The 60,948-nt window shown below is 44.5% G+C and overlaps 1 protein-coding gene across 1 annotated transcript; it reads right to left on the reverse strand.

Moving 5' to 3' along the window:
* Positions 1-6,532: 6,532 nt before the first annotated feature.
* DERA (deoxyribose-phosphate aldolase) lies at positions 6,533-60,337 on the reverse strand. The gene is made up of 9 exons (XM_063134418.1): positions 60,251-60,337; positions 52,260-52,357; positions 47,968-48,115; positions 46,386-46,481; positions 43,373-43,507; positions 33,681-33,809; positions 14,759-14,871; positions 9,099-9,248; positions 6,533-7,083 (listed from the first exon to the last, which is right to left on the reverse strand). Exons 1-9 carry the CDS (start codon positions 60,279-60,281, stop codon positions 7,027-7,029), a joined length of 957 nt encoding a protein of 318 aa, XP_062990488.1. The 5' UTR covers positions 60,282-60,337; the 3' UTR covers positions 6,533-7,026.
* Between the last annotated feature and the right edge of the window lie 611 nt (positions 60,338-60,948).

The following is a 60,948-nucleotide window of genomic DNA, read 5'->3' on the forward strand; positions in this document are numbered from 1 at the left end:
GGACAGAGCTCCTGTATCTTTAACAGTTGCATAGAAAAGGGAATTTCAGCAGGTGTCATTTGTATATATGGAGAACTAGGGGTGTGCACGGACCCCCCAATCCACTTCGTGGCCCAATCCGGAAAATCCGGATCGGGCCTGATCCTCTTCGCGCTGCTCCGCCCGTCTCCCGCTCCACTCTGCGGAGCGAGATCCGGCTTCGCCGACGTCACTATATCGATGGCGGCACCACAGAAACCACCCACCCACCCCGCCCCCTTACCTTCTTCCGTCGCGGGATTCAATTGAGGCCCCGGTTGAAGCCGGAAGAGGCCTCGGCCTTCACTTCCAGCTTCAACCGGGGCCTCAATTGAATCCCGCGATGGAGGAAGATAAGCATCCCTCCTCCCTTACCTGGTGCTGCCGCCGCTGCCGCCACATGGATGGCGGCGCCGGCAGCGCCAGATTAGTCCCCCTCCCCCCCACTTACCTTCAGGCGAAGCTCCGGATTGAGGTGACCCTCTTCACCTCGATCCGCCGGCCCCCCAATCCTCTTCGCCTCCGCCTTAAGGGTAGGCGAAGCCCCCCCGCTCCACTCCTGCTTCTCCGGTTCGAGGAGAAGCGGAGCACATCCCTATTGAGAACCTGGTGAAATTCCCTCTTCATCACAGCTGTTAAAGCTGCAGGTGCCCTGCCCTCTTTTAAATCTGGTCACTCTAGTATAGCTCCTGCAGCTTTAACTGCTGTGATGAAGAAGGAACTTCACCAGGTTCTCCATATATACAAATGACACCTGCTGAAATTCCCTTTTCTATGCAACTGTTAAAGATACAGGAGCCCGGTCCTCCTTTTCATATGGTCACCCTAGCTGAGGCATCATGGAGAGGGAGAGAAGGAGACTGGGGAAGCCTGGGGATTCAGCGTAAGCCACCTCCTTCCCTCCTCTTCAAGAACACTTGCCACCTCGGAGAGGCAGCTGGCCCAGCTCTCTCCAGGCTGGTCATGAGGGAGAGGGGCAGAGGACCTCGGATTCCCGCGTCCAAGGTCGGAGCACTGCCTCTACCTCAGATCCAGGAATCTGAACTATCCTATGAACTTCCAGTCTCTGCCTAGAAGCAATAGGATTGCTCTCTCCGTGTTTCTTCTTCTTTTTAAACCCCAAACCTCCAAACTCTTTAGCTTTTCATTATAAAGACGTTCCATTTCACTTTTCCCTTTGAGCCCCTTCCCCTTTGAGCCTGACCATGTTGCTTTCCCCCTTTGAGCTCTCAAGTATCCTTTTTGAGGTGAGGCAACCATAGTATTATTCCAAAAGTGGCTGCACCATCCCTCTTTTAACAGAGGCGTTCTAATGCTGACAGTTTTATTTTCAATTCCTTTCTTAATAATCCCCTAGCACAGAGTTTGTTCCCCCTCCCCCTAACTCACACAGCTGCTGCGTACTAAATAGTAAAACCTACCCCCAAATCCAATATAGGATGCAGGCAGAAAGGTTATTTCCCCACCCCCACCCCATGCCATGTTAGTTTAAAATAGCTGGGATATTAACTCAAATGGCCATTAGGCATTTTAAAGGCTGTGCCTTTGTACTGTTAGAACACTTTAGTTCTCGTCTGCCCTATTAAAAGAATTGACCAGATGGAGATACTATTTTCTCCCATCTTCTCTTCTAGCGCAGGTTGTATTTAATTAAAAAATGATTCTTCCTTTTAATCCTACCCCTGACATTTTATCTATCATCCAGATGTTAGCTCAGCATAGGATCAGCAGCATAAAACTTATTTCTATTCTCTGAAGGAAACAAGAACCCAAAGTTACAACTGAGCATATTAAAATATGGAAGTAGCTGCTACTTCGTGTGTGTGTGTGTGTGTGTGTGTGTGTGTGTGTGTGTGTGTGTGTTCGTTCTCCTCAGAGTTATGGAATCACAGGCTTTATAGGTCATCTCATCCAACGTGCTGATGCAGAGCAGTGAAAGGGGAGAAGGAAAATTATTACCCAAAACCAAGGCACACGATAAACCCAATGTGCAAAATTAAAAACCGTCTGCCAAGCTTCGCCTTCGCCAGCCCTAAGAAATCCGTGGTGAGCGTGAGCTGCCTTGAGTGACATTTTTGGTAGAAAGCTATGGTATAAAGTCCAATAAATAAATAAGCTTCTTAGGACCAGAGTCAATCTACATATTATACATAATGGGGTGAGGAATTGAGCTGGCAACAGTCTGGAACGGATGGTAGAGCATCTGCTTTGCATGCAGAAGGCCTCAGGTTCGATCCCCGGCTTCTCCAGGTAGGGATGGAAATATTCCTGCCTGAAATCATGGAGAGCCGCTGCTAGTCAGTGTTGACAATACTGGGCTAGATGGACCCATGGTTTGACTCAGTATAAGGTAGCTTTCTATGTTTTGTGGATAACATGGGCCACGAAGAAGACAAATAAGTGGATTCTAGAACAAATTAAGCCAGAGAAAATGCTGAAACTGAGTCTATTATACTTTGGGCATATAATGAGAAAAAATGATTCATTAGAAAAGACAATAATGATAGGAAAAGCAGGAGGTAGAAGGAAAAGAGGAAGACCAAGCAAGAGAAGGATTAACTTCATAAAGGAAGTTACAGGGATCTGAATAGGGTGGTTTACAACAGATGTATCTGGAGGTCGTTGATTCATAGGGTCGCCATAAGTCGAAGATGACTTGAAGATACGTAACTACTACTACTACTACCTATGTTCTTTGGAATGCCGTGCAGATAAAAACCCCAAACCAACCCATAACTTCCCTGCTGGTGGAAATCTAGAAAGGGCTGGGAAAACTTTTTCTCTGTTGAGGGTCTCGTTGTCTTGAGGGTTGTCTGTTGGGAGCTGCAGGCCAGAGTTTGGCACAGTCATCCCTTTTATCTCTCTCTTGACCATCCCCTTTGTCTCTCTTTGCCACCTCCTCTTCTCCCTCTCTCTTGTCTCTCTTTCTGGTACTCCCTGGCTCTCCCCTCTCATGCCGTGGCAGGGGCTGCTGGCTCACGGTTCCCCACTCCCTGCTCTCACAGGGCAGTGTCTCCTCTTCCCTCCTTTGGCCAGCTGGGAGAGTCTGCTGAACTAATGAGAGAGGTCTTGTGATATTTAGGCCGAGTCTCCCAGCCAGGAGCCTCGGGGCTGGGGCAGAAGGTGAGTGTCATGTCTAGCCCTGCTCCCCCTGGGTTGGAAGAAGGTGTTTCAGGTGATCCATCAGAATCAGACTCTGAAGTAGAGGAGTCGGCGCCAGAAACAGGCCAGCCTGTACCAGTGGGGGAGAAAGCTCTCACGGACTCTTCACCAGCTGCGAGTGAACCCTCTCCAGAGCTTATCTCGTCAAGGGCAAATGATACACAGTCAGTGGGAAGCGATCATTCTTCCGGAGGAGAGAGCACAGACAGGTTAGCTGATCCTAGAGTACGACGCCGACTAAAACGGGCAGAGCGAAAGGAAGACGAGAGGAAGTCAGCCCAGCTTGCATCTCGTCAGAAACTAGTCTCTCTGAAGTTAACACATCTTGGGAAAAGGCTTTCCATTCTTCTTAAAAGGACAATTGTCTCGCTTAGTTTGCATAGTTTTGCCTAGGGGAAAAGTTCCTAGAGATAAGACTCTCTTCAGGTGGGAAGAGATGTTTATTGCTTGAATAAAGCTTTGCGGATTACATAGGAGGCGGCGTTATTGTCTCCCAAGAAGGCAGGAGGTTTTTGAGAAACACAACAATGAGAGCCACTGCCCGGGGAGGGAGCAGCAGCCTTTGCCACTGCCGGCTGGCCAGGCAAGCAGGCAGTGAGGGAGGCAGGTGGCAGCAGCAGCAGTGAGAAGGAGAGTGGCCAGCCAAGGAGCGGCAAGCCCTTTGGGTGGGGAGGGCGGAACAATTCCCTGCTGTTCCCAGCCTGCTCCGCCTGCTGCTTCATTGTAGGGCCGGCCCTGCCCACAGATTGAAGAGTTACAGGCCAGAATTCTACCACCACCTTCTGGGCAACGTGTAGATTGGTTCTAAGGAACACAAGAAGCTGCCACACCTAAATCAAACTACTGGCCTCTCTCTAGTCCATCCTTGTTTGTTTTGACTGGGCCTATGCTGTACCACTGAACAACAGCCATCCCCTATGCAAAACAGAATTCACTTAAAACGTCAAACTGTATCTCCAGTTTCCATTCTAAACTGTAGATTTTAAAGCTCGGGGGGTTAATGTCAGTCCCAGGACTCAGCATTGGAACTCACCCAGAGCACATTTTTTACAAGGAAACCAAAGTGCTTCTGAGAATACACAAAGAGCTTTCCCTGTCACCAGGGTGTGATTTGAGCCCAACCTCACACACCTGGTGTTAGGGGGGCAGTGGAACATAGAAAGCTGTCTTATATACTGAGTCACATCCTTGGTCCATCTAAGCCCAGTATTGTTGACACTGACTGGCAGCAATGGTAGGGTGACCATATGAAAAGGAGGACAGGCCTCCTGTGTCTTTAACAGTTGCATAGAAAAGGGAATTTCAGCAGGGGTCATTTGTATATATGGAGAACCTGCTGAAATTCCCTTTTCTGTGCCACTGTTAAAGATACAGGAGCCCGGTCCTCCTTTTCATAGGGTCACCCTAAGCAATGGCTCTTCAGAGTTTCAGGCCGGAGTATTTCCAGCCCTACCAGGAGATGCTGGGGGTCAAACCTGGACCTTCTGCATGCATAGCAGGTGCTCCATCACACTGACCCATGGACCCTCGCAATGTGGTTCTGAACAGCCCTGAGAGCCCACATCCCTCTTTTGTAAAAGTTACCTAATACAGCATAGAATCATAGAATAGCAGAGCTGGAAGGGGCCTACAAGGCCATTGAGTCCAACCCCCTGCTCAATGCAGGAATCCACCCCAAAGCATCCCTGACAGATGGTTGTCCAGCTGCCTCTTGAAGGCCTCTAGTGTGGGAGAGCCCACAACCTCCCTAGGTCACTGATTCCATTGTCGTACTGCTCTAACAGTCAGGAAGTTTTTCCTGATGTCCAGCTAGAATCTGGCTTCCTTTAACTTGAGCCCGTTATTCCGTGTCCTGCACTCTGGGAGGATCGAGAAGAGATCCTGGCCCTCCTCTGTGTGACAACTTTTCAATTATTTGAAGAGTGCTATCATGTCACCCCTCAACCTTCTCTTCTCCAGACTAAACATGCCCAGTTCTTTCAGTCTCTCTTCATATGACTTTCTTTCCAGGCCCCTGATCATCCTCGTTGCATAACACAAAATACTCCTTTTTGTCTGGAGAGCGAACAGTTTCATGCCACAGTGGTGGTGGAAATGGGAGGGCTAAGAAGGAAAAGTAAAGAAAAAGTCTGCTCAGCTTTCTCAGCAGACGTCAGGAATGAAATAAAGCGTAAACTTCATGGCGGCCTGATCTTTAGAAAGGTAACGATTCTAGTATTATTTTTAGTTGCGCCGCGTGTGCGCAGTAATTAATCTCCAGTGAAACGAGAGGACTCACCCTGCACGGTTTATTCTTTTATTTAAACATATGTTCTTAAGCCGTTAAGCAATTTATTTCCGCAGAGTCAAAAGTTGAAACAAGATTGCACAAAGGAGAAACACTTTTTTTCATTTCATTTCACTTAAAAAAAGAAGAGGACTAGATAAAAGACACTTGCAACCATTCTTTACAATATTTGTATACACATTTTCCCCTTTCAGTATCCTGCAAAGTACTGAAAGGACTTTAAAATAGGGTGACCATATGGAAAAGGAAGACAGGGCCCCTGTATGTTTAACAGTTGTATAGAAAAGGGAATTTCAGCAGGTGTTATTTGCATGCATTCAGTAACCGGTGAAATTCCTTCATCATCACAACAGTTAAAGCTGCAGGAGCCCTGCCCTCTTTTGTATCTGGTCAAGAGTGCAAGGGTCCTGCGGCTTTAACTGTGGTGATGAAGAGGGAACTTCACCAGTTACTGCATGCATACAAAGGACACCTGCTGAAATTCTCTTTTCTATAGAACTGTTAAAGATACAGGAGCCCTGTCCTCCTTTCCATATGGTCACCCACTTTAAAAGTAAAATGGGATCCTTGTGGGCTACATTCGAGTTGTGTTACATGCAATGGAGCTCCACAGAAGCAGGGCAGCTCCCACAGTTGAAAGTATTTTAGATGCCACTTGCAATTCAGCATGGGTGTGGAAGGAAGAAAAACTCTTTTCCAGATCTACCGTTTGCATTCCCTTGTAAATGTGGCCAACTTCAAAAAGGGCCAGGCCAGGCCAGGCGAGATCCCATTCAGCAATTAGAAACTGTGTGAATGGCTTTGAAAAAAATGAATTGCAGTTATGGGGGTTTAAACCCTTTCCTCTTTATTGCAGCCCAGATCCAGATTGGGTCCCTGCACCTGCTAGTTCCACTGAAGAAAAAGCTCTCATTTCTCCTCCTCCCCTGCCAGGCAAATAGCAGGCACAGCTCTACCCCAACCCCCCAGAATTGGATCAGGTCTATGCCAGAGGGTAAAGGGTTAAAGCCCCCTATCCCCCACCCTAAGGACCTGATCAGCCACCGCCCCGCCCTTCCGCCCACCCCACATACTCACAAAAACTTTCTTAAAAGCCATTCACAAGCCTGGCCCTCAAAAAATGCCTGAAACCATTTCTGTTCTGACATCGGAGGCTATCATTATGTGACCTTATAATTCACTTCTCTGCTGCCTTTCGGCCAAAAGGCCCACTCCCCCCAAGGTGGCTCGCAAATGGCAGAATTGGAGCAAAAACAATCATTCGTTCATCGCTTCCTGGTATTAACGTGGGAATTAATGCACTCGCCGAAAAGAGGCACGGCGAAATTAACGTTGGAAAACTTCAAAAATCCAAAGCTTTCCCTATTTACCCGTAGAATTTGGGGCACAATGCAAAGCACAATGAAACCATGAAATGGAAGCACCGGCCCTTTAATCTCTTCCGTAAGCACTTCTTGGACTTGGTTGGAGGAAAAGATTCAAGGACATTGTTTACTTAAGCTTCTTCCCGTGTATCCTTTCTCTCTCCCTCTCTTTCAAATCATGAATTAGTCACTGGTCTAAGCCATTGGCAGGTCATAGTACGCTGCATATCTGCCAGTCACATGGTGGTAAATCTGCAGAGTGGGAGAAAAGAGGTGGGGGGGGGAGGTTTACCAGAGCAATTATGGAAAAGCAGAAATTAAACAGGTGTAACAAAGCCGGCAAATTAAGGGCAGGTTAACAAGAAGGCGGATGCAGTTTATAGACATTTAATTACTCACATTGATTAAAACAGTGCTTTATCCAAGTTTCCTGAAGCCGTTCCCTTTCATCAAGAAATACAAGTTGATGTCCTTTCACCTTACATGCCTCACATGCCTCACATTTTATTTATTCACCGTGCTCGTAGGTGGGTCTCCTCCCCAAGGAAAGCGGCCTACATGGCCCTCATTTAAACTACAATGACCCTGCAAGGTAGGCGAGACCGAGAAAGTGCAACTCAGTCAAGGCCACCAAGTGAGCTTTATGGCTGAGAGCGGGTTTGAAGCTGGGCTGGGTTTCCACTATGCTGCACCAGAGAGCTGCTGGCTGTGGAGCAAATAATACTGGGCTAGATGGATAAACAGTCTGAGCAGGTATAAGGCAGTTTCCTGTATTCCATTACCTACTACCAGGCTATCTGAAGGAAGGCCACCTCCCATATGTACCTGCCTGGACCTTAAGGTCATCCTCAGGGGTCCTTCTCTGCGAGCCCCTGCCAAATGAAGTGAGGCAGGTGGCTACCAGGAGGAAGGCCTTCTCTGCTGTGGCACCCCGGCTGTGGAATGAGCTCCCTAAAGAGGTTCACCTGGCACCTACACTATACCTCCTTTCGACGCCAGGTGAAGACCTTTTTATTTTCTCAGCATTTTAACAGCCTAGTAACTTAACTTTAACGTTGGCGTTTTGAATTTGTATTTTGAATCTGTATTATTGTCTGCATTGCTGCTTGATTTTATCCCGGTTGTGTTTTTATTGTATTTTATATTATGCTTTTATACTGGTTAGTTTATATTTTGAATGTTTTTTGTGGTTTTAAATTTTGTAAACCGCCCAGAGAGCTTTGGCTATTGGGTGGTATAAAAATGCAATAAATAAATAAATAAATACTACCTGGTCCTTGCAACTGGAGGTAGGGCAGGCTCTCCCATGAAGCAGGGTGAAGCCCCTGCACACGGTGAAGAGGAGGAGGGGACTGCACCACTCCCCCTCTGGTCTCACTGCCTCCAGTGGGTGCGCCGAAGAGCCCCGCCAGGCACTCTCCCATCGTGGCATTTATTGTAGCAGAGCTCTCCAGAGCAGCGGCCTGCTCGGTGACACTAGCAGGTGCTCCGGAGAGCACCACCGGTCCCAGTCTCCTGATATAGCAAATGCCACAGCGAGAGAGCGGCTGGCGGGACTCTCTGGAGCAGCCGCCCACCTGCCCTCCCTGTGTTTCCCGCATCTTCTGGCCACACGGCTCCCCAGAGAGCGGCAGTGATGGCGGTAAAGAGAAGGCAGGGAGGCGTGTGTGATGAAGTCAGAGGAAGGGGGTGCACATGATGAGGAAGGGGGTGGAGGCACCACATGGTAAGGGGGCGATGTGGTAGAGGCAGCGCATGCGCAATTAACCCCTAAGGCGGCAGGAGAGCTTACGCCAGGCCTGGCTGAAGATGCCTGGGATTGAACCTGGGACCTTCCGCATGCAAAGCATATACTGATCTATGCTCCCCTACCATTTCAAGAACGGGGTAGAGGAAAGAGAGAAAAAGAAATGATCTAGAGACGCTAAGTCCCACACTGCTGTCTGAGACTGCTTAAAAAGCAGCTGGCGGAGGCTAAAACTGCGGCATCGTAGATGCACGGCATGAATTCTACTACAGTGTAAAACGGTTAATTTGTCACAAAATGAGCATTTTTTTGCTATGCAGGATCCCCCTTCCTCAGAATGAGGAAGATCAAGAAAACTAATTGGTTAATATTAGCAATTAAAATCAAGGTGCAGATATTTCAACAACAATGTAAGAAAACAAGGGTTCTCAAAAGGCAATTTTTAAAAGTCTGAATCACAGAAGGCAACACTTTTTTTGGGGGGGGGGGTGTTAAAGAAAAGCTGAGGTAGAAACCAAACCTGTCTCTCAATATCTCCCAACAAAGTACTGGCACCGAGGCGAAAGAGTTCTGGCTTTAGCCATTCATCTCCCAGTTCTTCCTTCATCAATGAAAGCCAGATCAGGGCATCTTTGGCAGTGCGAATGCCTCCCGCAGGTTTAAACCCAACCTTGATTTAAGAAAGAAAGGGGGTGGGGGAGGGAAAAGAAAACAGGTAATTAAGAGGTCATTGGAGGAATACAGGAAGCTAGTATAGAAGAAAACAGGAATTTGAGTATAAATGCATCACATCTATCTATAAAGATATACAATAAACACTTATTTATATAAGGATTTCTATCCTTTTTTTTTTTTTTACCATGAAATACAGGTGTGCAAAGTGGCTTACGGGGTCAAACATAAAGCCAAAAATAAACATGCCACTCAAACAAAGATATAGTAAAGCAACTGGCAAAAACAGGGATAAATACTGTATATATATTCTTTAATTTCTATCAAATGTTTTGCCTTCCACCTTTGTCGTTTCTTATAGTAACTGTCAGAGACGAAGGCGGGAGCAGAAACATTTGACAGAAACTAAAGAATATTATATTTACATTTTGCCAATTGCTTTGCTAAAAATACTGATTCCTATTGCAGTCGGTTGCATCCCTCTGGGGTTTGCCTGAGTTGTTTAGTTGCATTTCCTGTGTATACGTACACACATATACACACACGTTAGAAATACATTTATAATTGCTTCGTTCGGCTGTGGAAGTACTCCTAACAGTGCCACACACTGTATGCCTTGTGCCGACTAAAAGGCAGGGCATTAGTATCAAGCTTATGGAACCTTCTACTGGCCACCTCGTTCATTTTGTGTCGCTTGCACAAAACATTTCTTTTCATGCCAGCCTTCTCTGATCTGTGACCCAGCCAGTATGCTTACCATTGTTTTGTGTGTTTTTAAAAAAGCTTGCTTTTAGTGTTGCCTTATCAGTATCGTATTCTATTGGATTTGTTTTCTTCACCGCTTGGGTATTTCTTAATAATAATAATAATAATAATAATAATAATAATAATAATAATAATTTCTTACCCGCCTCTCCCTTTGGATCGAGGCGGGCAACAACATTAGAACAGGAATCAATACATCTTAAAAGTTCTTAATTTTACATTGATCTGGATAGGCCTGCTGGAAAAGGCTAGTCTTTAAAGCTGCCTTAAAATCACACGGAGAGTTAATTTTACGAATCTCCTCCGGCAGGCCATTCCACAATCTGGGGGCGACAGAAGAAAAGGTCCTCTGGGAAACTGATGTCAGCCTAGTTTTAGCTGACTGAAGTAAGTTCACCCCAGAGGACCTGAGTGTGCGGGGCGGACTATATGGGAGAAGGCGATCCCGCAGGTAACCTGGACCCAAACCATTTAGGGCTTTAAAGGTAGTGACCAACACATTGTACTTTGCCCGGAAACTAATTGGCAGCCAGTGGAGTGATTTTAATGTTGGGGTAATATGCTCACGCCTAGATGTACCAGTGACCAACCTGGCTGCCATTTTTTTGAACTAGTTGAAGTTTCCGAACTAGGTACAATGGTAGCCCTATGTAGAGCGCATTGCAGAAGTCAAGCCTTGAGGTTACCAGCGTGTGCACTACTGTCTTTAGGTCTTCTGACTCTAAGAAGGGGCACAGCTGAATAAATAAATACATCTAACTGATGTATGCAAAAAGAGAAAGGGAAAGGACTAAACAAAACAACTCTATACAAACAGATAACTCAAGAAAAGAAAAGAAATCTTCAGGCAGAGATTGAACATTGGTAGGAGGAGACAAAACGGGGTGGAAGATTCCATGGACTGGAAAGACTCTGGCACACAAACTTGCAAGCTATATCTCAGAAGACATGTAAACAGGCCTCCTTGGAAAATCTCAGAGAGCAAGCAGAATCATTTGTTGATTTATTATTATTACATTTATTTCCCACCTTTTCCCCCCCTCTTGCGAAGAACGCAAGGCACCTTAGATCCTCCTTCTCTGCATTTTATACTCACAACAACCCTGTGAGGTAGGCTAGGCTGTTAGTCAATGACTGGCACAAAGTCATTTATTTATTTATTTATTTATTTATTTATAATATTTATATACCGTTCCCCATTCGAAATTTCGGAGGGATGTACAAGATAAAATGAAAATAAAAACAGAATAAAAATGCATTAAAACAGAGTTTTAAAAGAAGCAAAATGCAAAGTGAACCGTGGCTGGTCACCAAGGGAGGCGCCTGCCTGACCTCCAGAGGCATGGAATTCCATAGGAAGGGGGCCACCACGCTGAAGGCTCTTCCCCTGGTGGACTCCAATCAGACGATAGGTCTATGTGGAACCACCAGGAGCAACCCTTGGATGACCTCAGTGACCGGGCAGGTTGGTAGGGGAGAAGGCGCTCTCTCAGGTATCAAGGTCCCAAGTTGTTTAGGGCTTTGTACACAAGTACAAGAACCTTAAATCTAGCCTGGAAGCGAATACACAGCCAATCATCTAGTGTGCTTCATGACCGAGTGGGGACTAGAACCCAAATCTCCCGAATCCCAGTCCCATGTTCTAGCCGCTACACCACACTGTCTCTCACGTTGGCTTTAACCTCTCCTCTCCTGGGATTCCCAGCATTTGGGGTAGGATCCTTAGAGAGGGGTGGCATAACAAGATGTCACATGCACACCGAGGCAGGTTAAAAGGTGGCCTATATTCACTCCATGACAGGTGTAATATATGTGCATTCTTGGACAGGAGTATACATCTTATGTAAGTCAAATGATAATAATTATGCAGATACTAAACAAAAATGTACATGTAGCACAACCTTTCCCAACCTTTCTCACAGCGTAGACCAATGTTTTTGCTTCAGAGACCCACAGGGATCTGGGACTGGGCCCAGAGTAGCAAAATACATCTAGGTTTCCTGCTAGTGGTCAAGCAGATGCTGACAGGAAGCGCGCAAGCTGGACAGGACTGCAACAGCACTTGTATACACCAGTTGCTGGGGAACATGGGTGGGAGGGTGCTGTTGCACCATGTCCTGCTTATGGGTCCCTGGCCGATAGCTGTGTGAACAGGCCACTGTGTGAACAGAGTGTTGGACTAGATGGACCCTTGGTCTGATCCAGCTTGGCTCTTCTTATGTTCTCCCTCTCATGCTCCCAGCAACAGGAATATAGAGACATACTGCTTCTGGATAGTGTCTGACGGTGTCCCAGCGCTAGTGCTGATGACACTGCACTAGTGTAAACCAATGCACGACATAACCACAGCAATGGGAGGAAGCAGTGACTTGCTGTCAAAATTCGGTGCAGCCAACAAATTTCGGCAGCAAATCGTCGCTTCCTCCCATTGCGCTAGTTATGATGGTTTACGTTCGCGCAACATCATCAGCACTACCGCTAGGACACCGTCGGTATACGACCCTCTGATCCTAGAGGTATTCTATAGCCGTCATGACTACGGTAGCATTGATTTCATTCGCTCTGTTTCCATTTGCACTAAGGAATCTTACGTCAAGGAAAGGCAGCCTCCGTGTCAAAGGAAAGGTGAAAAGAAGAAGAAAAAGGTCCCCCCTATATTTTTATTTTCCTGACTACAGCTCCTTTTCGTGCATATCAGGGTCCCTTCTGGCATTTCCACAATTTGCAGGAGGGCGTGGGGTGGGTGGGGAGGGGGTGCTTTCAGAAGTGGGACTATCAATACGCAAATGTCTGCTCCGTCTGCAACTTTCTGAATCCTGACCACCATCTTATTCCCCCCTCCAAGTTCCCCCCCAATAATTCCATTTATTTTCACCCACAGCTACTCATTGCTATCCTGCCTCCCTTTCTGTTTGCTGACTTTCTACAGACGCCATCACACACACACACGCACACACACTAACATACACATATATATGTTTCATTCAAGAACTATAAAAAATCTGGCTACTTCTCCCCCTGCTGTTTTCACAGGATTTCATTATTTTGTTTAATAAGTTCATCTCCTTGAGAATTTTTTCTTGTCACCTTATATTATTAAAAGTAATAAGTTTCTCTGGACTGGGGATTCCCCAACAGAAAAACCAATTTGTGTGTGTCCTTCAATAATGACAGGAAAAGATTATTTCCCATTATGCTGCATACTTTTCATATCACCACCACCGCTTATCATTCAATAAATGTTAGCCTGCAACCAGCTTCTGTCCTCGGAAGAAGTTTAATTTCTACATTAACCTGTTTTTACTAGCCAACGCCTTTGCATGAAAAGCATCTGTACAGCAACCAAATTGGTTTGTTAAGGAAACCATTTAGAAACCTCTTGTCAGTGATAAAATTGTCTTCGTTTAATAAAAGGATATAAACTCAGTTTACATCTATTTTTTATTATTATTATTATTATTATTATTATTATTATTATTATTTCCCCAGCAGCTGTGTGCACCACACATTTTTGGTTAACAGAACTTTAAACATGCCCAACTCCACACTTGATAAATTCTGTTTAAGAGTGATAAATTAAACAGTTATCTTAATGACATGTGAAAACTTGGCTGAGGCAGTGTGAAAGACCAAACCACATCAACATCAACACAGAAGCCCTATTCAGACATCACATTTAAGAGGAAGTCCAGCGCACAAGCAGGGCGGGGCTGTGTTTATTTTATTTATTTGTTACATTTATATACCGCTCCATAGCCGAACTCCCTGGGCAGTTTACAAAAGTTAAAAACAGTAAACATTAAAAAAAGTATACAAAATTTAAAAACATAAAAACAACAGTATAAAAACAGCAGTATCCATTTAAAAACAACGGTTCTGGGCTCCGTTAAAAAACAAACTTAGCGTTGTTAAATGCTGTTAAATGCCTGGAGGAAGAGAAAAGTCTTGACCTGGAGCCTAAAAGATAACAATGTTGGCGCCAGGCGAGCCTCAACGGGGAGATCATTCCACAGTCGAGGGGCCACCACCAAAAAGGCCCTCTCCCTTGTTGCCATCCTCTGAGCTTCCCTTGGAGTAGGCACTCGGAGGAGGATCTTAGATGTTGAGCACAGTGTACGGGTAGGTTCATGTCGGGAGAGACATTCCATCAGGTATTGTGGTCCCAAGCCACGTAGAGCTTTATACAGTAGGTTAAAACCAGCACCTTGAATTGGACTCGGAAATGTATAGGCAGCCAATGCAAGCGGGCCAGAATCAGTGTCATGTAGCTCCTCCCCCGACACTGCCTGGACCAAGTACCTCTGACCCCACCCCCCGACCCCTCAGGATCCACACCTACGGCACAAACATCTGCAAGGTCAGCAATGGAGGCTGGTGGCTCTGATGTCAATGGGGCGGTGAATCCGCTCCAGGTTTCAGGCAGAACTCCAAAGGTGTGAAGCGCCTTTGATGGTTCCTTTAGAGTTCTGACTGAAACCCGGAGCGGATTCACTGCCCCACTGACATAGGAGCCACCGGCTTCCACCGAAGGAGGGGGCCTTCATGTATACAGCTGTCTATGTGAAGTGTTCCACACAAGCTGGAACCCCAGCAGCGCAAGGTTCTACGTCACTCTGAGGCCCAGTGGTACATCTAAAGGAGCTCTCCTTGCAGACGTCTGCACCAAATGCACAGACGTCAAGGGGAGCAGCTATTTGATGGAGCTGTTTTCAAGAATACCAGTCGGAGGTGGTATTGGGTTACCTTGTAGCCGGTTTTCCAGTGGAAGTCTCTAATGGCTCTCACCATGACCAGCCCTACTGGAAAGGTAGCATTGACCGCTTCTTTTCCTGTGGAAGTCTTAATAAAATCAGAACCTTTGTGGGGAATTTAAAAAGAAAAAAAGAAAAGAGAGAGAGAGAGAGAGAGAGAGAGAGAGAGAGAGAGAGAGAGAGAAGGAAGCATTTCATTAACAAAATTGCCGTGATAACTCCTAGTTTATGCGTTGTTTTCATCCGATGAAGTGTTTCTCCCCTTTACCAAACTAAGGAAAGACTTGGGGCCTGCAACAAACTGTTGTAGTATAGACTGATCCTGTTCAGGATTCCAGCCAGCCATGCCTTTTTCTGGGATATTCCATTCCATTCCCCCTTTCCTGTTATCATCATAACAACCCTGTGTGGTAGGGTAGGCTGAGAGACAGCATCTGGTCCATCTGCTTAGCCACTGTGGGATGCAGGATAGAGTTCAGCATTCTTTGGTCTAATCCAGCAGAACATATCAAGCTGACAAAGGGACCACCTGGGCAGAGGGGCCAGGAAGCATCATTATGGTTTGTTCTGCAACGTCTCCAGGGTGTGACCTGGCAACCCAGAGCTGCCAGGAGAACAACAACAACATATGAAGCTGCCTTATTAGCAAGATAAGCTAGGATATTTGTCCATCCAGTACTGACCCAGTTTGCATGACATGTCAGGCTCACCATGGGTTATTTAACGCATGATGACTCTCGTGTGCTGGGCACCATTTTGAATATGCAGCCACCGATGGGGTTGTGGTGTGTCATCTGAAAGCGTCTACCAGGGTTTTGAGAGGATTTGTTGTAGGGTTATGCAAGGGATTGCATATGGTGGGACATGGGAGAGGGCTTTCTCTGTTGTGGCACCCCGGTTGTGGAATGTCCTCCCCTTGGAGGCCCGACTGGCGCCGACACTGGCTTCATTTCAGCGCCAAGTTAAAACATGGCTCTTTATCAAAGCCTTTGAGGGCTAAATCCTCCCTAGTCACACATAGTTTTAATTGTTTATATATTTTTTAAAAAAATCCTACTGGTTTTAATTTGTTAACAATTTAATACTTCTTTAGCTGTGTATATTTATGTTTACATTGTTCTGATTTTATCTGTACGCTGCCCTGAGATTCCAATGATATAGGGTGGGATACAAATGTTTTAATAAATAAATAAATAATCCCCCCAACCCCATATTCAAAACGGCACCCAGCATGGTCTGCAGCTCATCGTAGGTTGAATAACCCACAGTGACCAACCCACGGTGAACCTGGCGTGTCATGCAAACTGGGCCATTGTCTACTTTGACCAGCAATGGCTCTTGGGCAGCGGCTGTTCACATCTCCTGTGACCTGGGTCCTTTTTTAAAAACTGGAGATGCCTGGGATTAAATTTCAGATCTTCTGCATGCAAAGCATGTCTTCTACCTATAAGCTGCAGTCCTTTGCTGAGCTCTCTCTTTAAAGTTGATGACCAAAGTCTCCTCTTTAGAAAAGCAAATCAAACTTCCTAGCACCAGTTCCCCAGTTTTCATTTAACTGCAGAATTTAAGTCGTTTAGCACAATACTTTCACCATTTCCCCCTCCTGCCTCCTTTCAGGGTAAGGTAAGTCAACGCTTTTATAAGTCTGGTAATTAGAAATCTCTATGGTATACTTTCATTAAAAACTTTCATTAAACAACATCTGCCCTTGTATAGGGTCTCCTAATCAATTTGGTCAAACAGAAGGGCTTCTAATCGGCTGTTGATAAAAATAGAAGATGAAATTTTAATTCTAATAGATTAACCACAAACTCAAGATAGTCTTCAAAATCCATCTCGCTCCATTCTCCAGTGGATTTAACGACTATTCAGCAACTCATTACTAAATAGAACAAGATGAACATTTTCCAGTTCATTAAAGAAATGTACTATGTATTTTTGCATTGTCCTCATGATTCGTTACAGGGAGTCTTAATTACAAGATAATGGATAATGGTTATTAAACGTAGGCTCCAGTAATGAAGCTCTATTCATTTGTGAGCCTCGGAGACTGCAAAGAGGGGAAAATAAAATTACTAGCTTCAAAAGATTAACGGATCAAATTATTATTCAATTTTGAAAATCTCATTCAGACATTGTAGAAACAAGAAGGGTTTTTTTAAAAAATAAAATAAAAAAATAAAATACTAGTATTAGGACTATAGTGATGCACTTATTTTTTTAAAATAAAATAATATCTTAAGGCTATTAGCAGAATAATCAGCTTGAGATGTGATTATCAAACATACAGCCAATTTAGCAGCATCTTCTAACAATGAAAACAATACATTTTTTTTATTTCGTGAACAAATTCTATTTATGATACGAACGAGAACTTGCTAGCAGGATTCCACAAAGAAGTTGGAAGATAGATGCTGCCATAGAGCCTTACAATGTAAAGGTATTATTAACATTTTATATTCCACTAATGAAAACAGAGACTTTGAAAGGGGGGATGGAGAAAGCAAACTACTGTTTTAAAATGGAGGCCATTAAGTATAATTCATGCTAGCTTTATAAATAAGGTGCTGCTGGCCACATTATTCACCTGTCAGTGTTTCTTTTCTTTTTTAAGAGTTAAAATAAAAAAAGAATAAAGTTTAGAAAAAGAGAAAAGGCCCAGAGTCTGATTTCATAGTGTTGTGTGCAGTTGCGATTTAGCAAATGCAGGAATTTTGAGTGTCTGGGCTGCCTGAGACTTCCAATAGAACTCAGGTTCTGATGAACCTGGGTATGGAACAGGAGTGTGTCCCATGTCCAATAGGAATAAGCTGTTTTAAAAAGTCAGAAACTGATCTGGAGGCAGACAGCTCAGAAACACAAGGGGGTTATCAGAGTAGCCAGTTAGGCATTGCTTCCTACCACAAAAAGAAGACAAAAGCGGGGAGATTTGCATAAAATGTGTATGTGTTAATTTATATGTATACATCCGGGTGGGCAACTTGTGGCTCTCCAGGTGTTTTGGCATACACTTCCCATCAACCCCACCATTGGCTACGCTGGCTAGGACTGATACATTTGGTTGCCCTCCAGTTATTTTTGGGGGGTGGAGGACAGAGAGAGAGAGAGTAGTGTATGAAAACTCTATAGTATAGTCAAAAGAACATAAGAAGAGCCCTGCTGGATCAGACCAAGGGTCCATCTAGTCCAACATTCTGTTCACACAGAGGCCAACCAGCTGTTGTCCCACAAGCAAGACACGATGCAATAGCACCCTCAAACCCATGTTCCCCAGCAACAGATGTACATATGCATACTGGCTCTGCTACTGGAGGTAATACATAGCCATGAGGACTTATAACCATTGATAGATAGCCTTCTCCTCCAGGAATTTATCCAACCCCCTTTTAAAACCATCCAAATTGGTGGCCATCACAACATCTTGTGGTAGCAAATTCCTTCATTTGACTATATGCTGTGTGAAGAACAGAGAGGTTCGGAGACTAGGCAGTACAGAAATGCAATAAATAAATAAATAAGAAGTACTTTCTCTTATCTGTCCTGAATCTCCCACCAATCAATTTCATGGGATGACCCCGGGTTATGAGGGAGAAAAATGTGTCCTATCCACATTCTCCTCACCATGCATCATTCCGTACACCTCTATCACCTCTCCCTTTACCCTCTTTTTGTCTAAGCTAAACAATCCCAGCTGTTACAACCTTCCCTCATAGGTGAGTTGCTCCAGCTCCTTGGTAATTTTTCTGCACTTTTTCCAGCTCTACAATATCTTTTGATTGGGGTCTGTGTGACAAGAGCTGTACACAATATTCTAAGTGTGGTCACACCATAGATTTGTATAAAGTCAGTATGATATTGATAGTTTTATTCTCAATTCCTTTTCTAATTTGCCTTTTTTACACAAGCCGAACACTGGGTTGATATTTTCATCGAGCTGCCCACCACAACTCCAAGATCTCTTTCATGGTCGGACATCACTACGTAGTTCAGATCCCATCAGGTTATACTTGAAGCTGGGATTTTTTGCCCCAATGTGCATCACTTTACACTTGCTTACACTAAACAGCATTTGCCATTTAGATGCCCATTCTCCCAGTGTTGCTCTCCTATATCTTGGAGTGTGGTTTTTTTGTTTTTTACGGAAATACAGTTATAGCAGTAACATGGGGCGCAGGGTGGGGGACGGGAAGGGATGATTCATTTCTTTCCTCTTGAGGGGGGAAAATGTTGCTGCAGGTATAAATGCTTACATTTGTATATTCAAGTCAAAGGCTCAAAGGCATTTTGCTCAAAAAAGAAAAAGAAAAGGGTGACTGACCTGTGCTCATAACATGACTATAGTTATTATGTGGCATAAATAAATAAACACAAATGCTCCTAGAACACACGGCTTGCTTTTTAACAATTTAATCACGAACGCATCCAAGCATGAGCATTTGAACCTTGGTTGCTATAATTCCTTCTCCCCGCCACGCTTGAAATACCGTGTCCTGGCCTTGCACTGAATGCAGCATTGCCATCCTAAGACCAATCGATGAAAGACCTACGGTGACACCAGCGGTTGACTACTCATGGGACAAGCGTTCTTTGCATAGTTTAGGGGTGTGCATTGGAAGAGTACAGATCTGTGTAGAATACAGAGTCACAGCTCTGTGGCCAACATGTCTGGGTTGATTGAACTGATTGGTCTCAACTCTTGGCACATAGAATCATAGAATAGTAAAGTTGGAAGGGGCCTACAAGGCCATCGAGTCCAACCCCCTGATCATTCGCAGGAATCCACCTTAAAGCATACCTGACAGATGGCTGTCCAGCTGCCTCTTGAAGGCCTATAGTGTGGGAGAAGCTACGACCTCCCTAGGTACTTGATTCCATTGTTGTACTGCTCTAACAGTCAAGAAGTTTTTCCTGATGTCCAGCCAGAATCTGGCTTCCTGTAACTTGAGCCCATTATTCCATGTCCTGCACTCTGGGAGGATCGAGAAGAGATCCTGGCCCTCCTCTGTGTGACGACCTTTCAAGTATTTCATAGAATCATAGAATCCTAGAATAGCAGAGTTGGAAGGGGCCTACAAGGCCATCGAGTCCAACCCCCTGCTCAATGCAGGAATCCACCCTAAAGCATCCCCGACAGATGCTTGTTCAGCTGCCTCTTGAAGGCCTCTAGTGTGGGAGAGCCCACAACCTCCCTAGGTAACTGATTCCATTGTCGCACTGCTCTAACAGTCAGGAAGTTTTTTCCTGATGTCCAGCTGGAATCTGGCTTCCTTTAACTTGAGTCCATTATTCCGTGTCCTGCACTCTGGGAGTGCTATCATGTCTCCCCTCAGTCTTCTCTTCTCCAGACTAAACATGCCCAGTTCTTTCAGTCTCTCCTCATAGGTCTTTGCTTCCAGACCCCTGATCATCCTTGTTGCCCGCAATGGCTTTGAGAAGGAGAACTAACAAGCAACTGTAAGAAGAGTCCTGCTGGGTCAGACCAAAGACCTATCTAGTTCAAGCATCCCGTTTCCCACAATGGCCAACCAGACACCTATGGAAAGTATGCAAGCAGTACGTGAAGGCAAAACCTGTGACCTACCCTAATTCTCCAGCAACAGGTATTCAGAGAAATGCCGCCTGTGATCCTGGAAGGAGTCTATAGCCACTATCATGGCTAGTAGCCATTGCTACCCCTATCATACACAAACATATCTAATTGCCTTGACTTATCTAAGGGTACAATTTAGACAGAAAAAAAGTCCTACAACTTCCAGCATGGCTGACTGGGGCAAGCTGGGAATTGTAGGATTTTTTTCCTGTCTAAATATGGTAGGATTCCATCCTAAATTAACTTACCTGCGGAAACCCTGGTATGGAAGGTGGGAATTCAAATGCTTGTGAAAGTTTTCTCTACTAGGTTTTTCCCTATTCCCCCTCCCACCGCAGCCTTCCTCTCCTCCATCCCAGGCCTTTTTTTTTGGGGGGGGGGGAACCCTAAGGAGAGGTGTTTCAGAGGGTTGGCAGTGGGGATGAGGGGGGGGGTAAGGAATCGCCCTTGAACAAGTGCTGTGTCAGGGCAGAGCAACCCACATCAAGCATGTTCAGATCTGAGTAAGAGGCTGAATACAAACTTGGAAGTTCAATCTGAATCAGGCGCCAGCCATTTATTCCAGGCGGACAAAACATGGCAAGGAAATCCAGAACAGACCAAACCATGCCGGGGGGGCATTATTTTGAAAGTCTTTGCTCTAATATGTGTGTAAGTCTCGAACTGATGAGTTCTACTATGTATGGCAAGAAAACACCCCAGGGCTTTTTGAGAAGTAGTAGTTGAGAAATGCACACTATTTGGTGCCTTTTGGTAGCACGACCAAAGTCATGTTGCTTTTGGAAAAGTCATTTTGGGCTAGAAATAAGAGCAGTCCTACATCTAGAAACAGGATGAGCTGTGTGCTATTCCCTTTCAGTACAAATACTGGGGTGGGGGTGGGGTGGGGAATCTTCGTAAATGGTAACCATTTACATGATTAAAACTGGAGAGTGGTATTCAGCTAGCTATATCCAAGAACAATATTATGGCCCCATTATTAAGCAGTAAAGAATAATAAGCAGCATAGCAATCACAGAGTAATCGCTATCGTTATGTTTCAAAGTGCTATATACACCCTGGGGATGTGATTATCTCTTGATAACCTCAGACTGCTTAAAGTTGCTTTACTCTTAATAAAGAATAAGGACACAGTCTGCAATTTAAAATAATGCAAAGCGATCTGCCTGATGCATAATCTTTTGTATCACAGTTTTCACTGCAATCCTTTCAAACATACTAATGAAAGTCCAAATTGGATGGTCCACAGTAGAGTGTTAACCAAAAGCCACATACTACACACCCACACATTTGCGCACAGCATGAGTGTAACAGTCAAATCAGCCACCATCCGGCCAGGCCCATGATTAATAAAAAAGCCCAATTCCTATGCCCCTGGAGCAGTGTGGAAGCTGCTTCTACGCGGCTATTTTCCATGTGAAAAAAGAAGGTAGCACCAAACAAAAAATAGTACAACAAACTAGCAAACAACCAAAGGGGTGGGGAGGCGAGCCTCAAAATGGTGCTGTGAAGGTTTGAGGCCTACAGAGGGAAGGTAATAAAGCCAGGCCTTAGAGGCCTGGGGTTTATTTGTGAGAGGGCTAGTTTTTTTCTCCAGTTAAGTTTCATTTCTTCAAGCCTAAAACAGTAGGCTACAGCATGCGGAAGGAGCAGAAAAAAGCAGAGTGAAGAAGTCTAGGTGCAGGTTAGGGTAAAAGAACTTTGTGTTTTTGCAACTTTTATTTCCTTTTAATGCCTTTTTTTAATCATTCAGCTCTATTAACTAATACTTTTAACTGTAATTTGCTCATTTTAGTATATTAGTAAACTCTTGTGTTAAACCTAAATTGTCTGGTGTGCCAATCGCCTCCTGTCTACAGCCTACGCCCCACGTTACTGAGAAGGAGAAGGGACTCATAAAGAGGCAAAAAATCCTTAAATAGTTGCTCAAAGGGTCCAGGATATAGTAGGCACATTGACAAGAGCCTGATCAAAAAGTACTGGGACTTCAATCCTGCAAGCCCTCGCTCTGGAATTCTAGGACTTCACCCTCCATCCCACTACAGCATTCTGAGAGTATACATCCCTGCCCCAGGATGTCTAGTTGCAGATCAGGGATCTACAGGCCCCCATCTATACGACAACGGGATTGCTCCTCATTAAATATAAACACAGTTTTTCATTGATTCGAATGTAAGTAAAGAGTGTCACACTGCAGCAACAGCAATTTATGTCCTGATTTTTTTTTTGTAGTGCAGTTTTTTTGTAATGCAGTTTATTTTGTAGTGCAGTGTATATGCACACGTGCGCATATACAATGATACGAAGCTACGGAGTAGAGATGAGGGAAGCTATAAATTTTATATGCGGGGCTCCGCAGATTCATATCACAGACAAACTGGGAGGGGGGGAAGGAACGAGGCAGCAGAGGAGGATGCGAGAGGGGGACTGAACACGTCTCCTTCCTCTGGCTGTCCGTTTCCCCCTCTTTGTTTTAAGAAGTTCTCTCTGCGGAGCTGTGTTTTCCAATCTCTTTGCATTCAGAGCTCCTTCTAAAGTTGATCTACCATCCAAGCCACACAGCACACTAAGTTGTGTCCTGTCAGGGGAGAACATAAGGATGTGATTTGGGGCAAAGAATTCAACTGTGCCATAAGCAAAGTGCTCGAACACCCTCCACAGAATCAGAGAATTCAAACTAAAAACGGTGCGAAGGAACGAGGCAACCGATAGGTGGGAAAGCGGCCAATCCTGCCCTCAAAGCTCCGCCCACATGTCAAAATGCTATTTAACTCTCCCAACGACACATAACCATAACGCAGCGCAAACTCGGGCCATAGCTAGACCTAAGGTTTATCCCTGGATCGTCCAGAGGTCAAACCTGTTCATCTAGGTGACACACAGGGGATCCAGTGCTCAGGCAGGGGCAAACCCTGGATGATCCCAGGATAAACCTTAGGTCTAGCTGTGGCCTCGGACATGATCTAAAAGTCCCGGTAAATCGCGAATGCGAATATGCGCGTTAATGTGTTAAAAACCCGGCACTACGGCAAATGGATGGCTGCGTCATGTGTCCTGAAACACAAATATGCATATTTAGGTTGGGGTATTATTTATTTTATTTATTTATTTATTTATTTATTTATTACATTTTTATACCGCCCAATAGCCGAAGCTCTCTGGGCGGTTCACAGAGCCATATAGACAAGCCCCAGGAAGAGACCTCTTAATTCAGCAGGCACACACATTTTATTCCTACCATGTGCACTTTGGTGTTGAGGACCTTTTCCCTATCTAGTAATATAGCTTATACAGGGTTCTCCATGACTGACCATGTCCACATGAGCTTTGCTAAGGTTCCAGCATCAGATGCTCCCTGACCATGCCTCTCAACTTTCACTGCACAAGGTACAGACATTTCCAGAAACTTGATTTAACTCTGATGCTTTCCAGCGTCAGCAGTAAGTTGTTAACTAATTTTATTAATAAAAGCCCATTGTCTACCAAACTTGCGGGAAAGTTGCTGAAATGGAAAAATGGGCTGCTTGAAATGGATTTAGAAAAATATATTACACCGAACAAAGCAGGCTAGAAAATTAGGCTCCTTTATCAGGCTTTGAAAGTGCTATGAATTTTAAACATAACTTTTTAAAAAGGCCAATATAAAAACACACACACACACACACACACACACAACCAAGATCATCACACTTCAATGTCAACTTGAGTGTACCCCCCCCCCCCCGGCCCCAAATAGTTCCTGATAAAAGCACTGGGATTGCAATAAAAGTGCCTGCCTTGAAGAAAGGCAGAAGTTATTCTTTTCTGCTTTGAAACCTTTAGGCTTTAAGTTTGAATGCCCAGACTATTCTGTGTCAAACCCCCACAGCCCGCACCAAAGAAGCTAAAAGGCTTTGCTCAGAATAAGTGATGAAGCTTATCAAAGCAAAAGTACGTATGGTTATTTATTTCCGTAGTGCCATCAGCATACATGGCCTGTTCAAGAATCATTTAACAAAAGACGGGTGTCTGCCCCAAAGAGCTTACAGGCCATGTTTCCATAGGGGGTTGGGGAGAGAACAAGAGGTGGATATGTACAAATCGAGCTGTGTGTGGCTAAATTTAGTTTACAAGTGGGCTTTGAGGGGAGGAGGGAATTCCTGTAATCTTTGATATGTTTTCCTTCTATAACAATGCTTATACTGCATTCTGAAAATTGTAAACCAGGAGACGTCGTGCTTTTGTTTGGTAGTTTGATCAGTGACCGGGGATTGCCTCGTGCATCACTTTCCCAAACAAATAAGCCACTCACCCTGACCTTGCTATCTTTCAGCTGCAGCTATGCATGGGCAACAACCTACGGGATTCTGGAAACACACACACAAATATCCGAAGTCATTGTCCTAAATTACGTATAAAGAAACCTCTATAGCAGGGCTCCCTAACCTTTTGGGACCTGTGGGCACATTTAGGAATTTAAGAAACTAGGGTGACCATATGAAAAGGAGGACAGGGCTCCTGTATCTTTAACAGTTGTATTGAAAAGGAAATTTCAGCAGGTGTCATTTGTATATAGGGGGAACCTGGTGAAATTTCCTCTTCATCACAACAGTTAAAGCTGCAGGTGCCCTGCCCTCTTAAATCTGGTCACTCTAGTATAGCTGCTGCACCTTTAACTGTTTTGATGAAGAGGGAATTTCACCAGGTTCCCCATATATACAAATGACACCTGCTGAAACTCCCTTTTCTATGCAACTGTTAAAGATACAGGAGCCCTGCCCTCCTTTTCATATGCTCACCCTAAAGAAACTGCTGTGGGCACCACCACAAAATGGCTCCCATGAAGCATGTGGAAAGTCACAGAATGGCTGCCGTTGGGGCCTGGCTAGGCAAGAGATGTGAGGAGAGAAAGATAGCACGGTTAGAGGCTGGGAGCCCTGCTGGAAGGGAGGAAGAAATAGAAAGAGTAGCTTCTGGCCCACCCAATCTTCTTCTGTCCACACAGACCTTTCCCTTTGTTTTCCTTCTCACTTTCCACTCTCAGCCTTTCGCTTCTCCTCCCAACCCCTTTCTTTGCTCTTCCTCTCCCTTCCCCATCCTTTGCCTTCCTCTCTCCCTTCTTAGCCCCTAGGCTCGCTCTTCCTCTCCCATCTTGCTGATTCTCTCCTCTTGCAGTCCATAGCCTTGCTCTTTCTCTCCTCTCTCCCCCGTTGCCTTGCGTTCTCTTCCTGCAGGTTCAGGAATAGGAAGGAGAGCCAGATGCTCCAATGTTTTCCAGTATCTTAGTTAAAAAAAATTCTGAAGGGAGCAGGGAGTGAAGAGCTTTGCAGGTGCCACTGCCCATGAGTGCCATGGCGCTGAATTGGGGACCCCTGCTCTACAAGATCCCAATGAACACAGGAAACAAAGGAATCCAATGCACAGCGGCAGACCAGATGAGCTGGTCAATTTTCATGTGCACCCTCCACATGGAAAGTGCAGTACGTGTTGAGCTGCAATGGCTCTCTACAGCTCAATGCAGATGTGAACAGATATTCACATCAAAGTACCACATGCATACTAGTTGCAGGGTAGTACGGTTATGGCTAAAATTCTGGAACAAAACGGAATTCAAGGATCTGGCAGAAGGAGCCCACAGTGGAAATCAGGAGTGAGGCCTCAGTAGATTCCACCTGGATCTGGGATGGGTTCTCATCATCTCCCATGCCCTCAGCCCTGTCATGAATTGATCATATCATCAGTACATTGCAGGACCAAGTGGATTCCATGGCTGTTAAAGCCCACACGACCTGTGCCATTTGGCTGCACCAAGCTCAGGAGCACGGGGTGCTCCCACACAAAACATCTAGACATTTTGACATGTAGCCTCCTACTAAAGATGTTGTGTTTCTCAGAACACTCCTGCTTTTGATGGGAGGCAAATGACGAGGCTTGCTAAGTAATCCACAAAGCTTTTATCATGCAACAAACGTCTCTTCTACCTGAATAGAGTCTAACCTCTTGGAAACGTCCCTCTAGGCAAAACTATGCAAACTAAGCAAGACAATTGTCCGCTCAAGAAGAATAGGAACCCACTTCCCAAACACCCGTAACTTCAGAGCGCCTGGTGTGGAGGCAGGTTCTGGTGTAATCAAACTGACTTTCTCACACCTTCCCTCCGTGCTGTGCGTTTGAGCTTCCGGCGGACCCTAGCATCAGCTAGTTTGTTGGGATGCTCACCTCCGGAAGAAACCCCACTTCCCACTGAGTGTGTAGGATTTGGCCTTGAGGAGTTAAGCTCTGGAGAGGGCTGACTCCCAGCTGGGGAATCGCCCATGAGAGCTTCCTCCCCCACTGGTACAGGCTGGCTGGTGTCTGGCACTGCATCTTCTAGTTCTGAATCTGATTCTGATTGACTACCTGAAACATCTTCTCCCAAAACAGAGGCAGTAGGGTTAGACTTGGCAAAAGAAGACAATGACCACCAAAACATTAGGCCCAGTTTGCATTACAAGAACAGTTTCCTCCTCCCCTCCCAATATGTACATATATTCACATGTGTGTATGGTATATAGAGACCTACACTGTCAAATCTACCCTATGGAGAAATTCTGAAGTAGGATCACAATACATAAAATTGGGCTGCTGCTAAGTGACCACTGTAAGCACAGAAGTGACAATGCATTTAGCATCCCTTGCTTCAAGCTTATTTAAAATATCTTTATGCCACTAAAATTCCCAGGGTGGTTTATTACAAGGTAATAAAAACAAGAAACATAAAAACAATGCATATAAAACCAACAATAATCAAACAGGAAGACAAAAAGCTGCAGAGACCTGCAGCTAAAATAGAACTACAGAATTCAGCAAAATTGCGGGGGACGGGACAGAACTTGACAAAAGACTCACACTAGATCCCAACCTAGTGCTCTCTAGGTGTTTTGGACCAACTCCCATCTGCCCCAGTCAGCATGGCCAATGGTCAGGAATGCTGGGAGTTGTAGTCCAAAACATCTGGAGGGCACCAGCTTGGGGAAGGCTGCACTAGATGATAAAAAGCCTGGGCAAATGCAAAGACCTTCACCCGGCACCTAAATGACATCACGGTTGGCACTAGGTGAGCCTCCTGGGAGAGGGCATGGGGAGCCATGACCGAGAAGGCCCCTCCCTCCTGACACCGCCTGCCTAACTTCACACGCCGGGATGTGAGGGAATGAGGGAGAAACACAGTGGAAGGCCTCCAAAAATGACCACAAGATTCAGACAGGCTTGCATGGTAAAAAGTGGTCTTTCCGGTATCTGGGTCTTCAGATCTCAGAATTTTAACAGTCCCTTCTTTCAAACCCAAGCCCTGGCTCTATTGCAAATGAGGGAACTGAAGGCGCAAAGCCCTCCGCTCAACAACTGCAGAGAATCTGCATCCTGCATCTCCTGATTTATCCAAAGAGACATGGTGGATTCCCAGGCCTTTAGCATCACCTGCCTTTTTTCTCGCCACATACTTTGAAGGACTGAAACTATTTGTCAATGAGAGGCCCATTTTTAAGACTTTTGCTGCATCCAAACACCGTTCTAATTTGTACCCAATCTCCATACACAAACATCCAACTGACTCACTCTGGGCAAGTCTAGCTGCAAAGAATAAATGAAACTTATTTAATAGCTTTATATTAAAATAGTCTATCATAATCATTAAAATGCAATCCCTGCCAACACACACACACACACGTAGCACAACCTAAATTAAATATTTATAAGCAGTGTGAGTGTGTGTGTGTGTATATATACACAAACTTGTCAGAAAATCAATTTTAAATGAATGGGTGGGAGTGTAAATTAAAAAAAAAAGTTTGTTCTTCACTCTTGTAACTTGCTGTAGACTAAGATATCTATTTAAGAACTCCCAACATCTGTTCGCTGGCAGCTGTAAGTAACATTACCCACACAGAGACAATTTATATCTTTCCCTTTTATTAAAAAATAAACAGGCCCCTTTAAATTATTCACCAGACAATTAACATAAATGCAAGTGCTGCAGCGGTTCAGGCTCCACCAAACACGGTCTCCTACTTCTGTAGTCCCAATGATCTAAGACAGTGGTTCTCAACCTTCCTAATACCACGACCCTTTAATACAGTTCCTCATGTTGTGGTGACCCCCAACCATAAAATTATTTTCGTTTTTCTCTACACGATCCATTGTCATGGGATGGTTTGCTAATGAAAATAATACATAACAATAGCTTTAATAATACAAAAGATGATGCATGACATAGTTCAGTCAATACAGTTTCCTAAGACCATCGGAAATATGTGTTTTCCGATGGTCTTAGGCGACCCCTGTGAAAGGGTCATTCGACCCCCAAAGGGGTCCCGACCCAGAGGTTGAGAACCGCTGATCTAAGACCTCTAACATTGTAGCAACTTCCAGCAATTCACGCTTTGTCCCACCCAATTTCAAACCATGAAAAAAATCAGAAAAGCTGATATACCATATCAAAGCTGCATCTATAAATAATCAAACGCAGAAAACACATTGCTAAGTCCTCGCAGGCCCAGCTAGGTGTGCTTTTTAGGATGGAGAGTCCATGTGTGCTCTCTCGCTCTCGTTTTCATCGCACTTTTTGAAGTTGTGTTAATCCATCTTTCTCATGCCAATTTAAATATTCACCCCCCTGAGCTGAGAAGCGTTATCCCCCTTGTTTTTCTGAATGGGTCGGGATTCCTGGTAGTTGAGGCCAGGGCTAGGGTGTGGTTGGCCATTCCCAACCCAGAAGTGATGATGCCAGAGACGGTCCTACCATTAGGCAGAGTGAGGCAGCTGCCTCAGGCAGCAAATGATGAGAGGCAGCAGCAAGGTGTCGGAGGAGAGAGTTAGGTACCACACGGGCTGCTCTGCACTCCCTAAGTAGTCTGCTGCCTTCAGGGGTTATAGAGGGTGCCATCCCATCAGCAAAGTTGAAGAAAGCTTTAATTGTCAGTCATTTTGGCTTTTGTACATGGAATGGGAGAAGGGCGCCATCTTGTTCTTCTCTTCAAAAAGCAAAATATCTTGGGCTGGCCTTGGATGATGCGTCTGAATATGGGAGGCTCTAGTCCACAAGGACTTTCATCACAATTAGCAACCCTCATTTCACAATAAGAAACACTTGATTTGAAGGCAGAGGTTTTCAAACTTTGTCCAGGGCTTGCATAAGAAGCATCCTGTTGGATCAGACCAAAGGTCCACCTGGTGTGGTATGCCCAAACTCTCAGGAATGATATTAAAGCTGGAGTCTTCAAAGTGGTACCTATGGACACCTCTCTCAGCACTTGCCAGATTCCCTGCTCCTCCTGAATTTTATTTTAAGATTTCTAAAAATTAATTTTTTTTAAAAAAAAAAGCAACAACAACTAGGAGTCTGGCTTGCTGCAAACCCAAGTGTTCCCTCCAGCACCCTCTTTATTTCTATTCAAAAGAGTGATTTTGTGCTTTGGATCTCAGATCCGTACCTCTGCCTTGCACTTGGCCACGTTAACTTTTAATTTCACCAGCTTGGTTTCTGGGAATGGGTTTTCTGCAACCAGCCATGCCCACCATGGCAGCCATTTTGAATGGGCGATGTGACCCCTGTGGCATTCATTTTGTGACAGTGCCACCACAACAAATGCATCCACCAATCCCAAAAGGTTGGGGACCCCAACTAAATAGTCTTTCTAGCCCACCTCTGTGATTCAGTAGGCCTGGCACAGGAATGCAGGCATTCCAGACTTCCGTGATATTCCGCAGGTGATTAGGCATCAATGATAGGGTGACCATATGAAAAGAAGGACAGGGCTCTTGTATCTTTAACAGTTGCATTGAAAAAGAGATTTCAGCAGATGTCATTTGTATATATGGAGAACCTGGTGGAATTTCCTCTTCATCACAACAGTTAAAGCTGCAGGTGCCCTGCCCTCTTTTAAATCTGGTCACTCTAGCATAGCTTCTGCACTTTAACTGTTGTGATGCAGAGGGAATTTCACCAGGTTCTCCATATATACAAATGACACCTGCTGAAATTCCTTTTCTATGCAACTGTTAAAGACACAGGAGCCCTGTCCTCCTTTTCATATAAGGCTTCTTCTCTAATGCTAGTTTGTGTAGTTCACTGGGGTGAGGAGAAGTGGGCCAGGTGCATTAAAATTTGGCCCCTTGCTTTGGTAAGATCACTCTTCAAGTTGCGATGTTTTCTGTAAATACATATTTGTTTTTATTAGGGTGACCATATGAAAAGGAGGACAGGGCTCGTGTATCTTTAACAGTTGCATAGAAAAGGGAATTTCAGCAGGTGTCATTTGTATATATGGATAACCTGGGGAAATTTCCTCTTTATCACAACAGTTAAAGCTGCAGGAGCTATACTAGAATGACCAGATTTAAAAGAGGGCAGGGCACCCTAATCAATGACTCCTGGAAAATCTGTCCTTGCACTTTGACTCAGACCACGTGACAATGCCATGGAGGAACAACAACAACAACAACCAAACACAGGAGTTAGCTCTGGCGGCCTATTTCCCCCCCCCCCCTTCTTCTAACTTTCCATCAGTTCGGCACTGACTTCCAACAGAAGGTCCGTTTCTCAAGATTCCCAAAGAACGGGAGCTGCTCTGCTTTCAAAATGGGGTCTCTTACCTTTGGCAGTTACGCTCACTCCAAATGAAAACACACAGCCACTAACAAAGTCACAGATGAATGGAAGCGACTACATATGTTTAAAAAACGGGAAAGTGCACGGATGCAGCCATAGCAATGCAAGCGGGAGAGAGGAACGGATATCATTAACAGCAGAGCCACCTGCTGTATTGCAGGGAAATTGCACCAATGCAAAAAGCAACCCCCAAAAGTAACTGTGAAGTGCCAATTGGATTAATAAGGGGTCATCTTTTGCTCTAATGATTTAAAAAGAGAGATTAATGCATGTTTTGGAGAGCTGCAAGAAGTGTTAAATGAACAAGCAGCCTGTACAACCATCAAAAGGGCTGTTGCTGCAGCAGGACCTGGATTGGAACAAGGTTCCTATTTTGCGCCCTTTGGTCTCTGATTGAGATCTGGACCGTGGTGCCTGCTGGTTTTCTAGATCTGAATTAATACTCAAGCATTTTTGGTTAAAGCATTGTGCTAATGACGAGTGGAGCGGGGAGATGCTGAAAGAGGCATGCTTGTGCTTCCTATTACTACTCTCTCATCTTGCCCCAACCAAATTCTTCCTCAACCCGTGTGTGACCCACATAAGGGTGCAGTGTGGCTGCAGTGGACCAAGTTGCTAAATCAGCAGAGCAATGTTACACCGCAGGTCTGTTCGCTCGATACTTTCCAGGGGAAACTATCCCCCTGATACCGAGATTTTGGCATGCACGTGATCCCACCCACCCACTATGGGGGAAAATAAAATGTGAACTGAGCTACCCCATAGTTATCTGAACGCAGTATCTCCCAGGCTATCACTCCATAGGAAAACAAAAACTGGATTTCTGATTGAGCGGTCTGAGACATTCCACCTTCAAACAAACACAGTACTGCCCAGTCTTTACTTCAACGACGGGACAGGGCCTTTTCTGTGGTAGCCCCAGAACTCTGTAACACCCTCCTACAAGTGGCCAAGGTCAGTCCCGCTCAGTCATTCTTTCCCAGGAAGGTATTGTGCCTTTAGAAGTTCTCTGCTAAAACATTGGTTCCTCTCCGTTGTTTATCTATCTCAGGGGAAGAACGTCTTTCAGTTCCATGGCTGAATTCTATTCCACAGAAGCTTGGGGGGGGGAGCCTATTTCAGTGGTGGGAAGGGCTAAAGGCGAATTGGCGGTCAGGGGAAAGGGGGCGTGGCCATCTGGAGTTCCCCTATTGGTTCTTAATTTGTTTGTATGATTTTGGCTATTTTAGCTTTAAAGTTGTGTACTGCCCTAAATGGATTCCCTCCTATGCTGGTGCCCCCCTCCACCAGTTTATCTGGCAGAAGAGGTAGACAACTATCAGCCACCATTTTAAAATGGTGCTCTGAGGCATTGTGGGAAGTTTAAATGGCAGACAATAGAGCTGGTGGGGTTTTCAGAGGCTGTGGCCCTGGAACCTGTCTGAGAGGTACTGACACTGGGCCTACTGAAAGGCAACAGAATCTCGTGAGAGAAATACTTTCTCCAGACACTGAAAGTGAGAGAGGGGTGCACTGATGCCATAGATTCAAATCAGGTTGACATTTACACATACACACTCTCACACATGCCAGGGAATAATGAGCAAGTGAAGACTTTGCATTGAACAGTTTACTCATCTAAAACTCCTTTGCATCTGGTCCTATCCTCTTGCCGCCTCGGATAATACACTACAGGGTCAGGCTGCATGTCTCAGCACAGCTACTAGTGTGTCATCAGGACTTTTCCCAACATAACCTTTTTTTGCAACTGAAAGCTAGAAGGATTTTCCAAGGGCAATCTATGAGCAGGACAGTAGAAAGATTACAGCATTCCCCTACTGTTTCCCCACTAACCCTGAAAAAAATGTAGGGCTTTTTGGGGGTTCTGACCTCATGGTCAATCCAGATATTTTACTTCCTAAAAGCTAAATCCTACTGATCTGGAATGTGGATAGGGAGACATTTTTCTCCCTCTCCTATAATACTAGAACCCAAAGGGGTTCTCCCATGAAACTAATTAGTGGGAGGTTCAGGACAGATAAATGGAAGCACTTCTTCACACAGTGAATCGATGTAGTGATGGCCACCAATTGGGATAGCTTTAAAAAGGGGGTTGGATAAATTCCTGCAGGAGAAGGCTATCAATGGGTACTAGTCCTGATAGCTATGTGCTACCTCCAGAATCAGAGGCAGTAAACCTATATACACCCGTTGCTGGGGAACATGGGTGGGAAAGTGTTGTTGCACCGTGTCCTGCTTGTGGGTCCCTGGTCGACAGCTGGTTGTCCACTGTGGACTCTCCGTCTGATCCAGCATGGCTCTTCTTATTTTCTTACTAGGGAATATAGGGCCACTTTCTCAACTTGGAAGGATCCTTTATACTAATAGTAAACTTATTCTTTAATTAGGGGTTGGAGACACATAAGTATGGATACTTACGTAGCCAAAATGACACAAGGAATTGTTATCAGCAGTCTTGGGGAAACCACAAGGTTTGTAACAGTACAAAAACTTAAGAAAAAACACCCTGGATTCACCCCGCAGTGCCTCAGTAAGGACTCAGCATACTTACCAGTCAAGGAATATTGACTGTTTATGGTGGGGAGGGGTGAGAACCAGATAACTGGGGGAGGGGAGGGGGAAAGGAATGGAGTATACTGCAAAAGGTCATAGCTGACTGGCACACTCAACAGCTACACTGCTACTTTCTGCCATTACCTGCCATCATGGCTGTAAGACTGGCTTTGTAGACATTAGTAAACGATCCCAATTCTCCTGTCCCCAAGATGGCTTTCATGTGAGCTTCTCCACAGGCCTGGCGGAACTGGCGGATTTCCTCATAAAGAGCTAGAAGGAAAAGAAAGTAAGAAAGGGGAAGGAGTTCGTTAAAAACACACCTCAGTATTATATACCAGTTCTAGATTAACAGCTAAAATCGAGTCAATTTTCAAAATCCAACGCAGCTGCTTTAGATGTAGAATTAAAATTTGAGGTTGTTCTCCCCACTGTCGAAATTAGTTTCTGCTCCAGTGTGAGTATTGGAGAACTGGAACTAAACAAGTCATCTTTTACGTCTCTCCTGCTACCTCCCATCAAAATGATGTATCTTTATTTCATGTATTTAAAAGACGCGCATGCTGCCCTTCAGTGGAGATTTCAGGGTGGTTTACAAATCAAAGATAAAATCCACAAATAATATGTACCACGTTAAGAGAAAGAAAGAAAAAGGCCCCAAATATTACAAAAAGAAGGTCCTTAGGAATGGAGTTTCAAAAACAAGAGCAGATGCAATCCTCCTCTGGGTGCGTACTCCGAGGGAAGCTCGGAGGATGGCAACAAGGGAGAGGGCCTTCTCGGTGGTAGCCCCCCAATTATGGAACGATCTCCCCGATGAGGTCCGCCTGGCGCCAACATTGTTATACTTTCGGCGCCAGGTTAAGACTTTTCTTTTCTCCCAGGCATTTCACAGCATATGTTGAGTTTTAACTGACTCCAGAACTATGTTTGGACTGGCTGAGAGTTTTGTTTTAAATTGTTTTAAAAGCCAGCTGTTTTTATGTTTTTAAATTCTGTATATTGATTTTTAATGTTCAGTCTTTTAATCTTTGTAAACCACCCAGACAGCTTCAGCTATAGGGTGGTATATAAATGTCATCATCATCATCATCATCATCATCATCTGACCCATTAAGCTAACTGGCTGCATTTAGATATTATAGTTTATCATGATGGGAATAAACCTAACCACTCTGAGAGCTCCCGTTTATGTCTCTCCTCTGGCAAGAAGGGTGAGACCAGAAACCTCTGGTTCCATTTTAGACTTACCACCCTTTAGCACAATGGTGGGGGTCCCAATCCAGCCCTGCAGTTCCCTCCCCCCCCCACATGGTCAAGGCCTCGTCCCCTAGTCCACCCCACATCCCCTGACCCACTAATCATTTCGTAGTTTTCCAGATACTGTGAAGTTCCCCCCCGTTCTAAATGCCACTCCTAAGCCTTCATTACTAGCAACAAGAGCTTTAAGCTATCATGCGTTGACATTTTTTCTATTTTTGCCCCCCACCCCAGAATTGTGACCCCTGAACATTTCTCCGCACCTGGTTTAGCATTTTGCCTGAACCCTAGACTCTGGTTAAGCCTTCACTACAGTTTGTTTTAATACCCTGGTTTGGTAACCCCTGGTTTGAAGTTGGCGTATTTCACACAAACCATTGGAGCCAACAGTGCTGAGGCTATGCCAAAACTGGTAATATGGGCCTGGGCTAGGAGGTTCCCCTCCAATCTCAAAAAGGTTACAAGGGATTCAGAAATCACATGTTACTCGCCTTCTTCCAATCTGATACTCTCCAGGCAAGGGATGGAAAACCTATTTTCAGTCAGGGGATTTGGCCCCCAGGTCAAGCTAATGTGACGTGGGCAAGGCCCCTGTCTCAAAGCTCCTCCTCTCCCTTGAAATCTCAATCTGCTCCACCCATTTATTTCCTGTGTAGAGAGGCATAGAGCTCTCAGTCGGGACTTGCAGGAACATGACTCAGCCGGCGCTTGGAGGAACCAGAGGACAAGGGGTGCAATTTGGGGATGGGCAGGGCAGATTGGCCAATGCAGTGGGCTGGTGGTTGTCCTCTCCTGCTCCTGGTCATGAGAACATGCCCCCCTCCCTAGTGGGCTCTACTCTTAAATTTTGATGCCTTGAGGAAGAACCTTGCCACTCCTAGAAGGAAGGATGCAGTTACATGAGACAGGGAGAACATACCCTCTAAATGGAACTAACACATTCAGGAGAAGTATATCTCAAAATACCAGGTGCTGTGAACAACCAACAGGAGAAGACTTTCGCTGGAACTTTGGTCTGATCGGCTTCCTAACAACAGACACTTAGTCTAGAAGTTTTTGACCTGATCTAGCAACGAAGTTAGGTGCTGCTTGGATCCTAAATTAAGTTAACTAAAGGACATTCATGGAAGGGAAGCTTCCTGTCTCCTTCTCTCCAGAGGGTTGTGGGTGGGGAAGTCCCTTCTGAACAATGTGGGAGGTGATGCAAGGCACCGCTGAGGTGGGAGGAAATCACCCCAAAACAGACTTGGATCCTAATATAAGTTAATCTAAGGGCATTCATGGACAGAAAGTTTCCTGACCCATCTTCTCCCCTGCAGATCCTCACACTGTATCCCACACTGTTCAGAAGGGCCCCTTGACCCTCCAGAGGGAGGTGAGTGAGGATGGAAACATTTCTTTTGTGAATCTCCTTAAGTTAACATATCGTAGGAGGCAAGCCCATGTTTCTGAGAATAGATAAGGATCCGATCTGCACGGATCTAGTCTTTTGTCCCTTACTTGCGGCATACAAGCAGGGGGGAAAAGCCAGATGGAATAATTTCAGTTTAAAAAACACACACAGAAAAATCGCCTTTCTTTTTCTTTTGCACTAATGGAAGATTGTTAGTGAAAAGCTCTATGTCAGAGAAGAGTTCAGTAACTCCAGTGCAAGGACTCAGCGCCTAAACTAAAAAAAAAAAAAAAGGGAGCCACGCAATACACTTGCTTTTATATTCCAATCCATTAGAGAGCACTTAAAATAATTGTTAAAGACCAGGCTTAGACAAATTATAGTTCAAGTGGCATGAAGATACTCAACAATAGGTAACAGCAGATTTAACTTAAAGCTCAGCATAATTGGACGTACACTAAAGTACTTAACATTTTCAGCAATTTTTGAAACATATTCAGTGCTGAAAGACTGTTCAGAAAGTCCAGCAGTCATCCATCAAGCACGACCCTCAACTTTGCCACGGGCTCGCTAAAAACCTCTTTAAAAAAATAAGGGAGGGGCCAGAAAAGCACGGGGGAGGGGGGATTCAAGGGCATTCAGAAATTTCCAGTTTTATTACACAGAGCAGGTCGAAAATCGACTTTTTAGTAGAGGTGCCATCTAAATCGCAAATGATTGTGATTTACACCGGAGCGAAGAAAATACAGTGCATGTGCTCAGAGGCCTCCTCTGTTGCTGCCTTCAAATGTTTCGCCAAAGTCCACCTTCTCTGAGAAGTTGAGTGACCGCAAAGTAGGTGCCAGGTGAGCCTATCTAGGGAGGGCATTCTATAGAGGAGGTGCAACAACCAAAAGGCCTTTAAGGATGAACATTGTACTGAAACAATCTATAATATGGAACGATGTGCATGTCCTCCTAAATTACCTACTGGCTTCTTGGAAGTTAACACATGGTCAACGCAGATGGATCTTCAGAGTCCTTATGCCAGCTATTGGAAGGACAAATCCACACCTCCCAAATTGCAATGGATCGAGGATCTAATAACATTGGCCTTAGCTAGACCTACCTGATAGTCCGCGACAGAGGAGGGAAGATCTCGTGTTGCAATTAACAAGAGATCCCTCCTCCGTTTACACGTGAGGCGCGACGACCTCAGGAAGAGAGGTGTCGCATCTGCCATTTTTTTTAAAGGAGAAGCAGCGCACGAACGCTTGTGCGCTGAAGGTAAGTGTTTTTTTAAAAAATTCATTTTGTTTCCCCGCTCCCCCCACCCTAACCTCTGTGGGCGCAGCTACCGGCTCCGTGCGAGGAATCGCGTGGAGCTGGATCAAACCGTGGCAACGGGCCACACGGGCTGAGCCCGAGACCGCGGAAAAACTGGACCCAAAGGTGAGGGCTCTATCCCAGGGAAAGGGAGGGATCATCCCTCCCTGATCCCGGGATCCCCTGTGTGTCATTTGGACGCACGGGGACGATCCCAGGGTTTGCCCCGTGATAAAGCCTGGTGTAGGTAAGGCCATTATCAACTTTTGAATGGGTGTTATATAGATGCAACTTGCAAGTGGATAAATACACAGATATCTGGTCTGCTTTTCTTGAAACCTTTGTATAACTCTCTCTGCCTTTATATATATATATATATATGAACGGTACACATGATGGAAAAAGACGATAACCTTATATACGTAATGTATGGGTGTTTTTTTTTTCATTTTCACAATGTGTTTTCTGTTCTGTTTTATTGATATTCACAATAGAAAATTAAAAATTAAAAAAAGACCAAAAAAAGAAATAACAACCAAAAGATGCTCCATCTAGTAATCAGATACCGCACCTCACTTGGCAGGAAGGTCAAGAGAAAAGCCTCCAGACATGATCTCAAAAACCAGTTAGGTATACATGGAATGAGGCAACACTTCGGGCAATTTGGTCCCAAGCTGTTAAGGCTTTAAAGGTCAATCCAGGCCCATGTGGAGCACCTATAGTAGTTCTTTGAATCCTGGCCAAACTTGACGCCTTACCCTTGTTGGGATTCTCCTTTAGGCTACATTTTTGTAATGAACCTCATGACCCAATGTCCCTTTCACGAATCCTGAGGGCCACTTTAGATGTTATGTGAAGTTAAATGCTGCTACAAACTATACCCAGCTCTCTTTTCTATTAAAGAGGTCCTAGAAAAACTGTTTCACAATGGGGCTTTATTTCACCATAAACAGGCCTTTATTTCACCATAAATGGGCCTTTATGTGCACAATATCCTTGTGTGTTTTTCTTTCTGCAGTCCTCCAAATAATAGTTTAGTGGACAGAGAGTAAATTTTCCCTCTTATTTATTTATTTATTGTATTTATATACCGCTCTCCATTGAAAATTTCGGAGCGGTGTACAAGATAAAATGAAAATAAAAAGAATAAAACAGTTAAAACATTTTAAAAGAAGCAAATACAGTGACTCATGGCTGGACATTAAGGAAAGGCTTCCTGGAATAATGATGTTTTCAGGAGGCGCCAAAAGGAGTACAAGGTTGGAGCCTGCCTGACCTCCAGAGGCAGGGAATTCCATAGGAGGGAGCCACCACACTGAAGGCTCTTCCCCTGGTGGACTCCAATCGGAGGTTGGATCTATGTGGAACCACCAGGAGCAGACCCTCGGATGACCTCAGTGACCGGGCAGGTTGGTAGGGGAGAAAGCGCTCTCTCGGGTATCCTGGTCCCAAGTTGTTTAGGGCTTTGTACACAAGTACAAGAACCTTAAACCTGCCCCGGTAGCGAATAGGCAGCCAGTGCAGTTCCCTCAACAGAGGAGTTACATGGTGGAAAGGGGCAGCTCCAGACAACAGCCGAGCTGCAGCATTATGCACTAACTCCAGCTTCCAGAGCAGCTTCAAGGGCAGCCCCTCTTGCAGTTACATAGCTGTGTTCTGGTGCTTGCAGCCTGTTTGGCCCTGCTAGGGCAACAAACCAGAAATGGAGTGTTTAGTGTTTCACCCAAACCTGGGATCCTGGCTTATTGCTCCCAAAGCCAGCCAGTGGCTCTCCTACTAGGACGTAGGAGATCTGGGTTCTAGTCCCCACTTGGCCATGAAGCTCAGTGGGTGACTTTGGGCCAGTCACAGACACTCAGCCCAACCTACCTCACAGGGTTGTTGTGAGAACAAAATGGAGAGAGAGGAGGAACTTTTAAGTTGTCTTGGGTTCCTTGGAGGAAAAGAAGTGGGATATATATGTCATAATAAATAAAAAGGCCTTGCCCCACCACCCCTGGACCTTAATAAAGCCTTCTGCCTCAAAGACAATGCTAGAAGAGACCGAGTAAAAACTGTGTCTGTGGGGCTTGAATGAGAAGTAGCCATCTTTGCTTCCCTGGATGATAGATAGGTAAGGGGCTGAGAGAACCCAGGTGAGAGCTGGGAGGAAGATGGCCACGAGGGTAGGTCCATTTGCAGAAAGTCCCATGCAGCTTTTATGGAATGGAGATCAATTTTGCCTGATATGTAGTTCTGGGGTTAGGTCAGATTTGTTGTCTTTTAAGCAAAGTTGCATGGATTGAGTGTTATATTTTTATTACGCATCTCAGTATTGACGTTGGGGTGATTTGTCATTGTTCCTGTTACGTTGCATGCAATTGTTATTTTTATCACTGGTCATTTGATAATGTGGTTGTGGGCTGCTTTGGGCACAACCTTGTGGACACATGGCCTACAAAACAAGCAGACAGCGGACGCTAAATAAAGCCCCAGATGCCGGTTTGCACGTATGGTCCTCCCAGGCCACCACACTCTGAAGGCAAAATGATGCAGCAAACTTACTGAGGCAGGATAGATGGGAGATGACCTGGAAATCTTATGAATACCATCTAGAGCCCCACCATGGAAGAAAGGCCTGATCTATACATCAGGGCCAGAGCCGGCCCTACCATTAGGCAGAGTGAAGCAGTCACCTCAGGTGGCAGTTGCTGGGAGGTGGCAGCAAAGTGTTGAGGGAGAGAGCTGTGGCCATGCAGCCTGCCCTGCATCCTCTAAGCTAACCTGTTTCCTTCAGGTCTGGTGGAGAACGCTGCCCCATAACCAATATTGAAGAAGAATTCACCCAGTCCAGTCAGCTTTTGTACATGGAATGGGAGGTGGTGCCATGTTGTCCTTCACCTCAGCTAGTAAAATGTCTTGGGCCAAACCTGAGGTGAAGGCCCAAGAGCCAAATTAGGCCTACTTGGGGAGCCAAATATGGCCCTTGGTGGTGGGGGGATATGTCTTACCTGGGAGCCACCCCCCTTCTCTGACCCCTTCCCATTTCCCCTAACCACTGACCATTTGATAGTTTCCTGGCTTTTGAATTTTCCCCATTTTAAAAGGTTGAAATTCCTCTCCTCAGGATTAGTTAGTGGCAAAAAGAGCTTTAAGCTATAATATGCTACTATTTTTGGCTCTGCCCCATAGCTTTTGGCCCTGGCCATCACTGGAGCAGTGCCCCTGAGAGCTTGAGTTCAGCCCTCGGGCTGAATGAGGTTCAACACCCCTGCTACACCTATGTATTAAATAGGGACACATATCCCCAGTTCAAAATGCTACGTTCTTCTGACCTTTCACAACTCTCAGTATGAAGCTTCATTTTCGTTTGAACCCTGCAGAGAATCTCCGTATTCCCGAGGCTAGCTCCCAGTTAGCAGGCAACTAATGTCACATCTGCAGCATCCATACAAGTTAAGAACATAAGAAGAGCCCTGCTGGATGAGACCAAGGGTCCATCTAGTCCAGCACTCTGTTCACGCAATGGCCAACCAGCTGACGACCAGGAACCCACAAGCAGGACACGGGTGCAACAGCACTCCCTTGACCACGTTCCCCAGCAACTGGTGTATATAGGCTTACTGCCTCTGATACTGGAGGTTCAAGAGGAAATTGACCAATGGGCACCAATCAAAGGTAAGGTCCACACCAGGACTAGGCGGAAGCTATTAGTACTCTATCCTCCAGCTAAAGAAAAGTTGCTTTCTAATGCAAGGATGTTAATTGTATACACTTTTTTTTTTTTTTTACTTTTTTCCAAACACGGAACTTAGTTATTGGAGCATTGTCAGCACTTAAAGGCAAACCATTCAAGGTACATTAAGAGAAAACCAATTACAGAGAAAAGCCATCTCCTACTGTATTAAAAAGCTGACTAATTAATAGCATTCCAGGGAGACAACCAGCAACAGCAGTCTAAACGGTACCAAGTGTGCCCTGAGATTCTGCGAAAACCAATTAGAAAACACACAGATTTTGTTGTCAAGAACCAAACACACTTATTTTTTTTAACAAGATACACCATCTAAACCGACAACCCCTTGAGTTCTTTTTAACAATTCTGTTTGGAAATAATTAGAGCCATGGCACCCGCGTAGTTTCATTTCCCCTCCCCCATTTCACATTAAGTTAGACAATAGCGTGTTGGGGAACAGGAGGAATTATTTCTCACAATTTTCTTTTGCAGAAAGCTTTGTTTAAAAAAATCCAAAAAAAATCTGGAGATAATATCCACATGATTTTTGGTAGCCATTAACAAATTTGTGTAACAGGCTTAAATAAACCAAAAGCTTTTTTTAGGCAGCCACAAAATCAGAAAATGTGACTTCTTCCAACCTGGCTGGTAAAGGAGGAATAGATGACTCTGCCGTCACCTCCCACTGCATTCCCATGTTGGTCATGGAAGAAGAAACTTTCCTTCCTTGGCAGCTTGTGCAGAAACCAAGCAGGCCAGCGATGGAGGGATGGGACCTCTGCCAGCCTGTTTGTTTGCCAGCATGGAGTTCTATGCACTCGCCTGTATGGAATTCCTGGTCGCCTGTGGTGACCAGAAGACTGGGGCCTTAGCTAGACCTACCTGTTATTGCACGACGGAGGGGTGAAGATCTCGCAATGTTTTTATAGCGAGATTCCCCCTCTGTTTACATGCAGCGCGCGACAACCTCAGAGGGAGAGGCATCACGCCCGCCATTTTGTTTTGTTTTTTCTTGAAGGGGAAGATGCACAAGAGCGCTCATGCGCAAAACGTAAGTACTTTTTTAAAAAAAACTCCCCACTCCCACCACCCCACCCCTTGATGGGCGCAGTGCTCCTGAGGATCTCTGCGCCCCGTGCACAGGTTCTGGCTCCTCGCAAGGAACCGGGACAAACCGCGGTGCCTGGCCACACATTCTACACTAGCTGTGGCCGTGGTCTCAGGCTCGGCCTGGGACCACAGAAAAACCAGGCTCAAAGGGTAGGGATCATCTCTCCCTGATCCTGGGATCCCCTGTGCGTCATGTGGATGCACAGGGACAATCCCGGGGATCGCCCTGGGATTTCACCCCGTCTAGCTGTGGCCTTGGTAATTACAGGGCTGGGCTAAGACTGTCAAAGCTGTAACAATGTTTGCTCATGTGAGGTCAATGGGACTGTATCAATCCCTGCATCTCCAGGGTGGTCCCCCATTCACAATCACTCCAGGCCCACCTTCCCTCCTACCCTCTGCATGAAGGTGGCAATAGCATCACCAGAAACTATTTTCTCTGCAGTAAGTGATATTCTGGTTAAAGAATAACAGCTGTAGAAATCATGTTTTGGTGTATGTGGGGAGAAAAAAAAAGACCTGGGCAACTATGTAGGGCCAGTCCTACCATTAGGTAAAGTGAGGCAGTGGCGGCAGGGAGGGGACATGGTGTGATGAAAGGTGCTGGAGGACCCCCTAAACTGTCGGGAGATACAATGGAGGATGCTATCTTGTTGTCAGTGTGCAAATAAGATTCAACTATCAGTCTGATTGGCTTCTGTAGATGGAATGCGGGGTGGGGTGGGGAGGTGCCATCTTGTCCTCCACCTCAGGCAGCAAATGTCTTGGACCAGCCTTGCCCAGGTGGGTTTTACATCGGTTCAACCCCTAAACCTTGAAATTGCTCTGAAAATCTTAGCCAATTGTTTGCTTCTAAAATTCAAACACTACCAATTGTTTCGGTGTGTTCAGTTGTACTTAAAACACACAACTTGAAATATAAAACACTTAAATGACAATGATGGGCAGTATGACATACAACTGACCACTTCTTTGAGGACTCAACTAATGCTCACATTGGACCGTCAGAACTAATGCACACCTTCCCATTGGCCCATCAGAACTAATCCTCACCTTCCCATTGCCCCGTCAGAACTAAGGTTCTGTTAATGACAATGTCGATCTCTCTCGCCCCAGCTTCCACGGCTAGCCGGATCTCCTCTAAGCGGGTTTTCAGAGCTGTCTGTCCTGCTGGGAACCCAGTTGCCACTAAAAAGAAGGAAACAACAACGCATACAATGCATAACTTGGAGGTTATTAGAGCATCCGAGGTACGCTGACCAGCAACTATTGGTGCAAGCAGACGCACAGCAGTGGGCAGCAGCCGTCAGCACCAAACTCAGGTCACCACAGTCAAGGACAGTCCAGCCCAGCGTCTGCCATTCTTCAATTCCTTTTTCTTCCCCAACCGGAGGGAAAGTGTGGTCACATGAGGGCTAAGCTGTAAAGAAGCACCATAGATGAGACTACCCAATGTGCTTCAGTCTATGAATTTGGATCCAGATTCAGTCACACTTCAAGTAGACTCAGGCCTTAGCTAGACCTACCTGTTATTGCGCGATGGAGGGATGAAGATCTCGTGATGTTTTTATTGCGAGTTCCCTCCTCTGTTTACACGCTGCACACGACGACCTCAGAGGGAGAGGCATTGCACCCGCCATTTTGTTTTGTTTTCTTAAAGGGGAAGATGCGCACAAGCGCTCGTGCGCATAACGTAAGTACTTTTTAAAAATATATATATATTTTCTAGGGATGTGCTCCGCTCCGATTAGGAGTGTAGAAGCAGTAGCGGATTGGCCTGCTCCGCCTTACCCAGAGGCGGAGTAGGAGCGGACCGCGGACCCCCTAGAAGCAAGGCGAAGAGAAGCGGCCGTTTTTCGGAGCTCCGAGTTCAGGCGGAGCGCTCCGGTCGCCATCTTGAAAACATTTCGCCATAGGATTGCATTGCGGCAAATAATCGCGCATAACTACGTTGTTTTTGAAGCTATCATTCTGAAAATTCTTGTGCACAGAGAGTCGTGGATGGGGGTCATTTTGAGACCACTCTCAACTTTCTGCATCGTACGGGTCGCGGGCTATATTTTTGTGAAAATCGGGTCAACCGCGCGGCTCAAACTGCATTTTTGGCTTTTCGCCCATAGGATTGCATTGAGGGAAAGAATCGGGGATAACTGGGGGGGGGGGTTTAAGCTATCATTCTGAAAATTCTTGTGCACAGAGAGTCGTGGATGGGGGTCATTTTGAGACCACTCTCAACTTTCTGCATCGTACGGGTCGCGGGCTATATTTTTGTGAAAATCGGGTCAACCGCGCGGCTCAAACTGCATTTTCGGCTTTTCGCCCATAGGATTGCACTGAGGGAAAGAATCGGGGATAACTGGGGGGGGGGTTAAGCTATCATTCTGAAAATTCTTGTGCACAGAGAGTCGTGGATGGGGGTCATTTTGAGACCACTCTCAACTTTCTGCATCGTACGGGTCGCGGGCTAGAAGTTTTTAAAAAATCGGCGGGAAAAATACCTTTTTCAAAGGGCTGAGGGGCAGAGTCAGCTCCCGGTCATGATGATCCCAAAGTTGGAGGAGGGCATAGGCAAAACAGGTAACTTGGGATTTTGGGAAACTTCTCTTTCTTCATCTGAACGGGCTTTTCCCCGTGTTTTTTAACACACCTCGCAGGGATGTTGTGTGTGGGGTGCCCGATTTTCAAAAATTCGCCAAAAATCAGGGGATGATGGGATTGCTTTGAAACTTGGCGTGCGTGTGTATATCCCCATGAGGTGTCATGGTGCCAAACATGAGGTTTCTAACTTGAACAGAAAAAAAGTTGTATAATTTTTTAGCTTTCAATGCAAGCCTATGGGGGGGGGGGAAACGGAGCTCCGGATCCGGATCCGGAGCTCCGGGCGGAGCGGAGCGGAAGTGGGCGGAGCGGCCCGATCCGAAAAATGGCGGATCTGCAAGTGAAGCGGAGCGGGGGGTCCGTGCACACCCCTAATATTTTCCCCACTCACCCCACCCCACCCTCGATGAGGAGATCTGTGCCCCGTGCGCGGGTCCCAGCTCCTCATGAGGAACTGGGAAAAACCGTGGTGCCCGGCCACACATTCGGGATCAGCCCAGGACTGTGGAAAAAACGGGCTCAAAGGGTAGGGCGAGATCCCAGGGCAAGGGAGGGATCATCCCTCCCTGATCCCGGGATCCCCTGTGCGTCATGTGGATGCACAGGGACGATCCCGGGAATCGCCCTGGGTTTCTCCCCGTCTAGCTATGGACTAAGTGAAATCAATGGGACTTAAGTCAGCCACAACTAAATTAAGTGCCATTGATTTCAATGGGTCTACTCGGAGTATGAGTAAATCTGGATCCAACCCATGGTGTTCACAGCTCACACATCGCCTTCATTTGCCATTTCTATCCCTTTTGGTGCATGAATGAATTTGTAAATGTCTTCCGTCTTCCCGTAAACAATAAAGGGTTTTTCTTAATAACTCTTAACATTATTTATTACAGAAATGTCTATCCCCCCTCCGTTTCAGCAATGTGCACTTAAGATCGCTTAAGTTAACTTATGCCAGCACTGCATCAGTGGTACGTATTCTCTTATACCAGGGCTTCTGGAGGCCCACTGTTCTGATCAGCCCTAGCCAGCAAAGTCGATGATGAGGGAACATGGGACTTGTAGGCCAAAACATCAGGAGGGATGCAAGTTGCCCACCCTTTCCTTATACTAACATGACACCACCCGCATAAAGAGAAAATTCAGAGGATTCACCAGCGTGGTCTGGAGGAGCAGATCCCATACTTACTCAGGCGTAAATCCTACTCCCAGTGACACCCAGTTCTAAGGGGGAATGATCACAGAGATCAGGCCTATGCACCATGAGCTTCCATTTGAATGTACACCCGACACATGGACATAAAGCAGGTGTTGAGAGCAGAGGCGATCCTGATATACCACCCACTTTTGCGGGGAGGGTGGGTGAGCTCCAGATATCGTTGGACTCCAATATTGGTGGGGTGGGGAGGGAATGTTACTGTTCACAAAAGCAGTTTAGACTCCCCTTTTGAAATACAGATAAAAAGCTTACCTGAAGCTACTGGGATGTCACAGCCTGCAGCCTTGAGTGCCTTAACCGCATCTGCTACTCTAGCTGGATAGACACAAACAGCTGCAGTAGTAATACCTATAAAGAAATTACAGTCAAGTGTTGTGGGTACTGCCGTCTTCCTGTAGGAAGTACCAAACACGGGTACCTCTGTTGGTGCCTGCCAGCTTCCTGTCCCCCCAGATTTTTTACATTTTAAAAAATATCATCTCTCTTTTCTCGCTCGTGATGGTTTTTCTAGATGGATGTGACGGGCTTTGCCAAGTCATGCTGTCTTTTACTGGTTCAGGAATTTCCTGAGTATTGAGCCTGTTTTAAGTGTGACTGCTTTCTGGATGTTGGTGTGGATATATTTTAGTAGGCCCAGTTTCTGAAGGTTTTCCATAAAAAAAAAAAGGTTGATGTGATACCAGTGATTGATGTGACTAATGGAATAATTGTAATCTTTTCCTGTTGACATAGTTCTTTAATTTCCATAGCCAGTGGTGTATACTTTTCTCTCTTTTCCTCTTCCTATTCTACAGCATTTTTGTCATGAAGTTGTTGTTGTTGTTGTTATTATTATATAACAATAATAATAATCTGCAAAACAAAGAGGCCATGGGCCCCAGAGGCATTTTTTAAAAATAAGTTCGCCAAGTAGCTACTGCCCAATGCTTCATTTTGAAGTGTGCCAAACCCCCAGAAAAAAAGAGAGAAAAGGACAGAAAAAAGTAAGCTGGGGGTTGAGAGGTATGAGGGGAAGTGTTCTGCCTGTGTTTTGTCTTTTCTTGTGTGTGTATTAGCTTTGTTGTTGTTTATTTAAATTACTTTTAGGGCAGCTTTAAGGGTAAAACCCTCTCTTTGTTCTAGTGTGTGTTTTGGCTAGATTTATGTCACTTTTCTTGCCAATTTGCCTTCTGGGAAATGAATGGTTTGAGACAGGCCATGCCCACCATGGCGGTCATTTTGTGACACCCTCCCCCTCGGCATCCATTTTGTGGGAGTGCCCACGAGCCTCTCTCAAAAGTTCCAAATATGCCCATTGGCCCAAAAAGTTGGGGACCCCTTCTGTAGGTCCTGACCAAAATATGGTACAGTAACTCTCATTCTTAATAGACTTTTGGGGACGGTCTTACCGTACGGAAAAGCGAGGCTTTTCTCAATCAAACATTAGCAGGTAGCAAATTGTCAATTATTTGGTTTATTAATATCTTGACTACTGTGGGTTGCATCATGCTTGAGAGGATACTGGCAGCACAGGCGCAGGGGCTCTTGGAAGATGTGGAGTATCTGGACCCATTTCAGCCTACAGTGAGGCCTAAGTCTTGCTTGGTCATCCTGATGGATGACCATTATTGGAAAAGCAGCAGAGGAAGTCCAACCCGGTTGCTTCTCCTTGATCTCGCATTTACAATCTGAAGTTATCGAAATGAGATCGCCCCAACGTTTCAGTAGAAAACAATCAGATGGCAGAGGTCAAGTTGAGAAAAAAGATACACAAACACAGCTCCTGCTTTGATCAGATTTGCATGATGTCAATACAACCAAGGTTTCATTACTGTCAAGTACAACTTGCTGTTACCTTTATCATGCATGTTCACAGCTTGCAACAGATCCTCTCTGATGGGATGCTTGGCTTTGTAACACAACCTGCAGACGTTGGAGGGGGTGTCATCGCCTGAAAGCGTGGTGAGGTCGATGCAGGTGACGGCCCTTAGCAGCCAAGCTGCCTTTATCAACAACAAAAACAACAAGAAGTTGTTAGAAAAATCCCTTCCCATTTAGCTGTGTGGCTGGCAAAAATTTGGGACGGTGAGGCTTAGTTCAGACGTGTTCAGTGGCCCTAGTGAATGAACTACAATGAGCATCAGACTCACAATGGCCTCTTCTACTCTCCACTTTCGCATGCCAGAATCAGAACAGAAGCTCCTGCTTCCAAATTTACACAAGCTACATTTTACATTCTTGACTTAAAGAGCAATCCTATGCCATTTAGATAGAAAAAAGTCCTACAATTCCCAGAATTCTCCAGCCAACACTGCTGGCTGGGGAATGCTGAAATTGTAGGACTTCTTTCTGTCTAAATATGCATAGGGTCGCATACTTAAACAATTAACTTAAACAACTGTGGAATTATTAGAGGGATATGTTATCCATCTATTATTTGAAACCTTGTATCTCTGCACTGGGGGATTACTTTAATGTATATTGGGGAGCGGAATTAAATAATTTTTAAAACCCCATGGCTACGACTAATCCAAAGCTAAAGCATTTTTAAGTCCCACTGATAACAATGGAAGGGTTACTCACACGCTACATACTTTCCCACTGAGATATACTGTATGTGGGAGGCAGAAATGTATTACCTAGACTACATTGTGCCCGTTGCCGTTAATAAAAAAATAAATAAGTAAGATGCCTTCCAAAACTTAACACAATGCTAAAAATCATTACAATCCAAAGTTCATTAGTCATTAAAAACACAAAATTAAAACAGTGAACAACATATACAAGCTGTTTTTGGGTTTGTTTGTTTTTACAGAAAACCTGGAATGGTTGTTTAGCCTGTAATCCAAACGAGGGATCATGGCTTGTTACATCCTTTGCAAGACAGAATTGCAAACCAGGCTTTGTTCATGCCATATGATTCCTGGCTTGTACGGGATGCAACAACCAAGGATCCCTGGTTTGGTGGCATGGTTAAATAAACCATTCCTGTTTTGTTTAGTGGTCATGCTAGTGGGAAGGAGACAGGTGGGAGTGAACAGATACATGCACCAGTATGCAATTCATTCACGGTAAGGCAGGATTCTCCAGAAACGTGGTCTGCCATAACATCCACTTCAGAATTTTCAAAACCTTAAAGAAGCCACTTTATAACAGCTAGTTATAGAAGAGAATTTCCAGTACTGAGACCAAACTATTCTTGCTGCAATCAAAAGGGTCATGATTAGGTTTGAAACTCCTAGGTCTTTCGACTTAATAATGTTTAATGAGCCAGTTCAGGTGTTATGCTAAACCACAGTTTAGTGTTACAAGAATGAGCCTCAGTGAGCTTCATCTTTTGCTCTCCACTCTCTCCTGCACTCAGTAATTGGTTTCCATTGTTTTAGATAAGCCTCAATTGAGTGAGTCATCTGAACCCTAAACAGTGGTTAATATTAACTATGGTTAGTGGAAATAAGCCAACTTTGTGAACCCCAGTTTGAAGCTGGCTGCTATTTTCTCACCATAGTTAGGATTAACCCCAGTTTGTTCAGGTTCAGAAAACACAGTTAATCTAAAGTGGAAATGAAAACTTTTGAACTCCTCATGGCCACCCCAGAAGAAGGTGGGGGAGGGAGTCATACAAGAGAAGCAAACCATGGTTTAGCATTACATAGAAACCAGCTTAGTGAGTGGCTCAAATTGTAATCTGTAACTTGCTATCCTTAAAATAGCTACATTCCTGTTAAGAACTTTCCCAAACATTTTACCCTAGTGTATAGAGCTGAAAACAAATGCTGTTTTTAGTGTATTTCCTCCACCCCACTGTTTATTAAAGATTCATAACACTCTCTTAAAGGTTTTGCTATGAAGTGCTTCCGTATGTTTATTTTAACGCAGAAAAGGGATAAACTAGATTTTTGTTGTAACTAAATTTCCAGTTTAAATTTCCAACTAAAATAAACTGAAGAAGAAAAAGAGAGCGATCAGTTGCTAGGAAAAGGATTCTAGCCTCCTCACTTGCAAAACGAGTTGTGAAGACAGATGTAGTAAAAACAGTTCCAAGAATTGGTGTAAATTGGAGAGGGGTGTTTTTTGCTTAATTGAGAAGTTATTTTTGCAGAAGAAACTGAGCTATAAGTCTTTATCTACATCACAGGTGCAGAACACCAAGCCCGGCGCCAAATCTGGGCTTCTGGGGTTGTGTTGCCCCCAGCTCTTTAACGTATTGGAAATTTATATGTTTACAGCCATGGGGAGTTCCAGCCAGCCTGGAACTTAGCAGCCTGGAATAGACTAGCAGGGACTTCCCTTTGGGCGGGAGTTTTTTCTCATTTTTAACCTAGTCAGCAAAGGGGTCCAGAGGCCCAGGCAGAGCATACTCCGTTTTTACCAGGCCTCACTCCTTTCTATGCAGCATCCATTACTTATTTCCCACTAGGTTACCTCTTTAGTTTTCTGTGGACTGTGAGTTATCATTCTTTATTGCTTTGTTAAAGAAGACTGTTAAATAAATATTTGTTGGATTCAAAGAGAGGCTTGAGTTAAACTGGCTGAAGGGTGCCTATTGCGCAGGGCACATAGGCAGGGAGACAGCACAGGGGTTCTCTAAATGGCCATCTTCTTTCTCCCAGCCTCTGATAGTTGGCGGTTTCCCAGCTTTTATACATTATTTTCACCTTTCTAAAAGAATTTCAAAGAATTCCTAAGCCACCTTTCATTGCACACTAGACAAGTTCAAGATCTGAACATCAAACATTGACTCTGGCCTGCTTGCCCAGGCTGCCTGTACATTTTTGAGCCCATTTCAAGATGCTGGTTTTACTTTTACAAGGCTCAGGGCTACAATATTTGATGGAGTGCCTCTCCCAGTATGAACCTACCCGTATACTACGATCATCATCTGAGGCTCTCCTTTGAGAGCCTCCTCTAAGGGAGGCTTGGAAGATGGCACCAAGGGAGAGGGCCTTCTTAGTGGCGGCACCCTGATTCTGGAACACTCTCCCCAGGGAAGCCCTGCCTGGCAACAACATTGTCACATTTTCAGTGCCAGGTTAAGACCTTCCTCTGCTCCCAGGCATTTGATAGGTTATGTTAAGGTTTTTAACGGGTCCTGAGATTGATTGTTGATTGTTTAATATTGCTATATTTTTGTAGTACTGATTTTATATTATGTTATTATGTTTTGGGGGTATTAAATATTGTAAACTGCCCAGAGAACTTTGTTTATTGAACAATACAGAAATGTAATAAATGAAATAAATTAAATTAAAAGTTCTATAGAAACTGTATTTATTGTTCTAATTTATCCTGTCCTTCCTTCAAGGAGCTCAGAGCAGTATAGATGGCTCATCCTCCCTCACTTTTATCCTAACAACAACCCTGCAAAGTAGGGTATGCCAAGAATATATAAATGGCCTGAAATCATGCAGTGAGGTTTCGCTGGATGGGAATTTAGACCGGGATGTCCCCATCCCTAGTCTAAGCATTAAACCACACTGGATCTTGAAGAATAATATCAGCAACCTAGTTCATCATGAAGACTAGCCACAAAGTTCACAAATCAGTCTACACAATAAGGCCATGATTCAGAATTAAGGGCGCTCAAATCCACTAGGCTGATGCATATTTTACTCTGTGTATTTGATTATGGCCTAAAACCATGCAACCTATAAAATAATACCCGGAAAGTGAAATTGCAAGTAACAAGCAGTAAAACAAAATGTCACTGGCAAATATAAGACGTGCTATAAAGGCAAGTCAAAATCGACAGGGGCTTGCGTTATATGTTAACTACTTAAAAAATAATTGGGGGAGTAAGATTATTGCTTTTGAAGAGAGTACTGTCGGAAAAGCAGAATAAATGTACCATTTTGGATAATGCACACTCCTTCCCACTCATGAATAAAGATAACTTTAATTAATTTGTGGTTTTGCCAGTCTTGAGGTGTTGCCTCCACCCACGCAGAAATTCGTTTGGATAAAGAAATCATCTTTTACTAGCCCATCATTGCTCTCTTTTAATCATTCGTTTTTGATGACGATACGGGCAAGCCCCATCTTTTAAATGTACAGACATCTCGAATGAAATTCAATATTAAAACCCACGGAGGAAGAATGGCTGTTTTAGAAAGACGAGAGCAGAATACTCAAGGAAAGAGGCCTTACCTGCCAATTCTTTTTCACAGGCCGTTGCGTCTGGATTTGTGCCGCACGTCTCAGAACAGCTGGTTGATTCACCCGAACTCGAGCGAGCCAACTGAGTTCTAGGAAGAAAAATGCCCAGTTCTCTTCAGTGCATTTTTAAAGGATGTTCATGCTGCTTGCTATCTGCCTCACAATTTAAAACAAGGGTAACTCTTTCGATCTGACTAACGCTGGTCCTACCAGCTAGCAAAAAAAAAAAGAAGCCAACCCAGAGTACAAAATTCTGTTCCACCCTATCCTAAGCTATCAAGTATTAGTTCTGTATGACTCAGGATCAAGGTCTGCCACCAAATCATTTACGCTCCACATCTCAATTATAAAAACAACACTTAAAACAGTTTACAACTGTTAAAACCACCATATATTTTTTTAAAGGGGGGATCATTGTCACTACAGCAAAATAGAGACATGAGAGAATATATACATCCTTAAAAGTAGGAATTCATAAAAAGTCTTCAACCCAAAGAGAAAGAGAAATATCATGGCCAGATGGATTCATTATATGCAGTTTAGCGCTACATCCCACCTTAAACTGTGATTAATCTTAACTATGGTTTATTGAAACAAACCAACTTCACAAATCATGGTTTGAGATTGTCTTGTTTCAATAAACCATAGTTAAGACTAACCAGTTTGTCTAAATTCAGATGTAATGATAAAAGTTAAAGGAAACACTTCTCCTCAGAGCTACACCAGGACGAAGAGAAGAGTGGCCAAGGCTCATTCAAGTTACTCTAAATATAGATTCGCTCAGGGGTGCACAACCTGCGGTCCCTCAAGACCTTTCTTACAGCCCCCAGGATTGCCCCGAAAGCTGGTGAATTCCCTGCTGCCTGTACCTCCACTCCCTTCCCTAGGTTCCTCATACAGTTTGATCTTTTCCTGACGAAACTGGCAGTGAGGAAACAACGGACTGTACCAGTATCGCTGGAAGAGGGTGTCTACACTACCTCTCAGATCCTCATGCAGGTCATTTGTGTGAACATGTGTGTCTGCATGTGCGCGCACACACATCTGGCATCTGATCTAGCATCACATGCAGCCCTCAGGGCCAAAGAAATTGTGCAACTGCCTTAGCTAAACTGCAGTTTGGCATTACATCCAAACACAGCTAGTGTGGCTTAACCTGGTTTGTTTGGGGGCTGCTACTGAGGGTGAACTTCATTTGGGGCTAGCTACACTGATGCTTACTACTAAATCTGCTTAAAAACAATAGATATGGGGCAATATATAAACCTGAAATAAAATCCTTGTTGTTCTTTCTTGTATTGTGTTGTCAGGGTCTACTTTAAGAATCACTAGGGCTTGTCTGACCTTAGCATATTATTGCATCTATTGGTTTGCAATGTTTTTGAATATCGAGAACGTATGAGGGTTTTTTATTTGCCTAGGGATGAGCAAGCTATGGCCTTCCAGATCTTGTTGAACTACAACCCCTATCATCCTCCACCAGCAGAGACAATGGTCAGGAAAGATGGGAGTTGTGGTTCAACATCATATTGAAGGCCACAAGTTGCCCACCCCTGTCCTACCGATATGTTCACCTTATATTTATGTGAACTTTGGTGATACTTTTTTTAAAAAATCAAACACGTAAGAACATAAGAAGAGCCCTGCTGGATCAGACCAAGGGTCCATCTAGTCCAGCATTCTGTGCACACAGTGGCCAACCAGTTGTTAACCAGGGACCCACAAGGACCCATGTTCCTCCCACCCATATTCCCCAGCAACTGGTGTATATAGGCTTACTGCCTCGGATACTGGATTTAGCACATAGCATCAGGACTAGAAGCCATTGATGGCCTTCTCCTCTAGAAATTTATTCAACCCGCTTTTAAAGCCATTCAAATTGGTGCCCATCACCATATTTGTGGTAGTGAATTCCATAGTTTTACCATGCACTGTGTGAAGAAGTCCTTCCTTTTATCAGTCCTGAATTTCCCACCAATCAGCTTCATGGGATGACCCCGGCTTCTAGTATTACGGGAGAGGGAGAAAATGTCTCCCTATCCACATTCTCCACACCATGCATAATTTTGCACACGTCTATCATGTCTCCCCTTAGCCTCCTTTTTTCCCAGCTAAACAATCCCAACTGTTGTAGCATTCCCTAATAGAAGAGATGCTTCAGTTCCTTGATCATTTTAGTTGCCCTTTTAAGCACTTCTTCCAGCTCTACAATATCTTTTTTAGATGTGGTGACCAGAACTGTTTAGAAATAATGATGTCTTATTTTGATATGTTATTGTCATGTTATTATCCAGTTCTGATGCTGTTTTGTACTGCTTTGGGGACAGTTTACTGTGGGAAAGTAGCATACAAATAAAATGAGGATAACAACGATGGTTATCAGATCTCAAAATGGATATTGTAGAACTGGAAAAGGTGCAAAAAAAGGGTAACCAAAATGATAGGGGACTGAAGCTATTCTCCTGAGAGGAACAATTACAACATCTGGAGGATATGATAGAGGTTTATAGAACCATGCATGGTGTGAAGAGAGTGGACAGAGAGCAGTTTTACTGCCTCTTTCATATTTACTCATGTATTTATTTAATGATATTTATTAATCGCTTATATTAAAGAAATTTATAAGCGACCTACAAAAACAAGTCTTCGTACAGAGGACCTGTTGGAAAAGGTATGTTTTAGTAGGCACCAAAAAACCATAACACTTGGAACCTGCCTAATTTGTAGTGGTAGGGACTTTCAGAGAGTGACACTCAAGGCCCTACTCCAAGCCATGATGGACTGAACTTCCTAAATTTTTGTGAACCGCCCAGAGAGCTCCGGCTATTGGGTGGTATAGAAATGTAATAAATAAATAAATAAATCTTAGATACCACCAGGAGGGTACCTCCTGATGAGCACAGTGATCAAGCAAGCCAACAGCGTATCAGGTGATCTCTTAAGTATCGTGGTCCTCAATTGCTTAGGACTTCATAAACAAGTACCAAAACCTTAATCCTGGCTCAATAGCATATAGGCAGCCAATGCAATTCCCTCAGCATCAGCATAGTTTGCTGGCAATAAGCCGTTTACATTACCAACCAGGCTACCGCATTCTGCACCAGCTGCAGCTTCTGGACCAACCTTAGGGACAGTCCCACATAAAGAGCATTGCAGTAATGTAGTTTTAGGGTTACCAATGCACGGATCACAATGGTAAAGCTATCCCTGCCAATAGTCATAGTATCCCTATCTTGTTGTAATACTAGACCCAGGGTCATTCAATGGAGCTGAATGGCTGGAGATCCAGGAGATGAAAGGAAGGACTTCTTCACACAGCACATAGATAAACTATGGCATATACTACCACAAGACGTAGTGACGGCCACCACTTTGGATAGCTTCGAAGGGGGATTAGACAAATACATGGAGGAGAAAGCTATCAATGGCTGCAAGTCCTGATGGCTATGTGCTACCTCCAGTATCAGAGGCAGTAAGCCTATGTTCAACAGTTACTGTACAACATGAAGATGCTATTGCACATGTGTCCTACTTGTGGGTCCCGGAAGCATCTGGATGGCCACTATGGGAAACAAGACACTTGACTAGATCAGCCTTTGGTCTGATCCAGCAGGGTTCTTCTTATGCCATCCCACAAAAGCAGCCCTTCTGTTTAAAATAAGTACACAAAGGAAGTATACTGAATCACCTGGCCAGTTATAACTTTGTAAACCTAGCCTAAGTATGAGGGTGGGGTGAGGGAGGAAAAGAGAGCTCTTCATTAATTTACAAAAATGTAAACTCCTGCTGACTCCTTGCTTGCCATTGGCACATGGTAAGAAGCTATTAACAACCCTTGTTGACTAAATTTTTCTTCTTCTTTTCTCCATTTCACAAATAATGTTGTTTTCTTACACACATATTATTCCCATGTAGGCAAAACACACATTCACTCACACACACACACACACATAGCCATCCCTTGTGAGTTGTACGTAGAACATTCACCTTTCCATACCCAGGTCAGAAAACTAGTTAAAAACACACACACACCACATGTGTGAATCATCTGAAGTGTCTGCCGAAGGAAAACGACATGTAAATTCATTAAACTTGGAGCGTGAATACTACCGTTTTTAATATGTCATCTGCTCCATCTAAATATTCATAGGGCTTCAGGGATAAAAGTAATTAAAGCAATTAAACTACAGTTAATTAGCCAACTTTCTTTAATTCTCCCCTAGAAAAAAATGTTTTTCTTCCTCTGAAGGCATGTCACACACATACACACACACACATATATATATCTTCAAAACTGTATTTAGAAGTTTCATGGGGAAGCCAATCTTTTTTGCTTGTCTTTTTTTACTTTAGGCTACTTTCCCCATTATGCCTCAGGGTATGAGAGCATGTTTGGTGTTATGCCAAAGACAAAGGCAGGCTAATATCAGGACTTTGAACATGGTTGCTACAGAGTACACATGAATTGTTTTAATCGGTGTAAAAGGATGATGACCCATGCAGCAACAGTTCAGGAAACGTTTACTCAAATTGCTAGTGATGAAATACTACACATCTTGATCAAGCTACCTTGATAATATGTCCCCCAACGTTAGTAACCTGACTGCCCACAGATGTCCTTTTAGCCATTGGTAGCATTTTAATGGCCTGAAACTGGCGTCCCCAACCTTTTTGGTTCAACGGGCACAGTTGGAATTTTGAGAGAATGTTGTAAATGTCTCACAAAATGGCTGCCATGAGGGTGGGGGGTCTTACTCATTCATAAAATGGCTGCCATGATGGGGTGGCTCACTCATTTTCCAGAAGGCAAATTGGTGAGGTTGAAAGTAAAGTAACTTGCCCAAGAACCTGAGTCCAAGACAGATGTTGGAGTCTGAGCTCCAAACCACAAAACCACTCTTTTAAACCCAAATAAAGATGTTCCTGGTCACTGGAGGGCAGAACTTCACTACGCAGTATGTCAGCATCCTAATTAAAAATAACAGTAATTTTAAAATCTTGAGAAATAAAATTAAAATCTTTTTGTGATATGTGGATGTATATACCTTTAAAAGGCCTGTAGCTGCTAGTCTCCAGGTCTTCATCGAAGGCCTGGGCAGGGCCTCTGTTTCGGCCACTTAGTGTTGTGGGCTTTGCTACGGGGTTTTGGAGTGTCACTGTTCTAGGAGGTTTTAGTAATAAAGGAATCCAGCAAGGAAAAGACTCTGAAGTTATTGCCTGGTAGTCTAGGGGCAAGTGGCAGGCTGAGCAGGTAAGCTCACCTGTATAGTCCCTATGCCTGAGAGATACTACATGGTGTCAGAAGTGGGACTCTCCCCTTCAGGAATCCACTTGAAGAGGGGTTTTAGTGCCCGCAGCCATATTGGAATAAAACATGGAGCATTTTAAACCTCCTTCTGAGCTAAGCTTTATTGAGAACTTAAGAGAAAATGAGAGGAAATGGGAACAGAGACTACAAGTATACCTTACAGTTACAAAAGCAGAGAAAGAGTCAGAAGACTACAAAATTGCTGTAATGCTGCACTGCATAGAAGAAAAGGCTTTAGAAATTTACAACACCATTCCTAATATCTATGCAGATCCTGAAAGTCAGACACTAGAAGAAGCCCTTGCTGCATTCAAAACTTATTGTGAGCCCAGGAGAAACCCTGTTTTTGAACAGTACCAGTTCTAGCAGCTTCCTTATAATGAGGAAGCAAGCATAGACTGTTTTGTTACAGCCCTTAGAAAAAAATCTCAGCATTGTGAATTTAGAACCTCCACAGACCTGATGCTTAGAGACAAAATTGTTTTCAGCATCTCAGACAGCAAGCTTAACACTTTCTAAGTGTTCTTTGAATGCCTGGTGGGGAAATAGCTTCTGAAGGAGGATTTTCTTGGACACCACCTCCTTTCCCCTGACTGACAACCATTTGGGTCCCGTCCCCCCGATTCTAAAAGGTTGGGAAGCCTCTCTTAAGTCTTAGCTAATGACAATAAGAGCTTTAAGCTAAAATACGACGGAATTTTTTGTATTTTGGCCCTTTTGCCCCACTGGAACATGCCTCCCCCTCAGAGCTTCTCCAACCAAAATTGAATTCAGCCATTTGTCTGAAAGAAGCTCCTTGTCCCTTGACCCGAAAGGCAAATAATTTGACTTGTTATAAGTCAGTTTTCTGCATCTTCTGTGTGAGTGGCTATTTACAAGCATGCCTATATTTATTAAATTTATTTATTTATTAAATTTAGATACCGCCCCATAGCCGAAGCTCTTTGGGCGGACATAAGATTGTGTTCTTAGGTGACACTTATTCTCCAAGGAACAAACCAATTAATAGTATAAGGACATTTTTTCCTTATTTTTGGTGAGAGCTGGAGCTACAATACCTACATCTTAGAAGGGTCTTCCAAAGCCCACCACAAGGCTTGGTATAAAAAGTCACATTTAATTATGGATAAATTAAATCAAGTGCAACTTCAGAAGGAAAGAGAGTGAAGGGATAGCAAGACCATTATTAGGACAGCCAGGATTTAAGCCACCTTATATTCTAATGGCAAACTCATTGAGTTCCCATCCTTATGTAGTCTAGTACTATGTAATCTAGTACTATTATTGTAACCTTCTTCTCAATGGCCTTTCTTCTTCTCACATTAGTTCATTGGTTTCTGTTCACCACTCTGCTGCTAAGATCATCTTCTTGGCTCGCCGCTCTGACCATGTTACTCCACTTCTGAAATCTCTTCATTGGCTTCCAATTCACCTCAGAATCCAATATAAACTTCTCCAGTTAACCTACAAAGCTTTTCAATGTCTAGCTCCTTCCTATCTTTCCTCTCTCATCTCACGCTATTGCCCCGCTCGTGCTCTTCTGATGCCATGTTTCTCACCTGCCCAAGGGTCTCTACTTCCCTTGCTCGGCTTCGTCCATTTTCTTCCGCTGCCCTTTACGCCTGGAACGCTCTTCCAGAACATTTGCGAACTACAAGTTCAATCACAGTTTTTAAAGCTCAGCTAAAAACTTTTTTTTCTAAAGCTTTTAAAACTTGATTTTGATCTGACTTTTATACTGTTAGTTTTACTCTACCCTGTGCCTGTTTGGTGCATTCTCTTCCCCTTATTGTTTTATTATGATTTTATTAGAATGTAAGCCTATGCGGCAGGGGTTTGCTATTTTATTGTTTTACTCTGTACAGCACCATGTACACTGATGGTGCTATATAAATAATAATAATAATAGGAATTGTTTGTAATATTGCATTTTAAATGTGATTATAATATTTGTATGTGAACCACTTAGGGGGTTTATTATATTTAGCAGTAAGTATCACACATCAATAAGCACCGTCCAGGCACAAGAGGGAAGGATCAGCAAGTTTGGGTTACAATCTTAACCACACATATTCCATTGAATACGGAGTCTGTTACACCTAGACAAATTTGCAGCCCAAATACATAAGAACATAAGAAGAGCAGTGCTGGATCAGACCGAGGGTCCACCTAGTCCAGCACTCTGTTCACGCAGTGGCCAACCACAAGGACCCACGTTCCTCACACCCATGTTCCCCCAGTAAGTGGTGCATATAGGCTTACTGCCTCTGATAACAGCCCTGCTGGGTTTGTTCAGCATATCAGACTTCAGAAGCCCAGGTTCAAATCCCGACTCAGCCAGAAGCCTTGGGTCATTCCATTCCGCTAGCTCTGAGCCTAACCTACCTCACTGAGTTGTCCTGAGGGTTAAGACCACCTCGGGAGCTCTGAGCAACTTGGGAGTAAAAGCCCGGGGTGAAAACTTGATAGGCATGTGCAATCGCCCAAGTTGCACATCCTATTGCGATCAGTGGGGATTAAGTCACTATACATAACACGGCACTGTCGGCTACAATCTATAGACAAATATAGATGATTGAGGATCCTGAAAGCAAAGCCTCCCCTCCTGCATCCATGAGCCACGCTGACGCGCCTGCGATGTGCGCAAAGTCCACGGCTGCTGCCTTCTCCTTACCCAACTCCGTCCCCGGGTTCCGAGAAGCCATGATCGCGGCAGGCGCAAAAGCCAAACCCGTATCTCCTTCCAGGGCAATGTGCTTTCAGAGCTTCCTGGTTACGCCTCTTCTCTTTCTCCTCCTCCTCCCCTTCCTGCCATTTCATCACCTTCAGTATCCCCCCCGGGTAAAAGCGTTTTGCGAAGTCTTGGAAAGGGCGATTTTTATGTTTATTTTATTGCTCCGCTTGCAACGTGTAAAGAAAGCTCGCACGCTTCAGCGGTTCAAAACAGATCGTTTGTAGGTTTGGTGTTTACATCTGAAACTGTGAGTGCTTGAACCGTTCTACCCAAAGACCAGGATTTAGGCTGCAACCTTATGCTCATTTTTTTTTGCAGTAGGCCCCATTGAACTCAATGGGACTTAGCTCTGAGTAAACCTGCATAGGACTGCAATGCTCAAGACTTAATAAAAGAGCCCGATCCGATGCCTGCTTAACGAGATGGTAAGACCCACTTATAGCCATGTGGCTTTCTTCCAAGTGAGCGTGCAGATAGAATGGTAACGGAATTAGTCTGTTGAAGCAAAAACAAATGTCTTGTAGGCTAAGGTTGTGTGAATCCTAAACACGTATATTTTGCCTGGAGCTTATAGCTGAGTAAATTAGAGCGGCCACTTACACATCATCCAGAGGACAAAAGGGGGCACAATTTGCATA

This window comes from Elgaria multicarinata, chromosome 9 (assembly GCF_023053635.1).
Source record: "Elgaria multicarinata webbii isolate HBS135686 ecotype San Diego chromosome 9, rElgMul1.1.pri, whole genome shotgun sequence".
NCBI classification, from domain to species: Eukaryota; Metazoa; Chordata; class Lepidosauria; order Squamata; family Anguidae; genus Elgaria; species Elgaria multicarinata.

Excerpts from the sequence above, each read along its gene's own strand:
- DERA (XM_063134418.1), bottom strand. The coding sequence starts at position 60,281 with ATGGCTTCTCGGAACCCGGGGACGGAGTTGG. Across the intron at positions 46,482-47,967 it reads TGTGAACATGCATGATAAAG|GTATTACTACTGCAGCTGTT; the intron begins GTAACAGCAAGT and ends ATTTCTTTATAG. Across the intron at positions 43,508-46,385 it reads TGACATCCCAGTAGCTTCAG|TGGCAACTGGGTTCCCAGCA; the intron begins GTAAGCTTTTTA and ends CCTTCTTTTTAG.